The sequence below is a fragment of the Oryctolagus cuniculus genome, chromosome 10, assembly GCF_051225735.1.
Source record: "Oryctolagus cuniculus isolate XC-2025 breed Fujian yellow rabbit chromosome 10, ASM5122573v1, whole genome shotgun sequence".
NCBI classification, from domain to species: Eukaryota; Metazoa; Chordata; class Mammalia; order Lagomorpha; family Leporidae; genus Oryctolagus; species Oryctolagus cuniculus.
The window spans coordinates 36,403,376-36,475,464 of NC_142876.1; positions in this window are offsets into that span (position 1 = coordinate 36,403,376).

A 72,089-nucleotide genomic window follows, 5' to 3' on the forward strand; every position below is an offset into this window, starting at 1 on the left:
ACAAAGGAAAATGCCTTCTTGGATCTTGGGTGCGTGGTTTCTCAGTTCTCCGGCCCTTCTTTCAGCTTTTGTTGTGGGTTCAGTTCTACAATTCTTTTATCTCTTCTACTCTTAAAGCTGGTTGTTTTATCCAAAACACAAGAACTTTTCAGTAATGTCGTATCCAGTAGTAGTATTTGTAATCTTTCCCTTCCCAATTTAAGGAATTTGTTCCTTAGTGGAGACAGGGAAAAATTCACCAGGCAGAAACTCTTGCTTCTTCTGAATGACTGCTATGACATCTCCTCTCTTTGCATGACGGCAGATAATTTTTAGGATCTTTACCAACTTTCTGCCTTGTGGCATATGTGAATAAAGAACCTTTAGGATGGTGTGGACTTTCCAACTCTTGTAGCTTCCAGGGGTTTCATGCTATGTTGTCACCTCACATTTGGCCTTCATAAAAATGTCAAATCTTCTGACTGAACTCTTTACCACTATCTAGTGTGTCTACTCAACATAAAAACAAGTTTACATTATTGTTGTCTGTGTTGACACTGATTCCTTTATGTCCTAGGACAATTGTTTGCCTTCCAAACAATTTTTTTCACCAGAGGATCAAATATGTGTGAATATGAAGTTAGCCTGTCTGTTTTCTTTTGTACATATTGTACAGACTCTCCTACCATCACTATCATATGGTCAAGAAACTCCAAATTCCATATGGTAGGGTTTTAAACAAATGCTAAAATATATATCTATTAGCATCAATATAATATATCTCTAGCATCATTAAGTGAAAATTTAATTTATGATGCAATGTTCACAGTCTGGTAAGAATTACACCATTTTATAAACACACAGAGCAACAACAGAATATATATTTATATACATATATGCATTTATACAAATTCTTATTTCAAAAGTATCAAAACAGATTGTAAGGATATGAAGAAAATTTGATAGTGATTATTCCTGGGGAGAAGGTAATAAAGGAATTTTATTTTATCTGCAATGTTCTATTTCTTTTATTTAAAAATTACTTTAATGTTCATCTAGCACATCAAATGAAGTATCCCCAAGGCCAAAAGCATCATCTATTCCTTATGATGTGCCACTATGAGCTTAATTAGTGACTCAGCTATGCCAGTTATTCTGTAAGCAGACGATAGACAGTTGTTTCTAATACTGCAAAGTAGTGAAGCTATTTTAAATTTCTATACATTTATGGATCAAATGTGAATTTCATGTGTTTTGTTTTATAGTCATTTCTAGCACAACTGTTAAAATGTCATGTGCACTCTCAGGGGTGCATTTTTCTCACTTTGAAGCCTACCTGACTCTGGCCTGCAGACAGTAGGCTTCAGAGAACGTGCCACATGAACACCGTCTCCTTTTCTACAGCCACTTCTTTCCTTTAAGCTTCCTGCTGTTTCTCTCTTTGTATTCATTTCAACCCACTGCAAACGTCTCCTCTTTTTAGTCATTTGAGGATGTTCCCCTTTCCTCAAGACTAATTAAATTTCCAGGCTTCTGTGGTTCTTCTAATCTCTATGTTCTTTGCTGCTGGGAAAATGGGTGGGCTGAGCTGTGCCTCCTGGTTGAGCTGGGACAAATGACAGAAAGGCCCTCCATGCTAGGCCACTGGTAAGTGTCAGATATATTTCAGAGAAGGAGGATTAATTTCCTGTTGAAAACCTGCATTGTGCCTTCGTAAAAAATTACTATTTTTACTCTTAATTTTCATTTCATATAAAAATATTAAATTCATCTACCTCCTGAAGTGGGATTTGCTACATAAACTTCTTCCATTAAGATGATAAGGAAAAGCACCATGCCCAACAGCTACTCATTGCTAAGAGGCTACATTCTTGCTGGGATTCTTACACATCCATATGTTGAAAAATATGTTGGAAGAAATGTGCTAATCAGTGAGTAGCAAAAGTAGCATTATTTTAGCCTGTTACAAGTTATGGAAATCATAAAGAGATGCACATGCGCAGGCATCACATCAAAGATTAAATACAACTTTGATAAACATTCTCAGGATACCTCAAAAATATGAGGTCTTTTAATGCCATTATTTTGAAATATTCTGCACCAGCAAAATGTATAGTTATATATATTTGGAAAGTGCTGATGGTTCAGAAAATGTAAACTGTGGCTTGTGCTGTGGCATAGCAGGTTGGGCCACTGTCTGCAGCACTGGCATCCTATAGGGGCACCGGTTTGAGTTCTGTCTACTCTACTTCTCATCTAGCTTCCTGCTATTGTGCCTGGGAAAACCTTGGAGGATGGCTTAAGTGCTTCAGCCCCTTCACCCATGCAGGGGACCCAGAAGAAGCTCCTGGCTCCTGACTTCGGCCTGGCCCAGCCCTGGCCATTGTGGCCATTTCAGAATTGAGCAAGCAGATGGAAGATCTCTCTCTTTCCGTGATTCTGACATTCAAATAAATAAATAAATCTTAAAAAAAAGAGAAAATCTTTAAAAAGAAAATAATTTTAGTACAAAAGCTTAATGAACACTTTCATATATTCATATTTTTATCTAAAGAGTAGTGAAATGATATAACTGTTTTATAGAAGTATACTACTAACTTAAAACTCAATATAATAGTCATTAGTTTTATCCATGTAAGTGTATAACATTTTGCCATTAATTGATACCTAAGAGTCACCTTTGAGGGAGGGTATTATGGGACAATAGGTTGAGCTACCACTTGGGATGCCTGCATTTCATGTCAGAGTGCCAACTGTAGTCATGGTATTTCCACTCCAATCCAACTTCTGCTCATTCGTCCAAGGTGATCAGAATGGACACATAAGGATATTACACATGGGAAGAAAAAGGCCCTCAGAGACAATAAGGAGGAAAATCATCAAGGCACTCAAGGCGCTGGGCATCAGGTCTGTCCTTTCCAGTGGTAAACATCACAATTGTGGTAAACATAATAATTTAAAGAATGTCTTACAGTAGCAAGATTACCACAATGTGGGGAAAAAATAATCCAGATAAAATGCTGGTTTGGTCGTGACTAATTTTTGTCTTCAAAGCATGACCAGAAAGGATCCAATTCTTTTCTAATGACTGCATTTTTTTAATTTTTTTTTTTTTTATTTTTTGACAGGCAGAGTGGACAGTGAGAGAGAGAGACAGAGAGAAAGGTCTTCCTTTTCCGTTGCTTCACCCTCCAATGACCACTGTGGCTGGCGCGCTGTGGACAGCGCACCGCGCTGATCCAAAGGCAGGAGCCAGGTACTTATCCAGGTCTCCCATGGGGTGCAGGGCCCAAGGACTTGGGCCATCCTCCACTGCACTCCCAGGCCACAGCAGAGAGCTGGCCTGGAAGAGGGGTAACCGGGACAGAATCTGGCGCCCTGACCGGGACTAGAACTCGGTGTGCCCATGCCGCAAGGCGGAGGATTAGCCTAGTGAGCCGTGGCGCCAGCAATCTAATGACTACATTTTACAGACACAAAATGATAGCTGTAAAAATATAAATATATATAGTACCCAACAAAGTAAAAGTCATAAAATCTGGCATTAAAGAGAGAAAGGCAAATATTACTTACTCTCATTCATTTACAAAGGTAAAAAGTTGACCTCATAGAAGTAGAGAGTAGAATAATAGTCAGTAGAAGGTAGGAGGGATAGAGAGAATGGGAAATAAAAGGTTAGGTAATAGCAATCAAAATACAGTTAGGGCCGGCGCCGTGGCTCAATAGGCTAATCCTCCACCTTGCGGCGCCGGCACACCGGGTTCTAGTCCCGGTCGGGGCGCCGGATTCTGTCCCGGTTGCCCCTCTTCCAGGCCAGCTCTCTGCTATGGCCAGGGAGTGCAGTGGAGGATGGCCCAGGTGCTTGGGCCCTGCACCCCATGGGAGACCAGGAAAAGCACCTGGATCCGGGCTCCTGCCATCGGATCAGCGCGGTGCGCCGGCTGCAGCGGCGGCCATTGGAGGGTGAACCAACGGCAAAGGAAGACCTTTCTCTCTCTGTCTCTCTCTCACTGTCCACTCTGCCTGTCAAAAAAAAAAAAAAAATACAGTTAGGAGGAATTAGTTCTAGTGTTCTGTGGCACAATGGGATAACTACAGTCTGCAATAGATTATTATCTATTTAAAAAAAAAAACAGTAAAGAGTCCAAATATTCGCAACACTTAGAAATGATAAATATTTGAGGAGATGGAAATACTGATAACCCAATTTGATCATCACACACATTATACATGTACAGAATTATCCTAATATATTCAAAAATCATAAACATGTACAAATATTATGTCAATAAAAATAAATTTAAAGGCCAGCCCTGAGGCTCACTAGGCTAATGCTCCCCCTGTGGCGCAGGCACCCCAGGTTCTAGTCCCAGTTGGGGTGTTGGATTCTGTCCCAGTTGCTCCTCTTCCAGTCGAGCTCTCCGCTGTGGCCCGGGAGTGCAGTGGAGGATGGCTCAAATCCTTTGGCTCTGCACCCGCATAAAAGACCAGGACGAAGCGACTGGCTCCTGGCTTCGGATTGATGCAGCGCGCTGGCCACAACACGCTGGCCGTAGCGACCACTTGGGGGGGTGAACCAACGGAAAAAGGAAGACCTTTCTCTCTGTCTCTCTCTCTCACTGTCTAACTCTGCCTGTCAAAAAAAAAAATTAAAATATTGCTCTTCAAAATGCAGGAAAATATAATACAAATGGAAGAATAACATACATCCACTAATACTGAACCAGAATGTAAAAAGGTGATAAAGTTGGTGGACAAATAGATTTAAATTATCTGAAGTATTTTCTTAGAAAGATACTGGTGGAATATCAAATATTTGAAATTGATCAACATATAAACAACACAACGTCAAGTGAAAACTGAAGAAACATTAAAATATAATTTGAATTGATAAGATGTGAACTCTCCCGTGGCTGGCGCTGTGGTACAGTGGGTTAACGCCCTGGCCAAAAGCACTGGCATCCCATATGGACACCAGTTTGAGACCTGGCTGCTCCACTTCAGATCCAGCTCTCTGCTATGGCTTGGGGCAGTAGTAGAAATTGGCTCAAGTCTTTGGGCCCCTGCACCTGTGTGGGAGACCTGGAAGAAGCTCCTGGCTCTTGGCTTTAGTTTGGTGTGGCTCCAGCCCTTGTGGCCACTTGGGGAGTGAACCATCAGATAGAAGACCTCTCTCTCTCTCTGTGTGATTCTCCTCTCCTTCTCTCTGTAACTCTGACTTTCAAATAAATAAATAAATAAATAAATCTTTAAAAAAATAAGATGTGAACTCTCAATATGAAAGTATGTTGATTATAATATAAATATTTATAAAGGTATAGCAATGAATCACCATATTACACATGATAAAGATCTCAAATAAACTACTTCAACTTCTGTCTAAAGAACCAAGAAAACAAGAATAAATAAAGTGTCAAACAAGGAGAAAAGGGAAATAGTAAGGATCTCAATGGGAATCAATAACCCAGAAAAGCGAAAATAGTTAAGAAAATCAGTAATACAAAGCATTGTTCTTTGAGATGGTTGATGAAATTACTAGATCTTTAGCCCGATTGTGTGAAACATGAAAGAAGACACCAATTATCAATATCAGATATGTGAAAAGAAAGTTACCATGGACTTTATAAATATCAAAATGAAACTAAAGCACTTTGTGAACAACTTTAGTAAATTCAACAACTTGCAAGAACTATATGATGCTTTGATAGACACCACATGTCAATACTCAGCCAAGAAGAAATCACCTTTCATTTATGAAATACATAGATTTGTAGTGAGAAACTTTCCCACAAAGGCAACTTCAGGTCAACATGCTTTTCCTCAGAAATACTATCAAACATATGAGGAGTAAAATACTATGCATTTACACATGTCTTTCAGAAAGTTAAGGAGGGGAGACTATTTTGAATTTACTCTGTTTACCCTTACACAGAAACGAGACCAGGATCACTACAATAAAATAAGACCAACATCTTTCATCAAAATAGATGTCATTATTAACAAAATATTTGCTAATTTAATACAACAACAATTTCAAAGAATAGTACCTCATGAGCAAATAGTAATTATAACAGAATATTCAGATTGGCTTATGATTTTACACAACTTTGAAATAGATGAGCTTGCCAGTGGAAAAAGATATTAGGAAAGAAAAAAAGAAAACATGTAACAAACAACTCAGTTCCAAAGGGATAACTAAACTTTTTATTTGTAGATAACATAATCACCTATACAATAAAATTACCAAAAACCCTACTAGGTTTTAAAAAGAGAGATTAACATGGTTTCAGTTTCAAGAACAATATATAAAAATAAATAATTTCTATATGGAAACAAGAAATATTCTTAAGTCATAATCATAATGCCACTAACATCATAAAAATATAAAATAATAGGAATATAATATAAGAAACTTAAGACCTATGTCTGAACACTAAAATATTTCTGTGAGAAAACAAAGAAGATCTGAGTAAAAGGCTGTATAGTATACACTATATTCAAATTTTGGAAAATTCAATTATATGGAAACCTCTCAAAGTTTTCCTGTAATTCAATCCAATCCTCATTAAATTTCTAGCAGACTGTTAGTGGTTTCCAAGCTAGTTATAAAATTCATATGAGAATATTAAGGTCTTAAAATAACTAAAAAAACCTCTTCAAAAGAAAATCAAAGCTGGAAGATTTAAACTTCTGATTACAAGGTATATTGTAAGGTCCAAACTATAGGAATCAAATGATATGGTATTACCATATTAGCATTAATACAGACAAATAAATAGAACAGGATACACCTCAGAATTACATCTATAAATGTAAAATCAATTTAACAAATAAAGGACAGTCCTTTTTAGCTATTGGTGCTGAGACAATTGGATGTCTATATTTCAAAAAGCAAACAAAAAAAACCCCAAACTTTGATTCACCCATAGCGCACACTATAAAAAATAAAAAAATCCTCAAAATACATAACAAATTAAAATATACTACTGTCCAAGCAGGCTTAAGAAGATTTATGGAGAAATGGAATGCAAAGATGTTTATTTTGTGCAAAAACTTTGAAATTCAATGATAGTTTTTTGAATACCCATTTTTTGATGAACTTTTTGAAGTCCTCTCGTAAAGCTTGAACTGTACCACTTCTGGAAGAAAATTCAGAAAGATAAAAAAGAAAACTTAAAACAATAATTTATAACCTTGAGTTAGGAAAAATATCTTAGAAAAGGAAACATGTAAAGTTAATAATAGAACTTTATCAAAATGTACAATGTAAATCTATGTGGTTTATTGTGTTTAGTTTACATTGCAATAATCTTGTTAAAATAATCTAACCTAATTAATAAAAGTAAAGATCTTCCTCCCCTTATGATAAAAGCTTTGTTTTATACAGTATAAAATTTACCTTTTCATTAAGTAAACATTTACTAAAAATCTGCTGTATGTCAAAAATTTTTGTTATGTAATTTAGATTGTTACTTGCAATGGAACAAAGACATAAACCCCAATCATTTTTGCTCACTGATTAAAAGATAGATGAACATTGGCTTTTATTTCCTGCCCTTCAATCTCAATTGGGTCTAACACCCCATTGCCTTCATAACCCATCCTGCATTCTTTTCCAAGTTCCCAAGGCCCTACCTGGTTCCAGGAATTCACCTCTGCCTACTTTCCCCTACCCCCACTCCATCCCTAGCTCTTCTAAAATATAAAAAAGCCCCACCCCTTCTACCAAGTATTCTATCAATGTATATGCCGGCAGTTAGTCACTCACCTCTGCGAATTTGTTTTCTCTGAATAAATTCGATCTGGCTGTAAATTAGTATACTGCCTCCTCTATTCTGCTCCATTTTTCCTAACAATTTCAATCTATAACATCCACACAATCTATGACATAGTAAGATATTAGTTCATAGCAGTACTCTAACATTTTTGATTCTTAACATTTAAGCAATCACATTCAACCATATTAGAGAAAAAATATTGTAATGAACTGAATAACCAAGATAAATTAGCAGAACAAGTCTTACCAAGAAAAGAGAGATAAGTTAGATGGCTATCATGGTTTTCAAAACTATTCTAATTAGAGTACTTAGAGGTTCAAAAAATATATTATATTCCTAAAGAAAAAAATGCATTCACTTCAAGCAAAAAACTAATCAAAGAACTTAAAGAGGATAATAGAAAATTATCTGCAACTCTATAGAAAGACTGAAAAAATCAAATTAAGAAAAATCTCATTTTTTTCCTTATTTAATGAGAAGTCAAAATTTGGTGGCAAAATGTTAACAATACATATTGAAATTATGGGGATTTTAACTTTCATGATTTCCAGAAAGATAGAAAAGAGAAAAGATAAATAATAATATAAACAAAGTTTTAGAAATAATCATGAATTTGAAGGAATAAATGTCTTAGATTAAAAATTTGTGGAGATGATAAGGAAGAATAAAAAAAGTCACTTTTATTTTTATTTTTTTACTTATGATGACTATACATGGTATCATCAAAACAGAACTCAAAACTTGCAAACTAGTAGAATTGTTCTGAAAGACACTACGGAGATTCCTCAGAAATTTGAAAAAGAAATCTACCATATGACCCAGCAACCCCATTTCTGGGAACCTACTCAAACAAAATGAAATCAGCATATGAAAGAGTTATCTGTATCCCAATATTTACTGCAGCTCAATTTAAAATAGCTAAGATATGGAATCAACCCAGATGTCCATCAACTAATTACTGGCTGGAAAAAATGTGCTATATTTACACCATGGAATACTACTTAGTCATAAAAAATGAAATCCTGTTTTTTTCAACAAAATGGAAGTAACTGGAAACCATTGTGCTCAGTGAAATAAGCCAGTGCCCAAAAGTCAAATATCACATATTTCCCTGGCATTTGGTAATTAATATACAGAGCACAAAAATGTAATGTACATGAGTGAAATTGACACTTTGATTTGATTATTGCTTAAAGCCCTTGTCTATACTCTTGAGGAACAGTATTTTTTGTTTCCTACTTCCTGCTTGTTGAACTCTATATTTGGTGGAGGGTTAAGCTTCTGATTATAAAATAAACTGCAAATATGTCATTGTAAAGATTAAAGGAAAAAATAAAAGAGGGAAAATGGAAGGTGACAGCATGGGTGGGAGGGAGGATATTGTGGAAAGTGTCGTTATGCTCTTAAGTCTATTTATGAAATACACAAACTTTGTTCACCCTATATAAATAAAAATTCTAAAAAGATTCATAACTTAATATATCTGAAAAGCCTTTTTTCACCATTTTATGAAATATATTCATAGCTTCTGGGTATTAACATATGTACATCTTTTAGTGCCAGTGCTCAACTAACTGCATACAATAACTGATATAATAGAAGGCGTTTTGGTTTATAAGACATCTCAGGCGTAATATATGCTAAAGTTCAGTTAACCTGGGACTTCAAAATTCTAAATAAACTACTTCATGAACCAAGAATTGAATACTCAATCAAAATATAATAAAATATAATATTTAAAAAAGGTTTTGTATAGATAAGAACTCAGAGCACTCATTTTTCATGTTCTTGCTTAAATAAATTCTAAATATTTGAAGGAAAGAAATAAAAGAATGAAAGGAAGTAAATGACATAGAATTCACAAATATTATACACTACAGCAAGAGTGCAATATGAAAAACTCCTGTCAAATTGACACTGTTCCTAAGATGTAAGTGATACACATTGGACCAGAAAGTCAGTGTTCTCGAAAAGATGACTTTAGAAAAAGATGACATAAAAAACATTATGTATAGTGAATGTGAATTAAGTGTGGCCAATCTTAGGAATCTAAAGAAAGCATTTATCCTTAAGATTAAAGCATTGAAACTAATTATTTAAACATTAATTCAATCAACAAACTTGAGCTAGGACTATGAACACAAGTATATTCACACACACACACACACACACACACACAGAGCTAAGAAACCCCATATTGTGACCAGTGTTGTGGCATAGCGGGTAAATCTACTGCCTACATTGCCAGCATCCCATATGGGTACCAGTTTGAGTTCTGGCTGCTCCACTTCTAATCTGGTTCTCTGCTATGGCCTGAGAAAGTAGTAGAAGATGACCCAAGTCTTTTGGGGCCCTGTATCCGCATGGGAGACTCAGAAGAAGCTCCCGGCTCCTGGCTCCTGGCTTTGGATCAGCACAGCTCCTGCCATTGTGGCCAACCGGGGAGTGAACCAGTGGATGGAAGACCTCTCTCTCTGCCTCTTCTCTCTCTGTGTAACTCTGATTTTCAAATAAATAAATTATTTTTTTAAAAAAGAAATTCCATATTTATTCAAAATATCATTTCAAAAATTATCACAAAAGTAGCAGACTATAAAGCAATTCTCAGTAAGTTCATTTGTTAATATGATAAATAACGTGTATTTTAACTATCTTCTAATAAAATTAAAATCTAATTTGTAAAAACAATCAAAAGGTCCCGTATGTGGAGAAAGCTAAATAGCATATAAATAATACTTGCCCAAATGGTGGAGTTAGAAATGTGCCAGGGGATTCCAATTAAATCCCATCAAGGTGGCATGTACCAATGCCATCTCACTAGTCAAAGTGATCAATTTCAGTTCACAATTGATCACACTGATAGGTCTAAGAGTCAATGGGATCACATAAACAAGACTAGTGTCTGCTAATACTAGCTGATAGAATTAAAAAGGAGAGAACGATCCAACATGGGAAGTGGGATACACAGCAGACTCATAGAATGGCAGATGTCCTAAATAGCACTCTGGCCTCAGAATCAGTCCTTAAGGCATTGAGATCTGGCTGAAGAGCCCACAAGAGTATTTTTTAGGCATGGAAAGCCAAGACACTCTGGCGAAAAAAAAAAAAAAAAAAAAAAAAAAAAAAAACCTAAATGAAAGATCTCTGCAAGTGAGATCCCAGTGGAAATAACGGGCCATCAAAGAAGGAGGAACCTTTCTCTGAAGTGAGGAGAGAACTTCCACTTTGACTATGACCCTGTCGGAATAAGATCGAAGTCGGCTAACTCAAAAGGCTTCGATAGCCTTGGCAACTCATGACTAGAGCCTAGGGAGATTACTAAAGCCATAAAAAGAATGTCAAATTTTTAAGTCAACAACAGGAGTCACTGTGTACTTACTCCTCATGTGGGATCTGTCCTTAATGTGTTGTCCAATGTGAAGTAATGCTATAACTAGTACTGAAACAGTATTTTACAATTTGTGTTTCTGTGTGGGTGCAAACTGTTGAAATCTTAAAATATATATATATATATATATATATATATATATATATACTAAATTGATCTTCTGTATATAAAGAGAATTGAAATGAATCTTGATGTGAATGGAATGGGAGAGGGAGCCGGAGATGGGAGGGGCGTGAGTGGGAGGCAAGTTATGGGGGGGGAAGCCATTGTAATCCATAAACTGTACTTTGGAAATTTATATTTACTAAATAAAAGTTAAAAAAATAAAAAAGTAATAATAATCTATTAAAATAAATGGTAATATAACAAGCAAGTGCTTAACTTAGGTTAAAAAATCATAAAATTCTTTAAAGTAAAAAAAAATTGGTATGAACCTCAAATGTTGGAAATAGAATGATTATGCTAACATAAAAAGAGAAAGGAAAAAAAACAGATTTACAAAGCATAAATCAACAAAGTAGCAAAAACCCTAGGAAAGATTATAAAATATAATGGCAATTTTTGAGGATAGAAGAACCTCAATAAAAATGAGTAAGTAGGCAAAAGATACAAATAAAGAAAATATAGAAGAGGCAGATACTTAATCTAGTATAGGAAAAAAAATAAGAGATGGGCTACTACTTGGTTACTCCTCTGCCTGCAGCACCGGCGTCCCATATGGGCGCGAGGTTCTAGTCCCAATTGCTCCTCTTCCAGTCCAGCTCTCTGCTGTGGCCCAGGAAGGCAGGGGAGGATGGCCCAAGCGCTGGGGACCCTGCACCCGCCCGGAAGACTAGAAGGAAGCACCTGGTTCCTGGCACCCGCATGGGAGACCAGGAGGAAGCACCTGGCTCCTGGCTTCGGATCGGTGTAGCTCCGGCCGTAGCGGCCATTTGGGGGTGAACTAACGGAAGGAAGACCTTTCTCTCTGTCTCTCTCTCTCACTGTCTAACTCTACCTGTCAAATAAATACGAAAAAAATTTAAGAAGTGAAATGTAAAGAAGTAATATACATATATACATATAAATAAATAAATAAATAAATAAAATGTGTCAGAAAATTAGAGACCCAGGATCCAACTTAAATGATCTTCAATGGCTACAGCTAACATAGTTTGAAACAATAACCACTAAAACAACTTTTATCATTTTATAACCCAGAGTATAAAATCATTATAGATAAGGTCACATTTTATAATTAAATGACTTAGTAACAAAATGGGCAAGATAAAAATAAATAAATCTTTTAAAAAGGAAGAAAAATGAACAAATTTTATAAATAGATAAAAAAGTGAGAGAAGGTATTTTTGATGTGTAGAAATGACTGAGGATTAAGGTTTGAAAATAAACAAGCAAAAGCCAATAATGATAATAAAAAGTGAGTGGAAAACACAGCAGGAAATCTAGAAAGAGGAAATCCCCAAAGCTAGGAATATATGAAGAAGTACTCAAATACTCAGTCATTAATAATTGGGGAAGTGTAATTAAAGTCTCACTTTGCATACATGAAGAGATATCAGGTTAAATAATGCCAGGTGAGACAAGGAATGAACAGATACTATAATGGGAGTGTACACAGGTATAATTGTTCCAGTTAGCATTCTGGCAGAAATTCATCAGTAAACTGCACATTCTGGGATTTTGTAGTTTTCCTCTTAGATATATATTTCAAAAGGGGGCATTCAAGTGCATGCTTTACAATGTTGTTGCATATCATAGCAGAAGTTTGGAAAGTATCTATGGCATGAGAGATGATAAGGTCAAATGTGATGGACATACTCCATGAAGACCTCTGCAGCTAGATGCAATATCATAGAAATTCACAAAGCAGCCTGGTGACATAAGTAACAGACAGAAATCAACAGCATTTTCAATATACACTAATTTAAAGCATATTCTCCTATATCAATAATATACACTACTGGGGCTGGTGCCATGGTGCTGTAGGTTAATCCTCCGTCTGCAGTGTCTGCATCCCATAGGGGAGCCAGTTCTAGTTCTGGCTGCTCCTCTTCCAATCCAGCTCTCTGCTATGGCCCGGGAGGGCAGTGGAGGATGGCCCAGGTGCTTGGGTCCCTGCACCCTCATAGGAGACCAGGAAGAAGCTCCTAGCTCCTGGTTTTGGATTGGCACAGCTCTGGCAATTGCAGCCATTTGGGGAGTGAACAAACAAAAGGAAGACCTTTCTCTCTGTCTCTCCCTCTCACTGTCTGTAACTCTACCTCTCAAATAAATACATACAATTTTTTAAAAATACACTATGCAAGAAAATTTACCAACAAAAATGTGTACTTTGGACATTGATTGTTCATGGGGATGGGAAGAAGGAATGCAAATAATAGGCAATAGTAAATTTAAAAGGATTTGTCTGGGACTGGCATTATGATATAGTGGGTTAGGCTATCACAACACCAACACCTATTGCAGGAGTGTCAGTTCGAATCCCACTATTCCGGTTTCAGTCTGGCTTCCTAGTGATTTGCCTGAGAAGGCACCGGAATATGACCCAAGTACGTGGCCCCCTACTATCCATGTGGGAAACCACAATGGAATTCCTGTGCTGGCTCTTGATTTCACACTGACCCCAACTTGGCTGTTGGAGCCACTTGGAAAAGTGAACCAATATATCCAGTGTATGGAATATTTCTCTATCCGCCCCCCCCCCCCAACACACACAACCCTGTTGCATTCCTTTGCAAATTAATTAATTAATTAATCTTTGAAAAATACACGTCTGAGTGAAATAAAGTTTGGTTAATAGAGAAGTTTCTTTTAAGAAATTAATGATGACAACTAACCGAGCACCAAAACGGAAACCTGTTAAAGTGAAATGGACACTATGAAAAACAGTGACTTGATCAGCCCTTGTCCTGACTGTTGATGTACAACTTAATACTTTATCCCTTTTAGTATTTTTTTGTTCTACTTAATACTATTGGTTGAATTCTGCAATTAATACACAATTATCCTTAAGTGTTGAAACTTAACTGAAAAGTGATCTCTGTTAAATATAAGACTGGGAATAAGAGAAGGAGGAGATGTACAACTGGGGACATGCTCAATCTGACTTGCCCCAAATGGTAGAGTTAGAAACATGCCAGGGGACTCCAATTAAATCCCATCAAGGTGGCATGTACCAATGCCATCTCACTAGTCAAAGTGATCAATTTCAGTTCACAATTGATCATAATGATAGGTCTAAGAGTCAATTGGATCACATAAACAAGACTAGTGTTTGCTGATACTAACTGATGGAATTAAAAAGGAGAGAACGATCCAACATGGGAAGTGGGATACACAGCAGACCCATAGAATGGCAGATGTCCTAAACAGCACTCTGGCCTCAGAATCAGTCCTTAAGTCATTCAGATCTGGCTGAAGAGCCCATGAGAGTATTTTAGGCATGGAAAGCCAAAGACACTCTGGCAAAACAAAACAAAACAAAAAACAAAAACAAACAAACAAACAAAAAAAACAAACCTAAATGAAAGATCTCTGCAAGTGAGATCCCAGTGGAAATAACGGGCCATCAAAGAAGGAGGTAACTTTCTTTGAAGGGAGGAGAGAACTTCCACTTTGACTATGGCCTTGCCTAAATAAGATCGGAGTCAGCAAACTCAAAAGGCTTCCATAGCCTTGGCAACTCATGACAAGAGCCTGGGGAGATTACTGATGCTATAAACAAGAGTGTCAAATTGTTAAGTCAACAACAGGAGTCATTATGCACTTACTCCTCATGTAGGATCTCTGTCCTTAGTGTGCTGTACATTGAGATTTAATGCTATAACTAGTACTCAAACAGTATTTTATACTTTATGTTTCTGTGTGGGTGCAAACTGTTGAAATCTTTGCTTATGCTAAATTATACTAAATCTTTACTATATACTCAATTGATCTTCTGTATATAAAGATACTTGAAAATGAATCTTGATGAAGAATGGGATGGGAGAGGGAGTGGGAGATGGGAGAGTTGAGGGTGGGAGGGAAGTTGGGGGGGGGGAAGCCATTGTAATCCATAAGCTGTACTTTGGAATTTTATATTTATTAAATAAAAGTTAAAAAAAGAAATTATTTATGATAGTAGTTAATACTTCCCCATTTAATTGCAATATGTAACAAAATATGCGTCATTTTGACTCCCATGAAACTGTGTGATGGTTAATGAGATATCATGCTAGGCATTTACTTACTTCATCCTTAAATCCTTGAAAACTCCTGACTCACTCCAAGAGTCATGATGCAACTTCTTATTAAGCACTTTAAGAAAGAAAGAACTTTTAATTAGATGGTTTGATAAAAATTCTAACTCATAATGGATTATGTAAGCTTTCTGCTCTGCAATAATTTCTAGTACTAAGTGAATCCATTGAGATTTGCTCTCTCTGATAGCCTAATAAATAAATGCATGTATCAGAGAAGCTCTGTGCAGAAGCATTCTTCCTTTTATCCACTCCTCTAATTCATTTACTCAAATGTGACAACGATGTGAACAGTTTTGCAAAAGCTTGACAAGTGCTGATTTATCTCCCTTTGATACTATTTTATGAACATAACAGGTATTTTCCCATCTCTATTCGTGAAGGTATAAAATTCCTAATTAGATTTGCTTTTTTAGATAGAACATGCAGAATTATCTTCTATATAATATTTATTATATTTTAATGAAAGATGTATGCTTATTATAGATGATTTGGTTCACATGTGTAACAGGCATAAATTGGACAGTCATAAATGAGTGGGCAAAATGATTCTCTTATTTTTCTGTAATATCTAATCCTATCCTGCAGTAGATATGATACTGTATCCTAGTTTAGGGTATTCATTCTGTTACAGAAATTGTTTTTTCTCCAAAATTCAAATACAAACATATGTCAAAAAAGTTCATGGAAAAGGGAATTAGAAGAAAATGCATGTTTCCAGGAATATTTTGAAGACCCTGTGCATTAGCCCAATCACTTATAAGTTCAAAGTTAAGTCACTGTTTCTAATCGTCTGTCTTCCAGAATTTATTGCTCCTACCCTCATCCATGCTCTGGATCTTGAATGCTCTCCATTTGCTCCACTTTCCAAAGCGGTGTTATTCTAGGGTCTCCACCAAGATAGCATTTTTTAATTTAAAGATTCATTTATTTATTTGAAAGAGAGAGAGAGAGAGAGAGATTCCATTTGCTGGTTCACTCCCCAAATGACTGTTACAGCAGAGGCTGGGCCAGGCAGAAGGGCAGAAGCTTGGGTACAGGAGATTTCTCCAGTTCTACTGCACAGGTGTAGTGGCCCAAGCACTTGGGCCATCTTCTGCTGCTTTTCCTAGGCCATTAGCAGGGAGCTGAATTGGAAGTGGAACAGCTGAAACATGAATCAGCACCCTCATGGGATTCCAGTTTTGCAGGAGGTGGTTTCACCCATTATACCAAAATGTCGGCCACCGACACAGTCATTTTCTACCAGGATATGTGTTCTAATTTGTATTCCTCTTGTACCAACTGCTTTACTGTTTTCCAGTTCTTTGATTGCTTTCCCCAATTCACACCTAAACTTTAAGAACAGATTTATATAATACTGTTTAATAAACAGTAGTCAAAACTTCTCATTACTTTTTTCTTTTCAAGATATTGTTACCCATTTATTCTCATCTAAGAATTTTATAATATGCTTGGATTGTGATTGAAATTGCATTACATGTTTAAATTCATTAAGGGTAATTGACAGTTTTACAATATTATGTTTGAAATTGTTTAGGACATATTTATATCTTTCAGTTAAGTACTTGGGCTCCTACTACTCATGTGGGAGATGAAATTATTTTCATTTGCTATCTTTTTTTTAACTTTTATTTAATGAATATAAATTTCCAAAGTACAGCTTATGGATTACAATGACTTCCCCCTCATAACGTCCTTCCCATCCGCAACCCTCCCCTTTCCCACTCCCTCTCCCCTTCCATTCACATCAAGATTCATTTTTGTTTCTCTTTATATACGGAAGATCAGTTTAGCATACATTAAGTAAAGATTTCAACAGTTTGCTACCACACAGAAACTTAAAGTGAAAAATACTGTTTGAGTACTAGTTATAGCATTAATTCACAATGTACAGCACACTAAGGAAAAAGATCCTACATGAGGAGTAAGTGCACAGTGACTCCTATTGTTGACTTAACAAATCGACACTCTCGTTTATGGCCTCAGTAATCACCCTAGGCTCTTGTCATGAGCTGTCAAGGCTGTGGAAGCCTCCTGAGTTCACTGACTCTGATCATATTTAGACAAGGCCATGGTCAAAGTGGAAATTCTCTCCTCCATTCAGAGAAAGGTACCTCCTTCTTTGATGACCTGTTCTTTCCACTGAGATCTCACTCGCGGAGATATTTCATTTAGTTGTTTTTTTTTTTTTTTTTTTTCCCAGAGTGTCTTGGCTTTCCATGCCTGAAATACTCTCATGGGCATTTCAGCTGGATCCGCATGCCTTAAGGGCTGATTCTGAGGCCAGAGTGCTGTTTAGGACATCTGCCATTCTATGGGTCTGCTGTGTATCTCACTTCCCAAGTTGGATCATTCTCTCCCTTTTTTATTCTATCAGCTAGTATTTGCAGACACTATTCTTGTTTATGTGATCCCTTTGGTTCTTAGTCCTCAATTGTGAACAGAAATTGATCACTGGGACTAGTGAGATGGCATTGGTACATGCCACCTTGATGGGATTGAATTGGAATCCCCTGGTATGTTTCTCCTCACCCTGACTGTTGATGAGCTATCCCTCTTAGTATTTTTGTTTGTTTGTTCTACTTAATACTTTTGGTTGAATACTGTAATCAATACACAATTCTTCTTAAGTGCTGAAACTTAACTGAAAAGTGATCACTGTTAAATATAAGAGTGGGAATAAGAGAGGGAAGAGATGTGCAATTCGGGACATGCTCAAGCTGACTTACCTCAAACGGTAGAGTTAGAAACATAGAATCATTTGCTATCTTGTTAAGCTGTTTCTTGTTGTATTTTTTGTATGCACTTGCAAGCATAGTTTTAAGTACATTTTTTACTTTTCTATTCCTAAACGATACAAATACAAAAATTTGTATATAATTTATGTATTCTCTATTTTTTATTTTATTTGAATAATTAATTTTGAATAAATTATTTTAATTTGTACTAAAAGGTAATTTCACAATCTAAAATTTATCAAATATTTTCCTCTCCAATGATTATCTGCCAATACTCTTCTTGTAGTATCTGTTAGAATTTGCAAAAGTAGAAGAAGAATGCTACTAGACATGTAAATATTGATGCAAGTGGCTGTACAAATTTCTGATTACATATAATATTGCATGTTATTTTTAAGTGTATTACAAAATTACTAGAGATGTGTGATTCTAATTTCCCCAAGGTCATGGGAGTCACTGGGAGATTTGGGCTGAGTCTGAGTGTATAGAAAGTAAATTCAGTGGGTAGGAAATACACACCTCAGCTGGCTTTTGTTAGAGGGAAGCTCTGTCAGACCTGTGCTTCCTCTGTTCAAAGATTTCAGTAAATGGGTAAGAGGGACTGTTTGGGTTGGTGACCAACTAGCATCTGATGTAAAAACACTAAAGCTTATTAAACTGGAACAAAATACTCATTGGCTATGTAAAGATAAAACATAAATGTTTACTAAAAACTGACTATGGGTTAGACATTATGGTAAAAATTGTAATCATCTACAAATATTTGAAAATTAAGTATTGACATATGACTTTTCTTACTAACCTCCTATTCTCTCTCTCTCTCTCTCTCTCTCTCTCTCTCTCTCTCATATACACACACACAAACACTTTCTCTTCTCTCCTTCATCCCCTCTCACACACAAATGCCTAAGAAGTAGATTTTATTCTCTTTATACAGGAAACTGAGCCAAGAAGACACTAAGCTGTGAAAGTTTGCTTAGCTATTAATACTAGTATTTGAATTTAAAACTCTTGTTAGTGTTAGAGGACATCCCTGCTATATTCAACTTACATGATACCTAAAGTACAAGCATAGTGCTATGAAGCTTTGCAGGAGAAAGAGAAGAATTCAGCTGCGGAAATTCAAGAGGGCTTTCTGTAACCTGAAAGTAGATCAATGTAAAACTTCTTAGCGGGATTAGGAAATGAAGTAGGAGGAAGGGCAGGAGGGATGTTAGGGTGGAAGCATCACTATGTTCCTAATATGTGAAATATATGAAAATTTGTATATCTTAAACAAAAAGTTTTTAAAAAGAGTACTCATTAATGCATAGCAGTAGGTCAGATGAATGGAATATTTCTTCTTTTCTATCATTAAATATTTAGAATTCCATCAAGAGAAAAAGTTTGTTTTTGAGATGTCCATGTGGCATCTATAAAATCAGATAAACCCTACCTGGGGAATGCCATAGATCTTTGTATCTCCATGGCCCTTTCCTTGGAAATTTCTAGAACACTTATACTGATTTGTATCAAATGCTGTTTACTAAGTAATACTTAGCTTGCTGTAACTAAAAGTTATTCCAGACACCAGCCACTGTGAATCTGAGTCTGAAGTGGCAGATGTATACAATCCATACCCTTAGCCTATATGTGTAAGTGTGTGCATATATAATGCACACGCACACACACACACATATATGAAATGATATTTCAGTTTTCATTCACTGTCAGTTTCTAATTATTGAATATCTGTTAGAGGTCTAAATAAAATCCTAGAAATTGTCCCTAATGCCATATTCTTTATGAATCATCATCGAGTGAAATAATAACAAGGAGATGTGGAAGAACTCAGGGAATATGAAACTAAACAAAATTTGATGTCCAGGAGTAGGCTTGTTTCTCTTCAGTTCTGTTAGCTCATGGAATACCATCTGAGTTATTTCACTACATTTTGGAGAACAAAATTCAAAAACAATGTTTGCGCTTAGAAAGTTTCCTTTGGTTATTGGGTAGACACAAAGTCCTGCCATGTGAATAGTTTAAGGAATTTAGCATTTTATACTTAAAGAACTCAAGAACATGAGAATCAGGAAGGTGACTTATTTGTCGTCAAACACTGAAACTCTGTAATGTAGCAGAGGAAAAACAGGGATTCTATGTGACCAAACAAGGCCTATAAAATCCAAAGAAAAGACGATACAGTGGGTAAGACTCCAAGGCTATAAATAGTTGATTTGCCTGAAAAGTATATGTCAACGTCAGCATGTACTGAATTTCCTGTAATTAGAGGTATTCAAGACAACTAATGACAATAATGTGTTGGGACACTTATGGGGAGCAAGGATTCAATTCCTTGGTGGAAGATGAGATAAGATAACGAAACTGCATCTGTGATAATACTTTAAAAAATTCCACATACAATTTCTTTTTTATTTGGTGATAATTCCAATTACTTTTAGCTATGAATCAAATATGAAGGCTTTAACAATTAGAACCAACACCCATTTCAAAATTCAAGAGTTTTCTCCATTCTTTTATCCCTTTGGCTAATATAACTTCCTATTTTAAAGGGGGGGAAGCCCAAAGGTATCATGCACATCAAAAAGCTCCTGAAATATAACATTTTGATGAGTTAAGAAATAAAGCAGGAAGAAATAAGTATGGATTAAATGTCTCTTAAAAAAATGGGTGTTAAAAATTGATGGAACAGCACCTGGCAAACCATACTGAAAATTTTGCCAAGCCCCTAGTATTTGAAATATTCTTTGTTACACTTGACAAAGTCAACCCCGCTGAGTATCTCAAAAGATATTGCCACTACAGGTTGACAAAGCAACCCATAAATACACAGTCCAAGTTTTGAAACAGTTTCTTCAGTTCTGAAACAAAATATAGCCCAATTCCTCCTAAGTGAATGAGGGCTTCTGGAACCTCTTCCAATTGTGGGAAATAAATTTGGAAAAACACAGCTATTGAAAATAGTATGCCTGATAAAATTATTGTCCTTCTAATCAATGAAAAACTCATACCTCAGCTTTATATATTATATTGTTTTGTACCTGTTTGTTTTGTTTTTTTTTTCAAGGTTTCAACTCAAGGGAATATATTTCTTTATATATATATATATATATATATATATACACATACATACATACACACACACACACACACACACACACATTGCTCTTTCTAAAGTCACAGTGTAACTGTTATGGCCAAGATCTTGCTCCCTCCTTCATTCATTATGTTTTTTGTTATCTCTTTCCTTGTATATTTTGTCTTCTCTTCTTCCTATAAATTGACGCACCCCATCCCCTACCCCTGCCTGCTGTCTTCTGGTCCACACTGTCCCAGCCATGAGGTAATATATTTTCTCTTTAATTCTTTCCTTTTTCTGTTTTCTGAAAGATAGGCATGGCAGTAGGATCCTCAGCAGTGATTCTGTATTGAGGAGTTTACTTAAGGATAGAAGCCAGGCATCAAGAATGGCACAGAGAGGGAAACCCCATCACTGTGAAGACCCCATGAGCCCCCCAACTGACCCTCCTAAACTCCTATTATTTGTGAGAAGCATAGAAGCTTCTTTATTTCAGAAATTGTTCATTTGAATATTTGCTTTTAATATCCAGATTTTTGTCTAAGTGATTTATCAGTGAATTTAGAGAATAAGCTAAAATAAGCCTTACATATTTATATATATGAAAACCCAAGTGGCAGGGTGGGCAACTGACCTAGTGGTTAAGAAGTCTGCATTCCATATTAGAATATCTGGGTTCAAAACAAAGCTCTGGCTCCCCATTCCAGCTTACTTCCAACGCAGACCTTGGCAGGCAGGAAGCAGTGGTTCAAGAACTGGGTCCCCAGTCCCATGCTGTGGCACAACAGGTTAAGCTGCCACCTGCAGTGCTGGCATACCATATGGGTTCTGGTGTTTGTCCTACAGGCTCAACATCTGATTCAGCTCTCTGCTAATGAGCCTGGAAAAGCAGTGGAGGGTGGCTCAAATTCTGAGGCCCTGCACCCACGTGGGAGACTGGGAAGAAGTTCCTGGTTCTAGGCTTCAGCTTGGCCCAGGCCTGGCCATTGCAGCCATTTGGGGAGTAAACTAGTGGGTGGTAGACCTTCCCTATCCCCTGTAACTCTGCCTTTCAAATAATTAAAATAAGTCTAAAAAAATAGATTCCCTGCCACCCATGAAGGAGACCTTTATTGAGTTTCTAGTTCTTGGTCCAGTCCAGGGCATTTAGGGAATGAACCAGTTGATGGGATCTCTCTTTGTCTCTCTTTTCTGCTCTTTCTAACTCTCCAAAAAAAATCTTAATAGAAAAACAAAGTGGCTTCTCTCTGATCCCAGAAAACAAAAGGTATTATTCCCCTTTCCCTGTTTTCTCAAATCACCTCTATGACAACATTCATAGTAATACTGCAGTCGTTGACATATTTGTCTCTCTTCCTTTTTAATTGTATAGTATCAATGTACACGAAGAACTAACAAAGTACCAGAGGGTCTAGAAGGCAGGCAGCAACCATATACGATGCATGAATTTATGAATACAAAGGTTCAAGAAAGAAGGTAAAAAAAATGGCCTATAACAGTGTCGCTCCCCCTCTTCATGGAGGAACGACACAAGACCCTGCGTTGTTCTTTCGTCTGCTCAGCCCTCCCCGGGTTGGCTGCTGGTCCTTCCCGGGTTGGCTACCGACCCTTCCACCTCCGTGGAAGGGCGGTTCCCCCTAGCCACTTTCCCCACTTCCACAGGGGAGCGGCACACCGCCGGCCGGCTCTCTCGGGGGCTGCACAGGTATTCCTCTTAGATGTTCCCCTTAGATGTTCCTGGTGCATGTTGTCTCTCTCCTCCTTTATAGTCCTCTTCCACCAATCCCAACTCTGCTACCCACACGCTGAGCGCGCTGCTCTCCTCCAATCAGGAGCAGCTCCTGCAGCTTGTCAAGTTGGTGAAAGGCAGCTGGGTAGAAGCTGTTTGCTCCTCTCCCAGCGCCATATTGTGGGAGAGCAGATGCATAGAATAAGTCTTAATTCCAGTAACTTAGTCTAGTCCGAGTTGCTCCCAGTTGCTCCCCACATAACAGGAATATGTGGTAACAATAGTGTGACACACAATGCTGATAAGACAGTGTTGTGATAGGAACAAAGGCCTGGTGGGAGAACCAGTACACCCAGAAGGCCACCAGTGTAGCACCTGTGTAATGTAGGGCTGACATCTGAGTGGGCATTAGCTCACTCTGCAAGTAGTGCAGAGGGTTCCAAAGGGTCAAAACAGCTTTAATCGAGGATTCTTTATTTCCTCCACGGGCTACATTTATTCTGCCAAATACAGAGGTCACTAACCATGAGTGGCCATTAAGCATTTGAAATGTGACTAGTCAGAGTTGAAATGAATGGTAAATATTTTACAGTTTTATACTGATTAAACATTGAAATAATATTTGTGGATAATATATCTTATTAAAATTAATTTCAGCATTTAAAATATTTTTACAATATAACTACAAAAATATAAAAGAACACATGGAGCTTATATTTGGAGCTGGATAGTATTTTCACTGGGCAGTGTTGCTTTAGAATAAAAATATGAAGTTCTCAGTGCAGAAGATGTTGGAATGTGGTTGGCACAACAGAAAGGCATTAAACATAGGAAGTACCAGAAACATTTTCTCAGCATTTTGAACTTTGACAGCACTAACCTTACTCAGTTTTCAGCAATGATAAAATGATGATGGAAGATTTCTTACCACTTCCTTCCCTAAGTCATCAGAAATCAGCATTCTTTATGCCTTGAAAATACACATGCTCTGCATAATCTCATATATCCCAATATCAATTATCATCTATATCAGGATGGGTAAATGCTATAAATATGATTCCATTCCCACTTTTTCTCTATGTACATGCAAAATTTCACTAATCAATTAACACTTTTTTTAACCACTCTGAAGGAACATTGCCTCAAAATATTTTCTCAAGTCAGCACTCTAGGAAAATGTTAGTATTTGAGAACAGATACACAATATGAAAAATGTTGCCCTTCCTACCAATATATTGAATGTCCCCAAATCTGTACCTCTATTCCAAATCTTTTTCCTGAGCATACAAAATACAGAGCCAACTGCTTGTGTGCTCATATTTAATATCTGGAGTTAAATTCAATCTTTTTTCTCTCCTTGCATGCTTCCTCTTTTGCCACAAAGAATGGTACTGCATGTAGGACATTTCTCTAGGGGGCACTGGACTGACCTACTTCTTTATATTTTTTGCCAGCAATTTTCAAGAATAACTTTAAAAAACACTGAGTGGGCAGCATCCTGAGATTGGAAGAGGTTATCCAGAGTAGTGGGCACTTAATTGTCCCTCTCTATAAAGAGTCTGTTCTTCAATGTGGTATCCCAGTGAGTCACATCACCCTGGAGTATAAAAACCAGAGAAGTGGCTGCTTTTTGAGACTCTTCAGATGTGGCTTAGGTGCAGAGGACATATCATCACAGGCCCTGAATTTGTGAGTTGAGCCATAGGAATATTAGCTCACAGTTGATTTTGGACTTCTGCTGGCCTTTGATGCCTGTATTCATGGAATGCGTGTTGTGGGTATTCGTCTCAGGACTCAGACCAGCTGGTCACCAGGGAGCGGTGAATCTGCTTCACACCAGCATCGTTTCAGTCATCCAAGCAAAAATCTTCACGTTAACTTTTATTCATTGTTTTCCTTCCCTCCACCATGTATAACCCATTAAAGTCTTGCCAGATTCACAGTCTAAATATATAATTCATTTATGCATTTTTTCTTTTTTAACCCCCCCCCCCCAATTCAGAATCCTGTGATTCCTTGCCTAGATTAATAAAGTGGACCTAAATTTTGGTGATTCTCAATTCAGTGTCCATGTTGAAGCCTGAGTGATCTTTCTACAACTCAATTTTTTTTGGATTTGCAATAAATTTCAGTAACTTAAAGTCCAGTATCATAATAATGTTTATAAGTAACTATGATATTCACCTCTCTAGAATGTTCTTCTCTTTTCCATATTCCTCCAATTCTATGCTCAAGTCAGACTTCCAAAATATCATACACATGATTCCTTCTACCTGGTAATTTTTCATCATCTTTTTGATTCACAGTTTATATTTCATAGAACTCTTTGAGGCTGTTTATGATTTTCGTTAACTCATTTTAAACAGACACATTTTTAGCACAAATCATGAGTCAGTTCGTTGTTCTGGTGAATAAACATAAGGGTAATACTGTCCTATCTGTGCTCTCAGCCACTGAACAAGTAACTTTTCAAATATATAAATGTAACATTTAAATATTATACCAGTGGCCGGAGCCGCGGCTCACTAGGCTAATCCTCCGCCTTGCGGCACCGGCACACCGGGTTCTAGTCCCGGTCGGGGCGCCAGATTCTGTCCCTGTTGCCCCTCTTCCAGGCCAGCTCTCTGCTGTGGCCAGGGAGTGCAGTGGAGGATGGCCCAAGTGCTTGGGCCCTGCACCCCATGGGAGACCAGGAGAAGTACCTGACTCCTGCCATCGGATCAGCACAGTGCGCCGGCCGCAGCGCACTGGCCGCGGCGGCCATTGGAGGGTGAATCAACAGCAAAAGGAAGACCTTTCTCTCTGTCTCTCTCTCTCTCACTGTCCACTCTGCCTGTCAAAAAATAAATAAATAAAGTAAAAATAAAAAAAAAATATTATACCAGTAATCTTATTATCTACTTGTCTTGGAGAAAAAAATTCTTTATAAGCAAATTATAATTATAATTACTTTCTCATGTATAATTACACTTACATGTCTCTCATAAATAAATAACCTAACTTCACCCAGCAGGCCTTGGATCAAAATAAAGTATAACCAAATCTAGAGTGTATATGTGTGTTTATGGCTATCCATACACGGCTTCATGTCTTGGTATACAGAAACCATTTTTAATGGAAAGAGATAGAATCATTTTTAATTAAGGTATCAGGTAAATTTATGGAAAGGAATGAATTAGATTTCATCCTGTCATCTAAGACTTAAAATTCAGAAAATTTTCCAAGTTGGCTAGATGAATCTGCTTAATGTTCAAAAATAGCAGAGAATCATACAAGGGAATTATCTGTGAGAGAAGAGAGTATTTATTGTTAACCTGGGTGATAAACAAAGCCTCAGAAATCATGAGGCAGAACTAATTCCAAAGGAATTAGTAAGACCTGAAGCTCTGTGTGACCAGATTATGTCAGAAAAACTGGACTTTGGGGATTATGAGTCAACCTTTTTAGCTCAAGTATAGGTTAAAATAGGTCAAAATCACAGGAACATAACTATGGTCTTTTGTGTGATATCCTCAGGAATATCAGCTGGCAAATCCAAAATCAGACTGTGAATGAGAAACTTGGGCAATTCAGAGAAACGAGGCCTCAAGAGAAAGATATGACACTTTCTGATTAGAAGTATAACTAAGAAAAATAATAGGCCATGTCACTGAAGTACAATAATCCCAATTGCAGTAATAATTGTAGAAATTTCTATAAAAGGATAGAAGGAGCTAAATTTGAGCATACACTTTCCTCTAGGAAGTAGGGAGTCAGAGATGCACATGAGCAGATGATTGTAAAGATTAGATCTGCATGTAAGGTATGTAATTCTGTGTGTACGAGGATGGGTTTCAGAAAAATGGAATACCTTGGAATGTGTAACACTGAAATTCGTAGAAGAGGGTTATTTGCATTATGAAAATGTAGGAGAATTTGCAAGAATCTACTGTCTTATCAATGAAATCATATTCAGAGAAGATATTGAAATTGGAGGTAAAGACACCCTACTCCCACATTGTAGTACCAGAGTTAGGTACCCAGACATGGTTCCTTACCCGAGTTTCCTGACACTGCAGACCCTGGGAGCCATTGGCAATGGCTCACTCAATCCATGCTGCACCCACACAAGAGATGTGGATTTTATTCTTAGCTCCCAGCTTCCAGCTCCAGCTCAGATTTTACTCTGATCCAGCCCTGGCCCTTGTGAGCTTTCAGATGGAGAGTGAAGCAGCAGATGAGTGCTTACTGTCGCTCCCCTTCTTCGTGGAGGAACGACACAGGACCCTGCGCTGTTCTTTTGTCTGCTCGGCCCTCCCCGGGTTTGTTGCTGGTTCTTCCCAGGTTGGCTACTATCCCTTCCACCTCCGTGGAAGGGCGGTTCCCCCTGCCACATTCCCCACTTCCGCAGGGGAGCGGCACACCGCTGGCCGGCTCTCTCGGGGGCTTCACAGGTGTTTCCTCAGATGTTCCCCTTAGATGTTCCTGGTGCATGCCGTCTCTCTCCTCCTTTATAGTCCTCCTCCGCCAATCCCAACTCGGCTGCCCACACGCCGAGTACGCTGCTCTCCTGCAATCAGGAGCAGGTCCTACAGTTTATTGGTTGAACTGGAGGCAGCTGTGTAGAAGCTGTTTCTCCCTTCTCAGAGCCATATTGTGGGAGAGCAGATGCATAGAATAAGTCCTAATCCCAGTAACTTAGTCTAGTCCGGGTTGCTCCCCACACTTACTCTCTGTTTCTCTGTCTTTCTGCCTCTCAAATAAGTAAAATTTTAAGTTTTTTACTTTAAAGAAGGAGGGTAACCTTTAATTATTTGTATAACATTTAATAGATATGATAGTCATAGAAAACAGAAGGCATAAAGCAAATACAGAGGCAAAGCAAACTTTGCTTAATTTAAATATGTGAATCACTATAGGATTTACTCCTCTGTTCTCACTCTCAAAAAATAAGGGCTATGTAAAAACTTGTCTACCCTTCATCTATATAACCACAGAATGCAAATTTAAGGATGGACAAGATATCACAAAAACCTCAGATTCTTCTTTTTCAAGTTTTGTACTTACAAATTTAGAGTTTCAAACTCTAGGAGCAAAACTGGCAAATCTGGAATCAGAATCCAAATCTGATTCTCAACAAAACATCTTATAAGGGCTCCTTTTGAGGGGGCTGGGTGTCTGGATAGAGCGCACCTTCACAGACCATGAAAGGAGAAAGTGCTGAACTTTTGCTTTCTCAGGAGCCGGTAATTGGGGAGATCTGGAGCAGCTCTTTATTTCTGCATTGCTACTGAAGGTGAACAGGGCTTCTCTGTTGACACTGATGATCAGAATCCTAGCAGAGGGCAGCAAGAGGCGCTTCTCTGCCCTCTCCTGAGACAAAGCAAAGCATGCCTTCCTGGGTACAAGGGAGAAAATCCAGCTCATTAAGAAAAGAAAGTTTGCTCTGACATTTTGCTCCCCCTCTTGCACGTAAACCCTCTTGTCTTCATTTCTCTGCCTGACCCTCTCATCTCACCTTTGCCCAGAAGGTCAATATAACTTCATGGTTGACACTGATTTTTCTAACAGCAGCAATTTTAACCCAGTAAAAAGTATCCCCAAAGCACAAAAGGTATAAGACTAAAGTGCCTCTCCAAAAACTTGATACTGTGGCAAATTCGCAAAGGCATCAAGTGAAGAGTGTGTTATTTTTGACTTTTGCAAACAAGTGGATGTTCTTCTACCCTGTCTCACCCCTTGAGTTTTATGAATAATCCCTTTCAAAATGTGATGACCTTAAATCAAATATTCACATCTGTGCATTTGTTCTACAATCTAATACTTGTATTCACATTTTTGGCACTATAATTATCATTCTAGGTAACTACATTAGCTCAAATGCACTTCAGGGTCCAGCTCTCTGCCTTAATTAGTTTATTATTTCTTAAATTTTGCATATAAAGCTTTAAATATAATCAAAAGAACAGAAAATAGTATGAAGGGTCACCATAAGTACTTTATATTATACTTTCATTAAATCCTATTTATCTGTATAATTATAAATATAAATAAATCCTGTTTATCTATATAACTCTCCCTCCTTCTCTACATCCCATATTATTTTAAACAAATCTGGATATCATATATATTTATCTGTAAATATTTCTGTATTTCCATAAGATAAAGAAACTTAAAAATATAAAATCATCATACTCCTACATTACCTGGAAAAATTATAATTACTCTTTGTAATAATCATATATTTAAATTTTATTAATAGTATTTAATTGTTTTTATTTAATGAGGATTCGATAATGACCTATTCACTGTGAGTACTCATATGTCTTCAATTCTCTAAATCTGTAGATGGTCCCTTTACTTCCTCCCTGCCATGGAGAGTTATTTTTAAAAATTTCCCATAGAGTGAGTTCATAATTTTCTGCCTACTTTATTTTATAAGACTGATCAATTTTTTAAAAAGATATATTTATTTAATTGCAAGTCAGAGCTACACAAAGAGAGAAGGAGAGGTAGAGAGAGGGAGAGAGAGAATGGGAGAGAGAGAGAGGTATCTTCCAACCACTGGTTCATTCCCCAATTGGCCTCAAGGGCTGGAGCTGGGCCGTCCTGAAGCCAGGAGCCAGTAGCTTCTTCCAGGTTTCCCACACAGGTGCAGGGCCCAAAGACTTGGGCCATCTTCTACTGCTTTTCCAGGCCATAGCAGAGAGCTGGATCAGAAGTGGAACAGCCGGGACTTCAAACAGCGCTCATTTGGGATGCCGGCATTGCAGGTGGAGGCTTTACCCGCTTTGCCACAATGCTGGACCCTAATCAATTTTTGATTAGTAGCTTTAGTCAGACTCAGATTTGATCTTGTTGACCATTATATTTGTGGAAGACCATATCATTCCATAAAAAATCACATAATACCAAGCGTCTTAAATGCTGTACTTTGTTCTCCAAAATTGACTTTGTGCATACCCTAGTTATTTTAAATTTATTAATTAACATGAAATTTTCTTATGAGAAACCTTAACTTACATAATGACATGTTGTTGAAGCTGTCTTCTACACAATCAAAACAATACAAACAATGGGGAATAGAAAAGCAGATTTGAAAAAGGAGAGAATGGATTTAATGCCTTGAAAGACTTCATTGATATTCCAAATTCCAACATTTGAAAAAAAAATATACCTTTAGAGCATATTAGTAACTCTAGGGTTGACACTGGAAATGTTTTTATGGGCAATGTTCATGGGTAAAATCATATTTCAATTTATACTTCACTTTCACCCAGTGAAAAATGACTCTGTTGATATTGGAGCTACAGTATAAAAGTTTATAGTCTTAATTGCCAGGAAGCACACACACACATACACACACATATGAATGCATAAATATATAAGTGGAAATATCCTGATTTATTCAACCTGAAGAATTTTCTCAGTTTGAACAAGTCATGTAACTAGTTACCCAACTCAGAAAGCAAAATGTCACCGTAAATCCTGAAGTTTCCTTATGACTACTTCCTAAGCAACATTTTCCTTTAAGGGTAATTATTATTCTAAAACTTATAAAAATATGTCTTAACTTTGTCTAATTTTGAGTTTTATATAAAGAATCTTCACAATAATGTTTATTGTGTCTGACTGAACACAAATTTGTTCAACATCTTGGAGTCAAATTTTCAGTCTGTAAGACATGTAAAGGTTTAGGTTTACTAAATGTTGCTAAAGAGTTTTCCATAGTATCAGTTTACACTTCCACAAGGAATGCATGAGCATGCTTGGCTGATTCACATCCTTTTCTATATTTGGTAGTTCAGTCTTACATTTTAGGCATTCTGGCAGGTTTTTACCAGTAACCTACTTTGACATTGTTTTTCCTTTCCCACATGTCTCATAAAGTTAAATCATTATGTTTATCGCTCATTTAACCATTTTTTAATAAACCACCTGTCCCAGTCTTTTCTTTATTTTTCTTTTGGGTTCTCTTTCTATTTTTATTGGATTTTTAAGGCTTTCTTTTATGTTTGACATTATTTACTATAAATTCCGAGAGTAAAGAAATATAGACATACAGAAATTATAAGCAGAGTTTAATTGTATAACCTTTATCAGTTTTAACTCTGAAAACTTCATCTGAGCACATTAGCTATTATTCTTTAACTTTAAGGAAGCATTATTCATTGGTGACAAAAGGTTTTTGCTTAATTCTTTACATTAAATTAGATCTTAACTTTTGTGACTTTCTACCCCACATTTTAATGATTATACTCTTTTTTCTAGCTGCACAGTCACAAGTAGACAATGGCCGTCAAAGTCTAGGATTATTTTTTGAACCAAGTAATAAAGTTTTTTTTTCCTAACTTTGTTCATTTGCATCTTTAGTTATAGTCTAACACCAGAAATACTACTTCTTAATTCTGATATATAAAATTAGTTGATTACTAAACTGGAACTGCAAATACATGTAAACATTAAGAGCTAACTTTCTTAAGCAAATTTACAAGACTTTATATTCTGATTTATGAAGATAAATCATATAAAAACCAGAGGGACAAACAATAAAAAAAGTATATGCTATCACAAGACAGTAGTATGCTTGAACCGTTTAATCTACTTCCCAGGCTAATTCCATTGTATAAAAAATGAAAAAAAAATTATCTTCCTATAGTTTAAGAATGAATATATAAAGTATTTCAGTGAAAGAGACATTCTATTTTCAGGTGCCATCATTAATCTGATAAATAGGGGTCAGCACTGTGGAATACCAAGCAAAGCTACCACCTGTGGCACTGACATCCCATATGGGCACCTGTTCACATCCCAACTGCTCCACTTTCAATCCAGTTCTCTTCTAGTATGCCTGGGAAAACAATCAAAGATGAACAAATTCCTGCAGCCCCTGCACCCAATGCGGGACCCTGAAGAAACTCCTGGCTCCTGGCTCCTGGTTTCAGATCAGCCCATTCTGGCTATTGTGGCCATTTGGGTAGTGAACCAGTGGCTGAAGATTCTCTCTCTCTCTCTCTCTCTCTCTCTCTCTCTGTAACTCTGCCTTTCAAGTAAATATTTTTTTTAAAAAATCTGACATATAATTCATAGACTTGACAAATGCTGCAACTGGAGTATACATTAGCAACAGATTATTTTAAATTGAGAAAATTAAGGTTAAATTAAATTAGTCATGCAAGATATTATTGCTAGTTAGTTTTTGAAGGAAGTCTTATCCTCTTTCATATATAACTTACCTATAATGTTGAATTTCTCCTATATTCCCTACAAGCTAGAATATCTCATAAATCTTTATTGTTACTCCCTACTGCAATGTGTATATAGAAGTTGAAAGAAAATGAAAGTCAAATATTGTTAAGTTGTTCAAGCTGCCATTGTTTAGGGACATGGTTATTCAAATCTAAACCAAAAGCTTACAAGTAAATAGTAATTTTATTCATTATTCCAGGATCAAGGAAGAGGAAGACATTCTTGAGAGGGAAAGAAAGAAAAATTGAGAGAGAAAGTGTTTTGGTTTTTATTGTTTAGTTGTCCAGAAGTTACCAATATAACATGATAATTTTGAGTTGTATAAAAAGTTAGAAGCTCTCTAATCTATTCCTTTTATTTTATGAATGTTAAAATGAGACACAGAGAAATTCAAATGTTTCTGTGTCATAGTTTTAAGGAGAGAACCCCTAAACTCCATTTATTCTAACCAATGTTCTTCTTGTGAGAACGAGACATTGAGTTGCAGTACTAGAAGAGGAAAAACTTGCATTAGAAGTCACTAGATCAACACCAGTAGCTATGAGACAGCACAACAGTCACAGTGGTAAACAGGGAACCACTTGCTGAGATATAATGGACTGCCTGACCCCGCGGTCTAGCAGTTACTACCCACAGGAATATACTGATATTGAATACATAAAATCATGCAGTAATTAATCAAGTATAGACGATCCTTTCCCCCCTCCTAAAAAAAGCAAAATTTTGTCCTGTCTTTAGATGTGGGGGGTAAGGAAAGAAGAAAAAGAAGGAATGAGTAATAGAGAGAAAGAGAGATGACACAGACGACCACTACAAAGATTAGTGCAAGAGGGAAGAATGAATAGCTCAGTGATTTTGAATAGAGTGTTTAAGTTAAGTGAAGTGCCAATATAAGAGAAAAGATAAAAGAAGAATACTCATTTTCCTGAAAACTCAGAATGAATCTCACTAGCATGTGATATACAGCATCAATGTACAACCATAAAAGTTAGATAGAAGAAAATAAAAATAATAGCTACAAAGTAATAGTAATATTGGCAAGAATCACCAAGAAAAACATTTTTATTTATCATAAAAATAATATGTGTAAATAATGTGAGATTCTGGGGCACTCTTAGCTGATGGAATGCATAGTGAGATTGCCATCTCTGAAAATGCCCCACTGGCTGAACAAGGTCAAGCTAAAGATGAAAAGGATTGAAAATGTCTGTGTTCATCCACTGTAAATCATTTAGAAGGAAGTTGAGATTCTATGGAAACATTCTGTAGTACTTATGAGCCCACTAATTTAATAGGAGTATGAAATTACTTTATTATCTCTTACATTTTAAAAAAATTAGTAACATATATTTATTTAGCTTTCTGTTTCTTTTTTTTAACTTTGTTTTTTGGTCTAGCTTCTTGAGTCCATATTTCTGGGCTAATTCAGATAATGGTGATGCTATTATACACATTTTGACTACCTACATGTTTGCTAAGACACAAATTTTGAATTCTGGCTTTAAAACATCTCCACAATGATCAGCTGCTTTTACATTGCAAGGTAGCTACCCCATCTTTCCTCCATAAAACATGGCTCTCAATGTGTGAGTCAAGTCTTATAATAATATATTACAATCAGCTCTTAATGGGATATAAATCTTTTCGTTTTGAAATACCATTTTAAAGTTGTCATTAAAACATGATAGATTGCCAGTTCTTAAGACATTTAATGACTCAGTGTGAAATTGACCCAGTTGCAGGATTGATAAGGGAGCAACCTATTTATATCCCCTTAATGAACATTGAATGTCTTTCTGGTGTGATGAAGTAAGGAGTAGTAGATGTGATGATGCAAAGGAAGCTAGGTACTCTTGGAATGATCACTTCCTCCTGGGACCCCACAACATTGTGTATGCCAAAAAAGGGACCTAGTATTGTGAGTACCTTTGCAGGGAAGTTTAATATATCTCACATAACAAGTAAAGTATCCCTAATTTCAATTAAGCTGTGTAAGCCCCTTATCTTCAGAATTTGAAACCCAGACAATAATTTTGAATATTTTCTTACAATTATCTTTACATGCAATGAGACATTAAATGTTGTCCATATTACTGTCATACTTTTTGTCGCTCCCCCTCTTCATGGAGGAACGACACTAAACCCTGCCTAGGCTTCATATCCGAGTCACGGCACCATTATGTCGCTCCCCCTCTTCGTGGAGGAACGACACAGGACCCTGCGCTGTTCTTTCGTCTGCTCGGCCCTTCCCGGGTTTGCTGCTGGTTCTTCCCGGGTTGGCTACTATCCCTTCCACCTCCGTGGAAGGGCAGTTCCCCCTGGCCACATTCCCCACTTCCGCAGGGGAGCGGCACACCGCTGGCTGGCTTTCTCGGGGGCTGCACAGGTGTTCCCCTTAGGTGTTCCCCTTAGGTGTTCCCCTTAGATGTTCCTCTTAGATGTTCCTGGTGCATGCCGTCTCTCTCCTCCTTTATAGTCCTCCTCTGCCAATCCCAACTCGGCTGCCCACACGCCGAGTACGCTGCTCTCCTCCAATCAGGAGCAAGTCCTACAGTTTATTGGTTGAACTGGAGGCAGCTGTGCAGAAGCTGTTTTCTCCTCTCCCAGCGCCATATTGTGGGAGAGCAGATGCATAGAATAAGTCTTAATTCCAGTAACTCAGTCCAGTCCGGGCTGCTCCCCACACTTTTATTCTTCTTTATTCTTTCAATTATCATTGCTACTTCCACAGTGTAGGCATTTAGCAATATACCATCTCTTCTCCAATTGGTCTGTCATATTCACGTCTTCCCTTGTCCTATCTACTATAAATAAAGCAGAAAGTAAGTTTAATGTGTGATATTGATCATATTAATTCCCCTGGAAAGGCTGTACATTAACTCTTCATTGGCTGAAGGGTAAAATTCCATATCTAGAAATGACAGACTATATTTCCATGGCCTCATATCTCTCCAAGGTCAGTGTATCCAACTTTCTGTTATTGCTGTTTAAATAGGCTTGAGAAATATAAAACTCCTATCTATAATTTGTCACCAAGGTGACACTCTAAGAATGATGGACAAATAGGATCAGATCACAAACTCCAGAGAGTTGTGTCCCTTCTTTCCATCCTGCTGGTTCCTCTTTGCCCTTTCTCCAATCCCTTCCAGATTTCTTCACATTTTCTCTGTTTCTGTAGTGACTCCATTTTTCTCCACCAAACTGAGACTCACCTCCAGTTCCTCATTAAATGACAAAATAGAGAATCTAAAATTAAAAATAATTTTACAAACTATATAAAATTATTGAAAATTGGGGCCCACTAGAAAACATTTTCTGACTTTTTCAAGCATAGCAAGAACTCTCAAAAAGAAAGTAAACAGATAATGCTATGTACCACCAAATCTATAAATCCTTCTGATGTGTTACATTTGGCATGCTCTTTAGTGCTGATTCTCTTTTGTGAACTAAAAAGAAAGATGACAATGGACAAGCTACCCAATTGAAGGAGTTTGGAATATCTTGTGTATCAGTCAGGATACTCCAGAGAAACAGCACTTGCAGGATGTGAATACACACCACACACACACACACATATACAGAAACACGTATTAGACATGTATGTATTTATATACTATAAGCAAAGTTACTCAAAAATGTGTGGAAATTGGGTAATAAAATAAGTTTATTTTTGATGCAAAACATGTTGAAATCCATGCATGTGAGAGATCTTCTAAAAGTCCATGGAAAATGTGTATTGTAAAAAATACTATAAATGGATTTCAAAACATCTTAAATTCCATTTCCACAAACTTTTAGAAGTACCCATTTAGCCATATAAATAAAACTAAAAATTGGAGAATAAGGGGCCGGTGCTAGGGCACAGTGGGTTAGACCTGGCCTGAAGTGCCGGCATCCCACATGGGTGCCAGTTCTGGTCTCAGCTGTTCCTCTTCAAAGCCAGTTCTCTGCTATGGTCTGGAAAAGCAGTGGAGGATGGCCCAGGTCCTTGGTCCCCTACACCTGTGTGAGAGACCCAGAGGAAGCTCCTGGCTCCTGGCTTCAGATTGACGCAGCTTCAGGCATTGCGGCCATCTGGGGAGTGAACCAGTGGATGGAAGACCTCTCTCTCTGACTCTATCTCTATTTGTAACTCTGTTTTACAAATAAATAAAATAAATCTTTAAAAAAAACGGAAAATTAAACAAATGTAAAGAATTGACTCATGCAATTGTGGGAGCTGACATGTTCAAGGGACAAGTTCTTAGAATATAGACTCAGACAGGAACAGACAATGCAATCTTTTTTTTTTTTTTTTAAGATTTTTACTTATTTATTTGAAAGGCAGAGTTAGAGAGAGGCAGAGGCAGAGAGATAAGAGAGAGAGGTCTTCCAGCCATTGGCTCAATCCCCAAATGGCTGCAACGGCCAGAGTTGTGCAGATCAGGAGCCAGGAGCCAGGGGCTTCTTCCAAGTCTCCCACGTGAGTGCAGGGGCCCAAGAACTTGGGCTGTCTTCTACTGCTTTTCCAGGGCACAGTAGAGAGCTGGATTGGAAGTGGAGCAGCTGCGTCTTGAACAGGTGCCCATATGGGATGCCTGCACTGCAGGCTGCTTGGCTCACTATGTCACAGTGCTGGCCCCTGACAATGCAGTCTTTTTTTTTTTTTAATTTTATTTATTTATTTATTTGACAGAGTTAGACAGTGAGAGAGAGAGAGACTGAGAAAATGGTCTTCCTTCCGTTGGTTCACCCCCAAAATGGCCGCTATGGCTGGGCCAGAGCTACGTCAATCCGAAGCCAGGAGCCAGGTGCTTCCTCCTGGCCTTCCATAGGGGTGCAGGGGCCCAAGCACCTGGGTCATCCTCTACCTCCTTCCTGGGTCACAGCAGAGAGCTGGACTGGAAGAGGAGCAACCAGGACAAGAACCCAGCGCCCATATGGGATTCCCGAGCCACAGGCGGAGGATTAACCAAGTGAGCCACACCACTGGCCGGTTTCTAAAATTTATTTATTTGACAGATAGAGTTAGACAGTGAGAGAGAGAGAGAGACAAAGAGAAAGGTGACAATGCAGTCTTAAGACATGACTGGTTCTTCCTTAGAAAACTCTAAATTTTGCACTTATGGTGTTTTCATTGATTCAGTGATGCCTACCTTTATAATGGAGGAATATTTCATAGTCAAATTATTGCAGATGTTAACCATATCTACAAAGTACCTTCCTAACAGCATCACAAATAGTGTTTGGATAAATGGTATTATATCCTACCTAACCTGAGACACAAAATGAAGCCAAATAGTTCCTAACTTACGATGTGGGAGTGGGATCGCTTAGCAATCTGGGCACCCACATAGGAAATGGTATGTAAGCAAGAGCTAAAACTTTATTTTTAAACCATTGAAATTTTGAGATTTGTTATCTCAACCAAACCTATCCCAAATAGTATGCAAAATATTGCTAGAGATCTTTCCAGCCTTGCTTCAAAGACTAGATAAAAGTAACTTATAATTAAGCATTAAATGTTGATATGCTAGTAAATTTCACTCTGAGATTGAAGTTGGTTTATTATCTTCAGCAAGCTAAACACTTGTTAAAATGTGGATGACACTTTAATTTGCCCAAGATGAACGCACTTTTCATGGTCCCACATAAAGGTGAACATTTACCAACCTTCATTTTTGGATTATCACCTCTTGAAATTACTGGAGTGAATTTCACTGTGATTCTTAAAATGTTGTGATTTTTGGATTAAATATTTCCACAAGGGAAATAGCTACTAGCGTGGCTCTAAGCTCTTGATATAGTTCTCAAGCCATTAAAGGGACAAAGATGCAGCAGTCACACAGTTTTGGGAAGTAAATCACAAAATGGAGGAGGCAATGACTTGCTTGATTTGGTTGATATTCAGCCAAAATCTATGAGCTCATATTCACTGGCATTAACTATATTTACTGTTACCAGATGAAATTCAAATCATTCAGTGTGTAGCCCTAATAATAATCCTATATGACTGGGGGCTGCTTCTTCAACATTATTTCCACCTAATTTATAATCAAGATGTTCAATTAATAATTTCAGCACTTTACGCAGTGTTAAGTCAGCTGAAAAATATGTGATTTTTCCACTTTTCATTTTTCACAATGCTGAGGAATGCATAATAACCTGACAAAATGGGGATGCTGGGAAAGCAATGATTATTAACAGACAAATGGAAGGAAGAAAAGTATTTTAAGAGAAAAGCTGAAAAGGTGATTGAGTTCTGTAAAATTGTAAAGGCACAAAACTATTCCAAAGTTAAAGCAACCATGTCTTCAATGCTGTTTTAGTTATTAAAACTTCTTTTAGAAGAGAAAATTGATCCAGATATGGGGAAAATAGTCATCTCCTTGGGTTTCCTTCTCCATAGAAGCTTCCATGGATCTGCTGAAACCCCTTCATTTGCTTGGCTTTGTCCACATGGATTGGGTCTATTGTTATTTCCTGCTACATTCCTCATCTCTCATGCTATTTTTCTATATTTTAAACTAATCAATTAAAAGATGTTAATCTAGGTTAATGCAATTCCTTATTAATTTGTTTAATAGTTATGTAAAACACTTTTCTCAGTGTTAAGGGGATGAAAGGAGAAGATGTAACATGTAATTTAATAATTATCATTTATTGAGTGACTATGTTAACTCCTTTGTGTGCATTATTTCATTGAATTCTCATACTCTTATGAGGTAGATACAAAGCAAATTCCATGAAAGTGAAAATCCCAAAAAGTTGCATTTAAGCTATTTTTTAAACCTGAGTAGACATGATAAATGATTTTTTAAATGGAGATCATAGTTCTTCTTGGGAGCAGTGACTGATTTAACTTGACAGAAGGCTGTAGGCAGTACAGAATTTGAGAGGGAGACCTAGAGAAAAACTTCAGAACTATATACCACATATGTTACCACAATAGACAAAGACAAAGCAAAACAAAATAAAAACCACTTGATTAATAAATAACACACACACACACACACATACACACCTCACCTCAGGATAGGACTGTCCTATTGCACACCTCACCACAGGATAAGACTGTCAACCACAGAAACATCTAGATCCAAGTGATATACAGCTGACATTTTAGCACTTGAGGCATTTTAAGATAGGACCTATTTCTAGCCAGCGCCGCGGCTCACTAGGCTAATCCTCCGCCTAGTGGCGCCGGCTAGAAATAGGTCCTATCTTAAAATGCCTCAAGTGCTAAAATGTCAGCTGTATATCACTTGGATCTAGATGTTTCTGTGGTTGACAGTCTTCGCTAGGCGGAGGATTAGCCTAGTGAGCCGCGGCGCCGGCACATGGGGTTCTAGTCCCGGTTGGGGCGCCGGATTCTGTCCCGGTTGCCCCTCTTCCAGGCCAGCTCTCTGCTGTGGCCAGGGAGTGCAGTGGAGGAAGGCCCAGGTGCTTGGGCCCTGCACCCCATGGGAGACCAGGAAAAGCACCTGGCTCCTGGCTCCTGCCATTGGATCAGCGCGGTGCGCCGGCCGCAGTGCGCTGGCCACGGCGACCATTAGGAGGGTGAACCAACGGCAAAAGGAAGACCTTTCTCTCTGTCTCTCTCACTGTCCACTCTGCCTGTCAAAAAAAAAAAAAAAGATAGGACCTATTTCTAACAGCCACCATTTATATTGGGAACATTTTCCCTCTAGGCTTATATAATTAACCAGAGTCCATGAACAAATAAAACACAGAGGTAGCCTCCTTATAGGGATCATTTAGGTTTTGGAAGGTCTAGGAGAAGTGTTGTGTGTGGGTGGGAACCTGGAGTGGGAGTAGGAGTCAGAGGGGTATGTAGAGTGTAACTTGGAAGCCAAGTTGAGGTGTTGAAAAGGTCTAAGGGTCACTGGAAAAGAGATGCAAGGCACAGACTTACTAAGGCACAACATATCCAGTCAGGATCTATCCTGTGTTCCTGTATATGTCAGGGTCTGGGTCAGAAGAGAGACCCCTTCAAAAAGAAGATTGAATTAGGAATGCTCTCCTTGGCACTTTAACGCTCTAGCCTTGGGGCTGGCATCGTGGTATAGTGGGTAAAACTGCTGCTTGGGTTGTCAGCATCCTCCATGGGTTCCAGTTCAATTTCCGGAGGCTCTGCTTCTGATCCTGTTCCCTGCTAATGGCCTGGGAAATAGCAGAGAATGGCTCAATTGCCCGTGTCCTTGCACCCTTATGGGAGTCATGAAAAAGCTCCTGACTCCAAGTTGAAAATCCTTTCTCTCAGTCTCTATGTCTCTCTCCCTCTCTGTACATGTGTGTGTATGTGTGTGTAACTCTAACCTTCAAATAAATAAGTTAACCTTGAAAAAAAAAGCTTCCCAACTCATCATTTTGTGCCTTGACCTTCAGATATTTGCATTAAAACAAAGCAAAACAAAACAAAACAAACAGCAACAAAAACAACTCTAGCTTTGTCTGTGATATTCAGAAATTATTTCACTCTGTTACAGAAAACTTGATCCCTGACTACCATGTCAAATCAAAATAACCAGAGCAAGGTTTGGAGGAAAGAGAATATTTAATCTACTGAGAGATGAGGGGGTAGCAGACTTTCATCTCAAGAACTACTGTGCTCAAAATGAAGATGTTTTGGATTTTTAGAAACTACAAATAAAGGGGAGCTGGTCTGGTGAAATCTCGGAGCCATAAGTCTTTGATATCAGGTGCTCACACTTGTATATTTCTTCTCTGTTTCATCCTTGAGGCTGACACATGATGAAATTAGACATAGCCTGATCAGGCTGTGAGATAAGAAACAAGGCACTGTGTGTATGGGTGAATGGGAAGCTAGCAGTTCAGCCCAGAAGCATCAACAAGATGCTCTGCTTGATCTGCCTGCACAACAGTCTGATATGATGACCGAGTGGGCTTCAGTCACTTTGGGGACTGCATGCAGGTAGGTGGTAGTTGCTTTCTGCCTTGGACCTGGACCCTAAATGGAACCTCTGGAGACAATACTGGTCACCAAAGTTATATCTATTGGAGAAGCAACTTGCTCATGATTCTGGGGGATTGGAATCTTGTAGGGCTGGTTACATCACTTCGTGAATTCAATGAGGTAAGCTGATGGAAAGTGGGTAGCAGACTGGGGACTGATGGTATCCAGAATCTACAGTCAGGACCCTGTTTGGGAGCTCTGCTCCAATTCCCGCTGCTCTATGCGTAGAGTGCTACAATAAACAAACCACTTCCAGGACACAGATATTACTTCTACAACAAGATTAATAGTAAGTAAGAAAATTTTTCATAGTTACCAGAGTCAAAGACTTTCTTCCTCCTGCATGCCCCCTCCACTGACACTTTGATAGAGGAGAAAATTTTGGGGAGCGTTCGACCCAACTCTCCAGCTATTACTTTTATTGATACATAAATCTTATGCATATTTTTGAATATCATGTGACTTTTGATGAATGCACTTTCTGTTGATCAGTGAGGAAACTGAGTTTCAGGCAAGCTTAGTGATGTGCATCAAATAACAGCTACTTTGTTATTTCAAGACAAATACTCCATTGCACCATGTCGCCTTTAACAATTCTAAGGAGGAAATTTTGCTGCTTCTTAAAAATATAAGGACAATATTAGGATTTCAAATTAAACATCAACAATTTTATGCTGATGGTGTATCAGACTTATGCATTATTTGTTACTGGTGAAGCAGGAAGTGAATTATTGAAATTAATTCCCTTGATATCTAAGAAGCCAGAAACTCCTTGAAAGGTAAATCAAGAGATACAACTGACTCTAAAGAATATATTCTTAAGTTTGCTGTATTGAAATAAGTTGAAACTTTTGACTAAGTAGAGAATGTCATGAATTTCTGTTTTATTAGAAGAAAACATAATTTTTAATAGACATTTGCAGAGGTAAAAATTGATGACATGTAAATTCTGCTGTGCTTTTGAAATTAGTTATTGAAAGATGGCCTTAATCATTCCCAGTAGGTGAAAATCAAATGTTGTTCCCTAAATATTAAAAATTCTTTAGTCTATAAGAGACTACTCAGGAAAACTTGGCCAATAGATAGATTTGAAGGGTGTCACAATTTTGCACTGTTCCTAAATCTCTTCTGCACCAATGTCACCAATACTTGAGATTAAATCTTTATGTTTTTTCACATTGGAGTTCAGTGTTTAGCCTTTCATAGTTCCTTTTTGAAATTCAAATACCCTCTATGAGCTAATACTTTAAGCCCTTATCAGCTAAAAATCCAATGAATTACTTAAGAGTGAGTTGGGAAAATGTAGTCACCTAAGGGTGAAGAAAGGAAAAAGGAAACTAAAGGGAGGAAGGGAAATACTGAAAACTGGGAGATGGCGCTATCAAAAGTGAACCTTCAGGGCAGCATGATTTGCCAGAAGCTCATTCTGACCTCAGAAAGGGCAGTAGATGTTGTTAAGTGTGTTAGAGGGTTACGGTTTTTTCACAATTGTTCTGAGCATCATTAAGCATCAGGAGTACCTTGAATTGATTTCTTCCCCCACCAAAATATTTAACAATTGCTTATGTGATGCATGCCTTGACATACTGAAGGATTATTCAAAATATTTTTGAATATAGGAGAATGACTTTCAAAGTACTTCCCATCTTGCGTCAGTCAAATGCAAACATTTTGCTCATAACTATGGGGCTATTAAATATTGAATATGTAAAAATCACAGGAAGGTGATGCCATAAAATGAACAGAACATAGTATTTGATATTTAAGGACCACAAATCTCATTCTCTAAAAACTCCTAAGGCAAATGTATGCATGTTTTGAATTTTACATGAGATCCCCTCTCTTGCTTTGTCTTTACTTTTTCCATCTTCTGTGATATGCGTGTGTGTGTATGTGTTCATATGTACCTGCATACATATGTGTATACTTATATATATTGCTTTGTGGATAGCAGAGTACATGCATGCCAGACAAGCAGAATGATTTATGAAGTGTTACATCTGCTGTATTCTCTATTGCACCTTGAAGTCTGACAATTGCCTCCACTCTGCTTTTACTACTACTACAAAAATAATTGAAAACCTCTTAGTCACTAAACACCCGTGGCATGATTTTGCTCCTATTTTCCTTTGTTTCTAGCATTCATCCTCCATTCTGTAAGGTCTCTTCTTGACTTTAATGGCAAAGGAGTATTCTGAAGTCTATATGTCTAGTTGACCAATCTTCGTCTCATTTTATTCCCCCTTTCTGTCGTCTTCATGTGGCTTTTTCCACAATGTTTGGGTGCTAGGTTGTTCACTCCTTTGAGAAATTATAAAGTCTTACTTCTAAACTTTAAGTTAGAAAAATATTGTTTTGTAAATGCTTTTCAGTTAAGAGGGGAGGAAAGACTTTTTGAAAATAATGAGAGAATAATTTTTAACTGGCCACATACCATCAATTCACATAATTTTGACCATGCATCTTTGTTCACAAAAACTTCCAAACTACCGTGTCTTCCAGAATATTTTTTGTTTTTTTTTCTTTTTTTTTTAATTTATAGGAATTGAACAGCTCCCAAAAGACAAATGTCATGCTTTCCCTGATTTGTGGTAATGAATATACAGAGTATAAAAACTGTAATGTATATGAGCAAAATTGACATTTTGAGATGCCATTATTGTATTTAGCTTGTCTATAATCTTGAGGAAAAATGGTTTTTCTACTAACCACCTGTTGAATTCTTTTCTTAGTTGGTAGTTAAACTTGTGACTATAAAATAAACTGAAAGTATATCATTCAGCCGGCGCCGTGGCTCAATAGGCTAATCCTCTGCCTGCGGCGCCAGCACACCGGGTTCTAGTCCCGGTTGGGGCACCGGATTCTGTCCAGGTTGCCCCTCTTCCAGTCCAGCTCTCTGCTGTGCCCTGGGAGTGCAGTGGAGGATGGCCCAAGTCCTTGGGCCCTGCACCCGCATTGGAGACCAGGAGAAGCACCTGGCTCCTGGCTTCATATCAGTATAGCGCGCCGGCCACAGGGGCCACTAGAGGGTGAACCAACAGCAAAGGAAGACCTTTCTCTCTGTCTCTCTCTCTCACTGTCCACTCTGCCTGTCAAAAATAAAAAAATTAAAAAAGAAAGTATATCATTGAAAAAATTAAAAGAAAAAATAACAAAGGAAGGAGAAAGGAGAGTGGGAACCTGGCTGGATGAAAGGTAGGTGGCAAGTATGACTATACTCCTAAATTTGTACACATGAAATACAGGGCATTTTTTTCAGCCGTATCCATGGAGTGTCCATTTGGATGTCCTAAAACAATCTCAAAGTTAAGGCATTCTGAAATTTACTTTTTGCTTCAATCTCCCTTCAAGAGATAACAAATAAGTCAATATAATTCAATAACTTTAGCTAACAAAATCCAGTATTTTTAGTTAATTTAATTGTAAGGCTGTTTATAATTCTCCGTCAGCCACAAAACATTGCAATTCCTTTTGTTTTCATTTCTTCTTACATGAAGTGAAAAATTTTAAGATTTATTTATTTATTTGAAAGACAGTGTTACAGAGAAAGATAGAGAGAGAAAGAGAGAGAGGTCTTCCATCTCTTGTTCACTCCTCAAATGACCACAATGACCAGAGCTGAGCTCATGTGATGCCAGGAGTTAGGAGTTTCTTTCCGGTCTCCCACATGGGTGCAGGGACCCAAGGACTTGGCCATCCTCCACTGCTTTCCCAGGCACATTAACAGGGAGCTGGATCAGAAGTGGGGTGGCAGGGACTGAAACCAGCACCCATATGGGATGCCAGCACTGCGGGCCAGGGCTTTAACCAAGCATGCTTGGTGAGTAGCCATATTTTACACATTTCCAGAATAGTAGCTCTTACCTTTCTATCTTTGTGTCTGGATCAATTTTGTGACAAATGTTATTAAGCAATTGAAACCTATAATTTTGGTTCTGTAAGTTATGGGAAATTAACAGCTCTATAGTCAGAAACCTTACCCTCTAAGGAGCTTAGTGAGTAATAAACAGGGGAGGGCATTGGCTTTTCCTTTTGTCTACCCTTTTTTTATTTGACCAATGAACAGGTCCAATATTTAACTGTTTCTGAGAGGTCAAAACTATTGGGATTTTGAAGACTTCTATAATTTCATCCTGACATGCCTCTGTAATTTTATTACCTTTTTTTCCATAAAATCTGTGCTGTCACTCTGAAAAAAAAAAAAAAAAAAAAAAAAAAAAAAAAAAAAAAAAACCCTAAATGAAAGATCTCCGTGATTGAGATCCCAGCGGAAAGAACAGGTCATCAAAGAAGGAGGTACCTTTCTCTGAAGGGAGGAGAGAATTTCCACTTTGACCATGGCCTTGTCTAAATATGATCAGAGTCGGTGAACTCAGGAGGCTTCCACAGCCTTGGCAGCTCATGACAAGAGCCTAGGGTGATTACTGAGGCCATAAACAAGAGTGTCAATTTGTTAAGTCAACAACAGGAGTCGCTGTGCACTTACTCCTCATGTAGGATCTGTGTCCTTAGTGTGCTGTACATTGAGATTTAATGCTATAACTAGTACTCAAACAGTATTTTTCACTTTATGTTTCTGTGTGGGATCAAACTGTTGAAATCTTTACTTAATGTATGCTAAACTGATCTTCTGTATATAAAGAAACAAAAATGAATCTTGATGTGAATGGAAGGGGAGAGGGAGTGGGAAAGGGGAGGGTTGCGGTTGGGAGGGACATTATGGGGGGGGGAAGCCATTGTAATCCATAAGCTGTACTTTGGAAATCTATATTCATTAAATAAAAGTTAAAAATAAAAAAAAAAATCTGTGCTGGCATTAGACATTCCTGTTTCTTTCCCCCCAAATATTCTATGTGTAATTTATTCTCCAAAATTCTTGTTACTAACTTTCTTTTTCTGTTCCAAGTCTAATACATGTGCTTTTTCAATGGAGTCTCCTTCAATTCCCAGGCAACATTGAGACAGTTCACAGTAAGCCAGCTTCCCACCCACCATTCCCACCCGACACTGTACCTTCAAGATCCCATTTAAAAATCTACTGATGTTTGGTTATTTGTCTTGTTTATGATCTATCTCACAAGCAGGATATGAACTCTAGGAGGGTAAGGATTTTTGCCGTTTTGCTCACGGCTGATCATCAACGCCTGGAATGGCTTTTATCACATACAGGCACTCAGTACACCTTTTAGAATGAATGAATGGCTTAGTTAATTCAGTCTTTCAATTATTTAATTTACTAACCAGGAAAAGGATAATTAAAAACAAAATCACCATTTGAAAGAACATAAAAGCCATAAATATCTACCCATATAGATACTACCTTTCTCTTATGGTTTGTTTTTAGATTTGCAATATTTGTATCTTGGATTTAATCATCTATCATTACATTAAAACAGATACTAACTGGCTAAGATTCAAGATGTAATAGTTTGGGCCCGGTGCCATGGCTCACTTGGTTAATCTTCTGCCTGCGGTGCTGGGTTCTAGTCCCAGTTGCACCTCTTCCAGTCCAGCTCTCTGCTGTGGCCTGGGAGGGCAGTGGAGGTTGGCCCAAGTGTTTGGGCTCCTGTACCCACATGGGAGACCAGGAAGAAGCACCTGGCTCCTGGCTTTGGACCGGCGTAGTTCTGGCTGTAGTGGCCATTTGGGGGTGAACCAACGGAAGGGAGATGTTTCTCTCTGTCTCTCCCTCTCACTGTCTGTGGTTCTATCTGTCAAATAAAAAACAAAAAAGATCTAATAGTTTGTCCATGGAACCTGAGAGTCAAAGGGTTGGGACAAAATCTGTCTCAAATTAGAAAGTAGAGCCATTTCTTTCAGTGAGAACTCTCAATCTTTTTGTATTTTTTTCAGAATTGACCTCCTGAGGAAATTTTATATAATCATTTTTTGTTTCAATTTACTTCCTTCATGAAATCGTAATACCATAGATGTACTGCATGTCTGTTTTTATATTATAGGCACATTTTGAGGGCCATTAACTAATGTAATATCTACGTTTTTATCCTGTCTCCCCATTTCCCCCCATACACCCAAATTTTTGCCCTGTAGGGATGATATTGCTTCAACTGAAAAAGTGTGTCACAGATTTTACAACACATAGCTTTATCAAGCTTTTCTTGGGACAAGCAGTATTTAAATCCAGACTAGAATGCCTGGTGTTTTTGTGCTTGTGTGGACATCTTTCAGAAGCAAAACAAGAGTAGTTTTACAAATAGAGCTTTGAAACCTAAATAACAAAGCAAACGGTAAACTCACTTGATTTGGACCACTTATGTTCTTTAATATTTTCAAAAGCAAAATGAGCATAAGTTGGCTCCTGTGATCACTAGTACCGTCTGCTATGGGCCAGACTGTCATCCGTGAATGTGTCCCAGAATCACAGGGATATTTTGTTAAAACAAATCTCTAGGCTCTACTGCCAGAGTTCTTAATTCACTAAGTTTTTATTGGAGCCATAAAATTTGCCTTTCTCACAGAATCTCTGCTACCACAGATGCTACTTACGTGAACACACCTAGAAAAACCACTATTACAGTTAAATGGTTGACAAGAACAATTATGAGTATTATCTTTGGAACATTGAAATAACTGAGGCTTCTTCAAAACTAAAATGGATGACCAAAATCATGACTAAGTCTCTTCTTTGAAGACACTAAACCTTATTCTGGTAGTTAAACAGCAGATAGGTCAGCTCAGGGAAAAGGAGGGATGTGTTGCCTCCAGCCCAGTGAACTCATAAATGAATCTCTTCTGAAAGAAGTTCAGATCAAGATGACCTTATAAGAGATCTCTCACTTTTTCTTTCAAAGATATAATTCATTTTGTATATGTTATAGCTACTTTGTTTCTAATTACTTCCAAATGTGAACTAGTTATTTTATCTCAAGGAAAATTTAGAGCAGTCTGTGTGAAGAAATGTGAAATTTCATGGTTTCTTTTAAGCTTAGGGGTTTGAATCTTAGGATTGTCAACAATGATTATATTTCAAAGTTGTTGGTTTGACTTTGATGAAGCCACGGAGGAACTAGAGAAGGATATAGAAGAAGCTCAGAGATGCAGAGGAACACATGAAGTGAGTCAGTGTTTGATTCTAGTTGGATTCTGCCACTACTCAATGGGATAGTCTGCATTTATTTTGTTTAATCCAGATGAGTTTAATTGATCAGTTAGAGGATGAGTGCATGATATAAACATGGTTCTCTCTTTTGGAGTAATACCCAAAAGAGAGGTGGTGAGTCTAGAAGTTAAAATAGAAATGTTTTCTAAGTCCAAACACATCTCCAAAGAATAAAAAGAAAATCAGTTCCTATTTGATACTTAACAAGTGTTGTACAACTCGGTCTATCTCAAACTGTGCCTTTGTGTCTAAAAAAGCCAGGCTACAAATTAGCACTGACTTGCCTTTATTAAGCCCAGAGGTATTTAGCCCAGCTGGAATGCAGTCTTTTACTTGTATGAACACCTTTAAGAATCAAGACAAAGTGAAATTTTTAAAATAGAGTTTCAAAGTCCTAAGTAACAAAGCAAACAGAAAGCCCATTTGATTTGACCATTTCTCTATCTTGAGGATCATGCTATTGATCCATTGCACATAGATTAACTCCAATGCACCATTACTCATTGTCTGAGATAATCTTGTATTTTGCTGCACACCACTCCACCTGGCTTCTTGGATAACAATACTCAGAAAATGAGGGAGGCTGTGGCAAAGCCCTGGATAAAGAGAGACCCTGCTCTTTGTTTCTTATATATCACTGTCTTCTCAGCTTTTCCTCCCTCTGCCTTTCATTTCTATGTTTGCCAAAGAAAGGAATTAATAGAGTGGAAGTTTCAGATCTGAGGCAGGCTTCCTTGGCATCGATAGTTTTTCCTGGCCTATTCTCAGTTAAGTGGCAGGTCACTGGGAAACTGTCTATATGCTAAGTTGTTCTTTTGCTAAAGGCTTTTCTTAGGAGTTGTAAGGTGGGGGAGATTATTATTTGCCAACTGCTGAAAAGCAGTTATTTTAGGTGTCTTTACTTTGGAAGCCCTTTACAACTGTTTATTTTCCTCTTGGGGTTAAACAGTAATTTAAAATGACTAGAGAAAAAAGAGACACCCTGAATGTATACAGTGCTTCGCATTGTATGCTCCTATCTTGAGTAATTATCAGCTCACTCTTCCTTATGCCTGCAGAATGTCATAACATGACCAGGAGGGGAATTTTTATTATAGTAACAGATTAACATACCATAATATTCAGGCATTCTCTTTGGTTACCATTGCATCTCCTCCTTAGTAGAGCCCAGGGGACAGTTTTTTGCAAGTCTCATGTGTTTTGTTAGTTACGTGAACCAACACACACAATTATGTTCATATAATAAATGTAATTTTGACATCTACAGAAGTTGAAAAATGAAGGCTTTTTCATGCTCCATTACCACTTGTGGAAGCAGCCATCATGCCACCATGTGACCTCTGATCCTTTTGGATGTGATCCTGGACCTGAAGCATTCTGCCATATGGAAGTTGGGACCACTGGTAGCTGCAAATTCACATCTTATATCAGAGCAACAGTTTAATTCCTGGCTGTTCTGCTTCTCATCCAGCTCCCTGGCAATATACTAGGAAGGCCCAAATAGCTTAGCCCTTAAATATCTTCAACTTTTTGTGAATTTGCCTCTATCTATTAGGTTCATGGAATCATAACTCAAGAATCATTATAATCTGGGAGTAATAACAAACTAAAGTCACCTGAAAACATTTTGTAACTGAACACCCTAAGCATCCTCCATCCGCTTCATTTCTGCTTCCCTTCATCATCTTCTGCCCTCTTCCAGACCAGAGCCAAATAATTCTAACTGATCTCTACTATCTTCAGACTAGTACTTCTTGTGACTAATACCCCAATTGTCTTTGCTATGCTTAAAATTCATCATGTTACAGCTCCATATAAAAAGTCGTACATGCCTCTCAATGTTTGAAGAGAAAGAGAAAATACTTTAGTATGTCATACAATGAATTTTAGAATATGGGATACCCATTTTTCAGGACACTCTACTCAACTCTTATTTTATATACTTTCTGTTTAGACCACATTAGGAAGCTTTGCTTTTTCCCATAGAATGCTAGGCTTTCTTGTTTTCCTGCTTAGTCACCTCCATCTGAAAGTAACATCCTGCCGAGCTTTCTTTCTTCCCCAATTAAGCTATCACCTTCTTTGTGACCATTTCCTGATTTCTCAATTTTATACTTTCTCACAGCAAGCTTTCCATTCATTCATTCAGTCCATATGTATTAAACTATGTTCTTAACATTCAGTTGGAGTAGAAAAGACACAGTCCATCCCATCAAGGGCATGACATTCTAATTAGAGAAATAGATAATGGTATCACAAAATATAGGTGATAAGATGCAGGTATTTACTGGGGGCACTTTGGAGCAGTAGGTTAATTCCATATGGATGCCGGTTCTAGTCCTGGCTGTTCCTCTTCCAATCCAGCTCTCTGTTGTGGCCTGGGAAAGCAGTAGAGGATGGCTCAAGTGCTTGAACCCCTGCACTCACGTAGGAGACCCGGAAGAAGTTCCTGGATCCTGACTTTGGATTGGCGTAGCTCCGGCCATTGTTGCCATTTGGGGAGTGAACCAATGGAAGGAATACCTTTCTCTCTGTCTCTCTCTCTCTCATTGTCTGTAACTCTACCTCTCAAATAAATAAATAAAATCTTAAAAAAAAGATGCAGGTATTAAGCGTAGAGCTTAAGATGCCTGTGTCCCATGTTGGGGTACCAGAGTTCCACTTCTGGCTCTGACTCCTGACTCCAGTTTTCTGTCTATGCAGTCATTGGGAGGCAATGATGAAGTCTCAAGTAATTGAGTTCTTGCTATATACAAGGGTAACATAGAGTGTATCCACAGCTACCAGCTCCAGCCTTGGCCAAGTCATGTCATTACAGTCCCTTGAGGAATGAAGCAGTAGATAGAGCTCTCCCTGTCTTTTACCATCTCTTCCTCTCTCTCTGTATCTCTGCCTCTCACACAAGTAAGAAAATAATAAATAACACACAGGAAATAAATTCATGTAAATATGAGGAATAAAGAGGGAAAAGAGCAATTAGGATATGGTTGGCTACCATAGATCAGTTACTCAGGAAAGGTCCTTATCAAGAGTAATGTCTAATGAAAAGGTAACTAAAATTAGCGTTAGGAGAATGAAGCAAACATGAAAAGAATCAGGGAAAGATAATTTTAAGTTGGGAAAATGGGATTGTGAGAGAGGAATGAGGACAGTAAGTGAAAAGATCCTGAAAAGTTTATTTTAGGAAGAAAAGGAAAGTCAAACTAGAAAGGAGAAAATAAAGATAACAGATGATCAAGTCAGGTAGGAACTTTTTTTTTTTCTTCAGATCATGTAGGACTTTATATGTTGCAGAAACTGTGGAAGAAATTTTTTTTGTTGTTATTGAAATATTATCGGAGCCAGCGCTGTGGCTCATTTGGTTAATCCTCCGCCTGTGACACTGACATCCCATATGGGTGCCAAGTTCTAGTCCAGGCTGCCCTCCTCTAGTCCAGCTCTCTGCTGTGGCCCGGGGGGACCGTGGAGGAATGTCCAAGAGCTTGAGCTCCTGCACCCCTGTGGGAGACCAGGAAGAAGCACCTGGATCTTGGCTTCAGATCGGTGCATTTCCGGCCATGGCGACCATTTTGGGGGTGAACCAATGGAAGGAAGACCTGTTTCTCTGTCTCTCACTGTCTATAACTCTACCTGTCAAATAAATAAAAAGAAATATTACCTTTTGGAGAGTTTTAAGTCTATGTATGTACCTGTGGAGGTGGGGAGAAGGATGTCTAATATACTTACAAACCATTATTATGACTTTTGCATAACATTAACAGAGAACAGACTATGGCCAAGAGAACTAGAAGATGGACACTTTTAGTTGTCCAGATGTTAGATGTCAGTAGTTTGGATTATAGTTATAGTAATGTAAATGCTAAAAAATGAATAGATTCTGGATGTATTCCAGAAGTAGGATTGATAAGACATCGATGGAAGGAGGAGTAGTGAGGAAATGGCTTTAGTAGCAACCTTGTCAGCAGACTGAATAATAGTGCCACAAACTGAGTTTAAAAATAACAGCAAAAAAATAAAAAGCATCTTTAAAAGTAAAATTAAAGACTTATGAATTAGAAGTTGATTTTCAGATGTTCATGTATATCCAAAAGGAGATATCACAAATTTACTTGGCATATAAATTTAAAGCTCAAAGAAATTTATTCTTGTCGAATGAACATAATCAAAATAATATTTAAACTTAGGTAGTTAGATGATATCACCTGGGTGTAGGTGGACAGGGAAGGGGCAAAAACCTAACCCTGGAGTACTCTAAGATTTAGTTGTTGAGCAAAAGAGGAGGCAAAAATTGAGATAGAAGAAATAGCTTCTGATATCTGAGAAAGAAAAGTAATATGGTCTCAAAAATATTTATAGAAATGTATGCTTCAAGAAAGAAGGGATGATCAGCAATACCAATGTCAATACAAAGCCATTTGATGAGGAAATAAAATTAACAGTTGTATATAGCAAAGGAAGAAGTCTTTTGTGGCTTTTTGAAGGCTTATTTGTAGAGTGGAGGGAATCAAAATCAGATGGCAGCAAATTGGAAGAAAATGGGAGGTGAGAAAATAGAAACCATGAGTACAGAAAACATTTTATTAGTTCACTTCAAGGAAAGCAGAAATATAGGGTAGAAAATAAGAAGAAAATTATGCCAAAGGAAGACTTTATAATAGAGATGATATCAAGGATGTCTTTAAAGAAGTTCTGTATTAAAGAGAGCCATTGACAATATGAGAGAGGTAAGTGTGGGGACAGTTTTGTAGTCAGTGCTTGTCCTTGAGTACTAAGGTGATACCAACTCACAGCTCATCTGAAGGTCTTAGCTTTCAATGAAAATAGGAAAATTCCCTTCATTACAACAAAGGGGATTCAGAGATGTACATAAGCTGATGGACCACTTGATGGATAGACAAAGGCATATTTCTCTTTGTCTACTTTCTTAATGAAAAATGAGATGATGTAATGAGCTGTAAGTGATAGATTGAGGAGGAGTTTTGCATATTTGAAAAAAAAGTAGTATGCATTAAATAGTTTCCTGCAGTGAGAAGGACATTTACAAGGAATGTGTATTAAGATTATTTTTACATGTTGCTAAATATAAAGTGATTTTCGTTAGCAGAGTTGTGTGATATTATCTAATCACATTCAGCTTCTCAGGCATACACTTAAGAATAAGCAGTCAGAATTAACAAGGATTGAATTTTTTAAGGTTTTATAGGGCAAGAGATTGAAGTGTGAAGGGCATTTGTAAGTATGTGCTTTTATTGCTGAACCACAAAAGCTACATAGGTTAAGGATAGAAATAAAGACGTGATTGGGAAGGCAAGGAGTGGAAAAGTTGCAGAGTCAACTGACTGGATATGAAAGACTAGAGTAAATGATCTGAAATGAGAGAAGCAGTGGTCAGAAACAGAGATGTTTGGATTCGATATTTCAGAAGTATTTGTGATGACAAGATCAAGATTTTAGCCATGGGAATAAATAGTTCATGCGATATGGAGGAAAAGCTCACTGGACAAGAGGAAGTCAAGGTGTTGAAATGAATGAATTTCACATACATAAATGAGCTGGGGACTTTTTTGAGGTTCAAAGTAAACTATGCAAGTAGTCAGCTTGAAATGGAGTTTCCCAAGGTGATGTACTTATTGATTTTAGTATGCTTATTTTACCACATGTCCTACTATTTTTTTTCTTTTCACTGTCTTTATTTTTGTTTCTAAATCACTAAATTGTGAGTCACTGGAAAAATGAGCACCATCCCATTTAAAGTTGATTATAAAGACGAAGGAAAATACCTAATTCCTGTAAAAAATAAAGACAAATAAAAAAAACAGTGAACAAAAGAGCAGAAAAACTCAGTGATTAAAAATGATCACCATGAATAGATGAATGAGTGAAAGAATGAATAAATGAATGAATTGCAATCCTTTCCATTTCAGAATGGATAGCAGAAGAGATATTAATATCAATGCTGTTATTTTATGGTAAAATGACTAAAACCTGGAAGACTAATTATTCAGGGTTACAGGGCTTATTAGCACATGAAATGAGAATAGATGCAGATAATAAGACTACTGTATTCTCTAGGACAAATCCCTTAAATATATGGTTAAATGTCAACATCATCAAAAGTAGATAAAGGGACAAGAATAAAATTTGAATTAAAATTTCAATACTGTTGATGGGATGAATCTTCTGAATCTAAAAACAAATCACAAATTTCCCTCAAACTTTTACAACTTAATAATTCTATTGTATTCCTGTCTGTCCCATTATCTATTTATAAATTAAAAATTTAATTAAAATATCATGTATCTGTGATTGCTATAAGTGAAATATAGGCTACAGAACCTAAAAGTTGAATTAAAATGTTATTTTCAAGATGGAATATGGATATCTCTGGCCAGATACAGTTGTTTGTGGAAGTGGAAAGGAAATGGGACACATCAATAAAGCATGAGAACAATTTGATCAACATAGTAAAGTAGTTTATGATATCAAAACCTAGAGGTGGATAATTCGCCAGTAGAAGGACCATGACATCAGAGAGAGAAATGGACAAATTCCTTTTAAAAGTCTATGTCCTTCCATCCCATTTTGTTGGTTGCCTTTCTTATTTCATTTGTCAGTATCAGTGCATCTTTCAAACTCACAACAACTTGCAAGCTTCAGATTCGCTATTCCATTTTCAACAATTATATCAAGGCCTTGGTGTTAGTCCATTCTTTAATTTGATGGATGTAAAATTAATTTCTTCCCTTTACTCCACAGCTTAAGAGCTCTCCAATGTCTTCTAGACTCTGGAATTTAATATTATCAGGGGTTTTTGTTTGTTTGTTTTGCAATTATTTGAGTAGTTTCTGAATCAGGCAAAAAGCAAAAATTAATAAAGGAAATATAGGGAGATTAAGAGACACAACAAATGAAATAGCTCTGTGTCCCAATTTCTCTTTCTTTTCCTGTAATAATTCAACTTCACTGTTTCTGGTAAATGTGTGAATCTGCTTGTGTGTGTGTGTGTGTCTGTGTGTGTGAGAAAATTGCAAAGGAGGAAGGCAATGACGTATTAGTTTTGTGGATAGTCATGGCACTAGACTTAAACTGGACAAATGAAGAAATTGAGGCAAAATTGTGAGATCAAGAATCATAATGCTTGAAAACAATGAATGTTTTTTAGTAAATTGATTTGTCATTGGAGTCATATATTTTGGAGGTAAATTCTGGATCCACCACTCCCATATGCTATCTTAAATTTCATTCTCCATAGAAAGGGAATACTTTATCTACCTCACTGATATGGCTGGGATGGTAAAGACTAAATAAATGTAATTTTCATTTTTTTTCCATTTCCTGGACTCTAGAGACATCCCATTATGTAATCAAGTGTTTTTTGTTCGGTTGAATACCATTGATGTATTCATGAATCATAGCATTGGCAAAATATGAAATATATGTGGTATTAAGCCTATCAATAAAATATTTAAAATTTGACTGAAAAGGTAAGATGTTCATGGAAACAATAATTACAATTGTTAGAAATAATAAATGCTCCAAATACTTAATTAGCATTTCAAACACTGCTTCTGAAATGGTAAGATTACTATGCATATTAATGCACACAAATAGGGCTTAAAATTATACTTACAAATTCTTAGAATTGGAGGGGGTCATAGTGATTATTTGGCTTAACCATCCCATTTTAAAATGAGGAAGGCAGCACTCTGAAAATGACAGGATTTGTCCTTGGTACTATTGGTATTTGAGCAATTAAACAAAGCAAGCAAAGAAGTAGTATCTACAGAAAAATGGCACCATAATGTATTCAGTGTAAGAATCTGTGTTCCAAGTCTATTTAATTCATTCTTCATTGCTTTAGCATACAAATATATCCATTTGGCCAACAAAATTACCTTTCGTATATAGTCCATTTTATTGTGAAAAGAACATTAAAATCATTTACAGTATGAGGCACTATGTTTTTGGTTATTTATAAAAGAAAATGATTCATATTTAAAGCTCTTAATGAGCTGCTTCTTCTTTGGTTGGTATGTTCCATAGATTAAAGGGTTTCAAAGACACTACCAATAATTTAAAAGGAAACTTCAAATTTGATGATTAATGTAGACAAGTAGAGGCAGTGTTTGACATCGGAGTTTGACATCAGAGTTTGGCATTGTGAAGCTTTTGTTAATTATAATTTCTTTGGGAAAGCAATGAAAAGTAGAAGCACTAGAAAACCTATGGAAGGCATGAATTAGTTAATAAGATGAATTAAAAACTAGCTTCTATATTTTTTGGCTTAACTAATGATAATCTTTTTTTTTTTTTTTTTTTGACAGGCAGAGTGGACAGTGAGAGAGAGAGACAGAGAGAAAGGTCTTCCTTTGCCGTTGGTTCACCCTCCAATGGCCGCCGCGGCCGGCGCGCTGCAGCCGGCGCACCGCGCTGATCCGATGGCAGGAGCCAGGAGCCAGGTGCTTTTCCTGGTCTCCCATGGGGTGCAGGGCCCAAGCACCTGGGCCATCCTCCACTGCACTCCCTGGCCACAGCAGAGAGCTGGCCTGGAAGAGGGGCAACCGGGACAGAATCCGGCGCCCCAACCGGGACTAGAACCCGGTGTGCCGGCGCCGCTAGGCGGAGGATTAGCCTAGTGAGCCGCGGCGCCGGCCTAACTAATGATAATCTTGTGTGCCACTGGGAAACAAGATAGGAATGGGTCTTGTCTAATAAGCACCTGTGGTTATCAGTGAATGATTTTATATGAAGCAAAAGTCCTTTTCATTCTAAAAGGTTTGTTTTTATTATTTATTTGAAAGTATGGGGTACAGAGAGAAACTGTGTGTGTGTGTGTGTGTGTGTGTGTGTATGAGAGAGAGAGAGAAAGAGAGAGAGAGAGAGAGAAAGAGAGAGATACAATGGCCACTGTGCCAATGCTGGGCAAGGCTGAAGCCAGGAACTGCATCCCAGTCTCCCAAATTGGTGGTAAGGACCTAAGTACTTGAGCCTTCTTCTGCTGCTTTCTTAGGTGCATTAGCAGGGAGCTGGATCAGAAGCTGAGCAGCCAGGACTCAAACTGGTGCTCCATTATTGGATGTTGGGTTGTAACTTAACCCACTGCACCAGAAGGCTGGCCCCTACAAAGAGTTCTGAGAAGAAACACCTCATGAAAAACTCCATCAGTGAGTTTTTTTATTCATGGCCTATAGGCCAGATCCCCATCCCCTGATTAAATGGAGACTCACATCTGGAGTTAGGCAAAACAAACATAAGCAAAATAAGAGACATTCCTACTGAAACAGTATATAAGGAATGGTATGCAACTCATGACATGTGAAATGAACTCTGCAAATAATTCCAGAGTAGTAGAAGAGTTAAAATGGATTTACTGTCATCCATGAAATCCATGAGGGCTGCAGCATTTTCAGTCTTTAAAATTTATATCAGATGGATTTCTATTATTCATATATATATATATATATATATATTTAAATCCACTTTTATTTCTGATGAAATTCAATGCCAAATCATGTACACATATTCCCCAAGCATCTCTCTTAGGACTATTGTCCAAGATTGAATGCTGAGATGCATAAGCTCTGATAACACATAGTCTAACACCTACTTCTTGTAATGTGATGATGTTTTAATTATTTCAAAATACAGTATCTTATAATCACTTGTTACTGTGAAACCCCTGGATTAATCCTTTCACTTTAACTGGATTTTAAGCTTCTTACAATGAAGCTTATGTTCCGTTTTCCTTATAATTTTGTGTCCCTCACAGTAACTAAGTTGGGTTTTGGAGATACAATAGGGGCCAAAGGAGCACCCTAAATTTTGAATTGAATAAATAGTCTTGATTATAACTCTTGAATCTGAAAAATTTTACTGTTGTTTAAGATAATAGAAGATCTTAAAACATAATAAATGTAGTAAGAAACCAAAACATATTTTAAAAACAAAATGACAATGTGCCCTCCTATTTTATGGATGGTTTGCAATATGCTAGGAAGTTAAGTAGAATTTGGCAGTTTTCCTTTCCTTGCTCAGACATGTATCTGGTTATATATCCATGAATTTATGTCTCATTCTTAATAGTCCAAATTTATTCACTCTTTTCCATTTGAAATAATCATTACTGTGGTCTATGATCTACTTTTATAGCCATTCATGTCTGGTAATTTATTATTTATTTCCTTGTAAAGTAATTCCACATTACAAAAGAGACATAGTATCACACTATACATCTTACATGTTTGCTAGCTAGGTCATAACAAAATCCCTATTGAACTTTCTGATGGAACATAGAATACATGCTGACCACTGCATGGAATAGAATCCTCAAATTCATCAGGTATAAGAGTTGATATTTTATATTGAAGTTTTTATCTCACAGAAGAGGAAAGGGTGGCCAAGAAAAAAAGTTGACTTGACCAAGGATACCTAATCCATACTTCAAAATCTCATGGTTTTATTCCCATTGATGTAGTATAATTTGGATAAACCCACAGCAGTTTTCAACAGAGTAATTTTTTAAGAGAATATTTGAAAATATCTCAAGACTTTTTTTAAACAACTTTTGTAACAGTTTACTAGAGCTAGTGGGTAGAAGCAAGGAGTGCTCATAAATATCAAACTATACATAGAGAAGCATCTCACCTCTGCTCACAGGCAAAAAAATAAGTGTAAGGTCCGAAATATCAGTAATGCTGATGTTGAAACCATACCTTTGAGAAAAAATAAAAGAAAAAAAAGGAGAAGCAGAGACAAAAACCCTGTGATTTATATATGTCTTGGAACAAACTACTATGTTCCTTGTTTGTATCTGGAAAAGTTGCTATTGTCACCTCCTATTGTGCTAGAATTTATTCTTATCCTCCTTATATAGGGAATATGGTAAGTAGAAAGAGATTTAAGACCAGAAAGAAAAGGTTAAGCATTGTGGTAGTTTGCAAATCTTATTACTTAAATGAAGTTTGAATAACTCCAACATTCTCTTTACTACTCTGGTTTCCTTTAGAAATCATGGACATTTTAGCCAACATTGTCCTGGTGCACTCTTCAAATATTGTCAGGTTCGTCCATTTTATTATTCAAATCTCTTTTTTCAGTGTTCTCAATCTTTTCCCCTATACCTCTTAAGTACAAAAATGTTCCTAATTTTCTCAAAAAAATGAATTTTATCCTTAGGAAGGATAACTTATGAGATTTCTTTGCATTAAAGTTAATGTAGTCTGATTTTTTTTCATGAGAATTAATACATATTGAGTGATGAAAATAAGACATTGGAAAACAGATATAGGAAGCATTTTGGGGGCAATTGATAGTCCATCTTGCCTATGAATTAGCAAATTCATCCAGATGAAAGATCAGTTTGGGAAGATAATATTTCATAGATATAATAAGGCTAAATTGTGAAAACTTGCAGATTCTAGACAAGGAAAATTAAACTTTGAAGATAAATGAGATGAATTTCACTTTATCAACATGTTATTGAATTGGATAAAGGGTTAGAAAAGTTGAATTGGGTGAAGAAGACATGATAGGCAGACAAATCATGTACTAAGTTATTTTCTGTCTCTGTACTTTTTTGTAATCCATATTTTCTCTGAAAGTCCTTTCTTTCCCTCTCTTGCATTCCTTAACTACTTCTCTTAAATCTCCTAGACTTCTCAACTTGGAATGTAAAGCAGATATTGAGTGAGGATTATTTAATTGGCTGGTTACATCTTCTTGCTTCACTTTCATTTCAGAGTTGGGCTTCTTGACAACAAAAAAATGACTACATTTATATAATGAGATCCTGAACAATTGTACAACATTGTAATTGGCTTCTTTGACCATTATTGTCAGCAGTAAACATGAGACAGATACACCAGAATCCACATTCACAGCTCTAAACTGGAAGTCAACAGTCACAGATAGTAGAAACAGAAAGCAAGGGAAATGGAAATAGGGGGAAATCTAACTTTGAACTTCAGATTTATTCACATCATCCATCATATAAGACCCAACACAGGCTGATTTCCTTAATAGATTGATCCTTTTTCACTCAATACTCAAAAACCCTGAGTAAAATTTCTTTTTTTATGGGGCATTCAATCTTTAATATTCTCTTTCAGAATATACAGTACAAGGTTAGATATTTAATAGATTTTTATTAGTTTATTATTCATTCCTTTATAAAAAGAAGCCATTTAGTAAGGAAAGTAAATAATTAAAAATGAAATCCTTCTTATAGATACAGAGAACAAATTGTTTTTTTTTTCTATGAGTACATATTTCTATTAATTGTTCTACATAATACCATTGGTTAAACTCTTTAATTAACACACATTTATTCTTAGTCGCTTAAATTAAACTGAAAAGCGATCCCTGTTAAATATAAGTGTGGGAATAGGAGAGGGAGGAGATATACAGTTCAGCACATGCTCAATCAGACTTACCCATACCCATAATGGTAGAGTTAGAAATGTGCCAGGGGTGTCCAATTAAATCCCATCAAGGTGGCATGTACCAATGCCATCTCATTAGTCAAAGGGATAAGTTACAGTTCATAATTGGTCATAATGATAGGATTAAGTGTTAAATGGATCACATAAAGAAGACGAGTGTCTGCTAATACTAACTGATAGAATTAAAAAGGAGAGAACGATCCAACATGGGAAGCGGGATACACAGCAGACTCCTAGACTGGCAGATGTCCTAAACAGCACTCTGGCCTCAGAATCAGCCCTTAAGGCATTCAGATCTGGCTAAAAAGCCCATGAGAGTATTTCAGGCATAGAAAGCCAAGACACGTGGCAAAAAAAAAAAAAAAAAAAAAATGACCTAAATGAAAGATCTCTGTGAGTGAGATCCCAGAGGAAAGAATGGGCCATCAAAAAAGGTGGTACCTTTCTCTGAAGGGAGGAGAGAACTTCTACTTTGACTATGGCCTTGTCTAAAAAAGATAGGAGTTGGCGAGATCAAGAGGCTTCCATAGCCTTGGAAGCTCATGAGAAGAGCCTCAGGTAATTACTGATGCCATGAATAAGAGTGTCAATTTTTAAATCAATAACAGAAATCACTGAGCACTTATTCCCCATGTAGGATCTCTGTCCATAATGTGTTGTACTATGTGAATTAACAGTATAACTAGTACTCAAACAGTACTTTATACTTTGTGTTTCTGTGTGGGTGCAAACTGTTGAAATCTTTACTTAGTGTATACTAAATTGATCTTCTGTACATAAAGATAATTGAAAATGAATCTTGATGAAGAATGGGATGGGAGAGGGAGTGGGAGATGGGATAGTTGCAGATGGGAGGGTGGTTTTGGGGGAAGAAAACTGCTATAATCCAAAAGTCATACTTTGGAAATTTATATTTATTAAAGTTAAAAAAATGAAGCGATAAAGTATTACAAACATGTAGAAGGGAAATTCATAAAATTTTTCCATGCTTCCACTTCTTTATAGTATCAGTTAATGGCAATTTGTATAATTTGTGTAATGACATAAATTGCCAGAAATCCTTACTCACTGGAATGCTATTAGAGTCATAAATCAAGAGCCAGAGAATGAGATTTGGAAAGCGTAGTCTATCAGCCTTAGGGTGAAAGAGGAATGGGTCAGAGTGGCAATCACTCAGTGGGTAACTATGCAGGGTTGAGATGAAAATGAATGGAATTTTTTTGAGGAAAGTGTGACTGAATCAGACCTTGATGAGCTAATCCTCCACATCAAATGGAATAATGCTTCATGGTTACATGTTGTTTTGCTCAACTTATAAAATTACTTTCCTTGACTTATGATAGCTTCTCTGCAGGGGCCTAAAGGACAATGTTATGAATAAATCCTAAATCCTTTCAGGAACTTTCCAACAGAGGCTACTTATTTTAAATGGAAAATAAAACATGCCCACACACAATACACAGTGTTTCATAAATTCTGTGGAAAAATACAATTAAACATAAATGTATTTTATTATAAAAATTTTGAAGTACATACATAATTTCTTCATAGTGTGCATTTTTCATTAATTATTTGAAGATCTTTCACACATGACACAATCCAAATTTTTTAAAAAATGTATTCACATAAGGGGACCAAATTTCATGTATTTCATATATCCAGATTTGAGCATAATAATACACGCTATCCTCCTCCCCTACACTTTCCATCCTCCTACAGTTCTTATTTCGCTTCTCATTTTTACAATGACATACTTTCAAAATCCAAACATTTTATGATAAGCAGTAAACATAGTCATCTTTTATTTCAGAGAGAATATTTTTATCTTCCAAGGTTACAAACACACCTGCTCTTGATTCTAGAGAAAGACAGAATCTCTGCTTCTCAAACCTATTCAGTATATAAATATCCTTGAAAGGATAATCAGTGTCTGTTTGCAAGACATGAAGAAGCATGAGAAACTAATGGAAAATTGTCTCCCAATACTTTGTAGGTGAAATGCTCTAATAAATACAATGACTTTGACTCCCCTTGGGATGTGCATCTATGTTCTCTTTCTCCCGAAGAAGTATTTCTCATCTCCCATTGCCCCCATTCTTGGAACTAATGAACTTGAGCTACCTAGACAGTGGAAAACGAAACAAAACATTAACTTTGGTCTTTTAACATTGGCAGAGGGTCTAAAGCAATAATCCTTGACATTTATCCCTTTACCTTTTATTGTCTAAGCACTTTGTGAAATTATCTAGTTAGTTAATCTTCCTAACACCTTTGTGTGTGAGGTTAAATGATGCAATTTCTAAAATAGATATATACAAATTATAGCTTGATAGGTCTAGTGATGTGAGTTTGGACTATAATTGTTCTTGGTGTTTGATGGGATTACAGCCATTTTATGGGCCACTGGTTGTAGTTGCTTCTACACGTCATCTCTTTTTATGGTCTAGCGTCTAAGGAACTATCCAAAGGAATACTGGCTCACCGAAACCAATGCCTCTTTCCACTAAGCCTACCTATCTTATACCACATAATCTTTTAAACATTTTTGTTTGCTTCCTATTATAGTGGCTCTCAGTTATAGCTCTGTTTCTAATTCCAGAATTAAATTTCTGAAGAAAAATTATAAAACATTAAAATAAGTTAAAAGATCAAGTGGGTACATTTTCTATCTTCAATTAGTAAATTCTTCAGAGATGATGCATATTATTTTCAAAATAAAATACGATTAAGATGTTTTTATAAGGTCATAATTTATGCTAAAAATTTTTTACTGTGAGTTAATGCACTCCATAGTTCACAAGATTCTTATATGAGTCAAAGTGTCTCAAAAATTCCACTAGCTCATGGGTTTTTGTCTATTTTGATGTCTTCTAACTGGTAAATCCCTATTACCTAAGACAAGAGTGCTCATGTCATGCACTATAAATATTTTTTGTGTGACTGATACTATAAGCTTTTAACTCTACAAAGTCTTTGCTGTCAGCCAAATCTTTCTAGATATTCACGTATGGAAAAAGAGTCTACCATTATGAATGACATGGCTTAGTCAAGTACTATCACTGTTTTCTTCTATTTCCTGTATACTCAGCAGTTGTTATCAGAAATCCGCAGAGACAATCCAGATCTCATGTTACCATTCATTTTCTGGGTTCTATTCAAAGAAAGGAGATTTTTCTTCAACATTCATTAATATATCTTGCCTCTCATGGACTCCAGAGAAAAATGTTTGGATCTATTTCCCAGAAATAACTGAGAGTTAAATTTCTTTAGCTCCTAGTACAAAATCTTGCTCTCCAAAATCTCAAACTACATTTCTCTAGTCAAAATATGGACAGGATCCCATGCCTATCTCTTTGTTCTGCTATTTCCTTACAAAATTGTCTTAGTGCTGGTTATCATTCTTAGTCATGTGCAAATTAATTCATCTTAGAGACACAAGTTCCTCATATTAGTGATATGTTAATCTTTTTATCTACATCATTGCAATAGTAATTTAAAATCCAAAGAAAAATTTTCTGTTGTACAGTAAAAACATTAGTCACTTTTACTTAAACAAAGTAAAAACACTGATTTCAACTATGTGTTGGTTAAAATCTTTTGGGGGGCAGTTTCTAAATCTCCTATAATGTGATGGAGTTTAGCCCCCTGATTTGAATCCAAAATTTATAATACTTGTCTATTATCGTGTCTGATAATGACTGCTGCTGATCACGACACACAGCACAGTATTTTTTGCTTTCTAGCCTCTTAAAAAAGAGTATCTTACAACTTTTTTCTGTAAGCCATGTTATATGCTCATGTTTTCCACTTGAATCTATACAACATACATTGTACTTCATCTCATGTACACACTATCTGCTTTATGTAGATTTTTATAATTCTGTGTCCATTTCTTATTTTCAGTGTCTTTTACTCTTCTAGTACTAAGTAAATGATAATAATTGTGATCAAACTCGTCACCTAAATACGGATGACTGTGAGGAAAAAATGACATGAGGCCTAAGATATAAAAGTTTATCCTGTTTTTGACATAAGCGTCAAGGCAAACCAAGAGTTGCCCTTGCGACAGATAATTAGGAAAAGCTGTCAAGCCTGCAGCTTAATCCTATGTACATCTGCTTCAAGTCAGCTCTGAAAACGGTGGGATCTAAGAAGACAATCTTTTGTAATTAGCCAAGGCCACTATAATCCATAAAAACATCTGATCAAATTGATTTCCAGTCCATCAAGTGATATCTGTCAACAGCAACCTTACTGATCATCCTAGAGCTGTGACTACCTCATGTAAACTTCTAAGGTCATTTAGAGGTTTTTGCTTTTTAAATATAAAATCATTTTCACTTTTTGACAGACTGACTTTTCATGTAGGGTAGTAAGGAAGAGGAGGAGTGAGAAAAAATGAAATGAAAGAAGCATTCACAAACCATTAATATCAGAGATGCAGAAATCTGCAAACCCGCAAACTGTCTTCTGGAAAAATGATGTTCTGCTAAGGCATAAGCAAAGATATGCCTACTTTATAAAAAGAGAAAATTACATCACCTCTGCTTCTGATCTGGGGATCTTGACTTCATTGCTAGGGTATGTATTGTGTGATATCCAATCATGTATCTCTGGATATTTGTGCTGCTTCCATCTCCTTGATTAAACTGATTAATTCTCTTTATACTCTAGTCTCTAGAAAGTCCCAAATACAGATGCTGAAACAGTCTTCCATAATCTCAGTTTTTTGAGAATGGATTGAATCATGGCCTTTGCCTTCCTCTTTCTTGCCTGCCTTGTCTTTTCTAACCCTTTGACTATGCCAATGTTCTGTTCACATCACTTTAGCTTTGCATTGTTCCTATTTGACCAAATGGACACACATAATGCCTCTCAGGAAATATTTTCCTCATTTATTTCAAAATCCCTGTTCTGAATCTGCTTAAAACATCATTTGGGGAAGATGTTTGGCCTAACGGTATGTTACTAATTAGGATGACCACATCCCCAGCAGAGTGCCTGGTTGCACGTTCCTGTTCCAGCTCCTGATTCCAAAATCCTGCTACTGTACACCCTGGAAGGGAGCAATGTGGCTCAGGTAGTTAAGTTCCTGATGCCCACGTGGAAGCGTGGAAGTTCTGGATTGAGCTTCTGTCTACTGTCTTTGTGATGCTCCCTCATTACATGTAGCTCAGGACATTGAGGAGTAAATCAGTGGATAGAAGCTGTCTCTCTCTCTCCATCTTTTTTGCTCTCTGTATCTCTGTCTCTCAAATAAATAAATATAATTTTTAAATTAAAAAAAAACCCTCCATTTTCTTCCTCTGAATTCCAATTGGACATGATCTTTTTGCTTTGTGTATGTATGTATTTTTTTTTTAAATCGTCAGTTTGCTTTACTTTTTTTCTGTTTCCTGGACGCTTATTTCCCTGGTATTGGCCATCATTGCTTCTTGAAACTCTGTGCTGAGACATTTGAGTGCTTTCTCTTTTACCTTTCTGTTTTTTCAAGATTTCTTTGTAAGACCATCCTCTAAGTGAAGGAAACTTCCACAATAATTCAAACACTTAATTTTCTGTTTTCCTTTCTGCATTACCCACATGACTCCTACTTTTCTAAGTTCATGACTCATTTTGTGTCTTCAGCAGCTTGAACTTTGTCCCACATGTTCAATTGCCTAAAAGCATCTCCTCTTAAAAGACCTCATATTCCCGCACATCTCAACATATTCAAAACTGAATTAATCTTTTCTCCACAATTGGATTCCCTTTTCAAATTGCTTCATTTCAGTAAGGCAATTGTCCTTGGCTGATATCCTTTCCTTGTCCATATTCAATTTGTCACTAAGCTACTTAATTTCTTCTTTAAATTTTTGTCATACAATTATTATTCCTCTTCTTTTACTGTCGTGACCATAGTAAAGTTTAACATCACCTGCTTCCCCGAATTTAAAAGTTATGTTAGATTTCTTTAGTAGTATGTAATTCATGTACCATAAAATTTACCATTTTAAAGTCTACTTTTGTGGGTCCTAGTATTTTCATAAAGTTGTGAAACCATCACCATTATCTAGAAACATTATTCATCACCCCCAAAAGAAGCCCCATACTGATTAGTAATCATGCTGGAGCCGGCGCCGTGGCTCAATAGGCTAATCCTCCACCTAGCGGCGCCGGCACACCGGGTTCTAGTCCCGGTTGGGGCGCCGGATTCTGTCCCGGTTGCCCCTCTTCCAGGCCAGCTCTCTGCTATGGCCAGGGAGTGCAGTGGAGGATGGCCCAGGTGCTTGGGCCCTGCACCCCATGGGAGACCAGGAAAAGCACCTGGCTCCTGGCTCCTGCCAGGATCAGCGCGGTGCGCCGGCTGCAGCGGCGGCCATTGGAGGGTGAACCAACGGCAAAGGAAGACCTTTCTCTCTCTGTCTCTCTCTCTCACTGTCCACTCTGCCTGTCAAAAAAAAAAAAAAAAAAAAAAGTAATCATGCTGAATTCTGTTCCCCTTTGCCTCACCCCTCAGCTGTTCACAGCCATTAATCTACTTCCTGCCTCTACGGATTCACCTATTCTTGACATTTTGCAGTAATATAACTATACAGTACGTGGTCTTTTTTGTCCTTCAACTAGTAATATTTTCAATGTCCATATATGTTGTAGCATGCACATCTATACTTTTTACTGTTGATGAATATTAGAGTGTATGAATGAATCATGTTTTATTGATCATTGATCAGTTCAAAAACATTTGGGTTGTTAAAACTCCCAGGATGAAAACATGAAGCTTACCATAACCAGTAAAGACATGTTGATGGAATGAGTGTGAAGACTAGCATTTGTATTTGGAAGTACAGTTAACTGGGTTTGTTTGTGTATTGAAAAAGAGGGATGAGAAAAAGAAGATTAATCCAAGAAGATTCCAGATGGTTCCTCCATCCCTAGAATGGCGAATTTACTGAATGGCATAGAAAAAAATATGCCTAGTGGAAAATACCTGGAGTCTGTGTCTTTGTTTTTGGTGATAAAAGCTTATTGTCTACATTTTCCTTGGGAAAGTTTGTGCATATAAAAGGTCAGTTGAATATTTATATATGAATGTCAAAATACGCAACTAATACTGAACATATTGCAATGTCTCCTAAAGACACTCTCTTGTGATGTGGTTTTTGTCTCAGTTGTACATGTCACTATTTACCTCATCATACAAACTATCAAACTAGGACTCATGCTTGACTATGGTCTTTCTCCTAAATCTACTCAGACTCCGATTCACTATGTTCTTGTGATAGTCACCAAATTCTGACAATTTTACCACAAAAATGCTTGGTATAATGCATTTCACTCATCTTCATGCCTTTACCCCTATTATTTCTTACATATACTTAGTCTATAATACATATGTCTCTGGGTCTCCAGATGTGCCCCTTAAATATGCCATCAGAACTACTTCTGGCATTGCCCTGATAATACATAACTCTGACCTTTCTTGACAGAAATTTTCTTATAGTCCCCAAGCCTACTTCCCCAAATAAACTGCTTCACAGTGATATATATAGCACAGATAGCACTTTGTACACACCATATTATTATATATTTATATTTTGTTTTCTTTTTCATTATCCAAGATAAAAATAAAAATTGAAGCCTATTTTCTAGAATTTGACTTATAGTAGGTTTTAATAAATGAAAAATTAAAATGAACAAATTGTGCAGATTATGTTAGAATGAGACAAACTAAATTCTTCAAAGTTTTATTTCTGATTTATGCAAAAATAGAAATAATACCATGATCTGGACTGGAAAGACACCTCATAAAACAACTGAGTGTCTGAACTCCATTACTTTAAATCTAAACCCAATAATACCTATTGAACTGTCGTTTAATAGAGCAGCTAATAATATAAGCAATTACAAAGTATCTAATAATTTAGTGATTAAAGTGAAAATGTTTTCATGTTTTCTTATCTTCACATTAATTGTGGAAATGCAAAGGGGAAAAGCTTTAACAGAGAATTATCTGCTTTAATAAAAAATACACATAAGAACAAAAGTGTGAAAATTATTAGGAGAGAAATATCACATACAGAGCTCCAAATCACATTTTAATGAAGCAAGCAACCTTTCCAAAGACAAATTTACCCTGAGTCATTTAGAAACCTGGTTATTACATTTAGTTGATATATTATTTAATTTGCTTTCAGGCTGAAAATTAAACACTTCAAGCATCAAGGTTGCTGATCTTGAGGCTGTCAGATTTTAAATTTGGAAAACCTTTAGGTAATAGCAAGGTTTGTAATGCAAAGTGTTATAAAACACAGCAAAAGCCGAAAGGATTTCAAGTTTACTATTTAGACTGATTTTTGTGCTTCTCAGTTCCTGGACTTTGTAACCTTGATCATTTGGGTTAAAGTGTTTGTTAGTCTTCCCACTCTACAATGGGACATATAAAAGATCTTACTGTCCAATAAATTCTTCCTAGATTTCCAAACTATTGTAGTGTATAATACATTAGTATGTTGATACTCATATTCTATTCTACTTCTCAAACAAGACTCTGTTAATTCATGTGTTAATGTCCTTTAGAGTTAATCACATCCCACTTGTGTCAAGAATCCAATTAATTAACTTGATCACCTTTTAAAAAATCATGTCCCTCTGTTCGTTATGGATGTGAATTTTTGGTTTCTTGTTTATCTAATGTGTCTTCTTGGACTTACATCATTACTAATTCCCAATTTTTTCTTCCAGATTATAAATGTGGTATTCATTATGTTGTAGATATCTTTGGGAACATCCATAGCAAAGCTTGTCAAGTCTCACAACATTGAATTTCCCATCTCATTGTTCTTCTCTCTTGAGGAATTCTTTGGTACCAAAGGAACTCTATTTGAGGTAATAAATTTCCAAAAAACTCTTGTTGAATGGAGCACCATGGTGTTGTGACTTAGAAATCACATAAATATCAAAGATCTGTATGAGAACAAGGCAAAAACCATAGGCTGTGAATAGATAACATGTTTCTTCAGCATTTTCCCATATCCTTATTCTGAGCTCTACCCCTCCCCTTTAGGAATTCTCTCTTTTTTTTCAGGGCCTTGATGTTGACATGCTCTTCCCATCCCACTGCACCCTCAATGTTGTCTTTTTCTCAGCCACATTCTTAGAATGATTTCCAAAGATGCTGAACTCTCCTTTATATCTTTCTTGCTTCAAAAATTCCTTACAGGACCATTTATTTTCTTTAGATCTTTATACACACATCCATGTCCAAATGCAAGTTATAGTGTATTATCTCTACGAAATAATTTACCTTTTAATAAGAGTCTGAAAGACTCAATGTGATAGCAAAGCCTTGAAATATATAAATATATAAATATATATATAAATAAATAAATATATAAATTCTAATTGGAGAAAGTCCAGATACTGTGTTTGGTTAGCAGAATAAATAATTTTCAACTAAAAAGGAAATATAATACCCCAAATATGTGGCATATTGTATTTGTTTACTGGCTATGGACAACATTTTGGAGATTTTAGGGTCTTCTTTATAATGGAACAAAAAGCTTTTCCAAAGCAATACCAAGTTACCTTTGCTGCTCTTCATTAAGATAAGGAATAAAATGATTGGGGTGCAGGATGGCAGAAGGCAACAGGAGAATAAATACGTTTGGCACTCCTGTCTACATTTGATGATGTAGAAACCCATCTCCCGCTAGGTAAGTAGTGTAGCTGTTGAACCCAAATGCAGGCATTCATATATTTTTACAGTTGAGAACTTGTGAATGCTTGTACTTTTACCTTTTAAAAAATTTGCAAATTCAGTATGTCTTCAGTTACATAAGAATGTTCATTTAAAGATGTATTGATAAGTGTATGTATGTGGATGCAGGCATTCATATATTTTTACAGTTGAGAACTTGTGAATGCTTGTAATTTTACCTTTTAAAAAATTTGCAAATTAAGTATGTATTCAGTTATATAAGAATGTTCATTTAAAGATGTATTGATAAGTGTATGTTTTAGTATAAAAGTATATGGATATCCATTTGGTTATAAAAATCATTAGATTGTCCCATGAGTTTAGTAAGGAAGACATTCATTCTTCACTTTATATTTATAAAGAAAATACCAACAATCTATTCTAGTAATTGTCCTTGACTGTCAATTCAGGGTCTTTCACTTTGGAAATACCTCACTTGTCGGCTAACTTGAGTCAATACAGAACATAGAGCTCTTTGGCATAATTTCAGCATTGTCACACCATGTCATATCGAATAATCACAATAAATCATTAATCACTATATTGTCTTGTCAACATCTGGATTAGTGCCTTCAACATGATAGTATACACATCCTATTATTTGATTTTGGCCATAAAATAAAATCGTATAATCTCTGAAGTCATTAGGAAGACAACTCAGAATGGTTTAACTTAGTTATACAGATATTTCTTTATGGTATCTCTCTATTTTAATTTTTACTTACATGTTTTCATTTATTTAAAAGGCAGACACATCACACAGGCAGAAACAGAGAGATTTTCTCTTCTCTGGGTCATCCCAAATGACTTCAATATTTAGGGATGGATCATGCCAAAACCAGTTGCCCAGAACTCAATCTGAATTTTCATATTGTGTCAGAGAACCATCTATCTGAGTCATCACCTGCTGCCTCCAAGGCATGTATTAGCAGAAATTTGGAATGGAAAGCAGAACTGGTACTCAAATCTACACACTCGAATATGGAATGCATGCATCTCAAGCAGTGTCTTAATCGTTGAGCAAAACATCCACCCCAAGAGTGTAATTTTAATACTCCTTTTAAGAAGATGGTCTAATTTAATACTGAGTTTTACCAGTTTATGGTTGACAGAGTTTTGTCTTTACCCCAGAGATTTTTCATTATCTAGAATCCCTTAAAGCTCATCAGCTTTGAAGACTCATTGAAAACTGCACAGTAATCTGGAATCTAACTTTATGATTTGGGCAATACATATGCATTAAAAGAGTCAGAAAACTGAAGGAGGCATAATACATATGAATAGAAGTTGCATGTGGTATGTAATATTAACTTTGTACAATGTTAATAAATTTTTCCAGAGAGTTGTTATATTTTCTAGATGAAACAGCTACAGAGCCAAGAATTAGTTATCTGCATGAGGTAGTACTGATAGTATGATTTCATACCTGTGGCTGTCAGACTGACTTGGACCTGTGCTTCAATATTGGAGAACTTAACCTCTTAACCCTGGGGTTCAGTTTCCTCTTTCCATGTTTCTTATACTTTTGTGTTTATTTGTTGACACTTTCTGGAGTCAGAAACAATCTGAAAGGTTTTACTTTTTTTTATTTACTAGCATCAGATCACTGGCTTCAGTGTTTGAACCAATCACTTCCTTATATATTTGGGAAGAAGGGACTTTCTCCTCTCCCCT